Source organism: Chelonoidis abingdonii, chromosome 11, assembly GCF_003597395.2.
Source record: "Chelonoidis abingdonii isolate Lonesome George chromosome 11, CheloAbing_2.0, whole genome shotgun sequence".
NCBI classification, from domain to species: domain Eukaryota; kingdom Metazoa; phylum Chordata; order Testudines; family Testudinidae; genus Chelonoidis; species Chelonoidis abingdonii.
The window spans coordinates 48,088,698-48,157,781 of NC_133779.1; the positions used below are offsets into that span (position 1 = coordinate 48,088,698).

Below are 69,084 nucleotides of genomic sequence, written 5' to 3' on the forward strand. Positions count from 1 at the left end.
TATCTAGTTGCAGCAGCAGCAGCAGCAGCATGGATAAGGCTCTGAGGAGTCAGACCCTGGGGCACCCGCTCGATTGCTGCAAAGGGACTCCAGATCAGCCATAAGCCCCGCAGCTGCAAGGGGGCAGGCAGATGGGGCAGACCTACACACCAGTCATTCTAGACCACTGCAAAGCCCCCTAGGGACCATTGCAACGCCCCCTAGGGACCATTGCAACAAAAAGGACAGCTGTAAGGGGTGCTCTGCCCTCTGCCCGAGCATGCGCCAGCCCCTGAATAGGGGAGGCACAAGCATCTCCCCCTCACCCCCCACGTGTATGCTGGGATCCAGATTCAACCGCCAAAGCAACAAGATACAGCTTGATGCAGAAGAGCTCGAGTGTGCCAGTTCTGGGCACAAGAGAGTTAACGGCAATGGCTCCGGCTCTGTAGTCTTCCCCCTCCTTAGCAAGGTACCATTCAGAAGCTGGATTCTGTCCCTGAAATCTCTTTGGCAGATTCCCTCCCTCCCCCCCATCCTACCCCGCAGCTACTTCCTGCAGAACTTCTTGTTGAGGAGGAAAATGAGCAGGTTGACGTTGACTTTGGCCTTGTTGAAGAGCTTCATGACGGCCACACCTTCGTACTGAAGCTGCAGCAGATCCTGGGAGGGAGAAAGTCCCACTGGTGACTGGGAGGGAGAAAGTCTTTGGTAGAGCCCAAGCCAATGCCCCTGGTGGTCAAGGGAGAAACTTTCCCTTGACTTCCAGGAGCTCTGGATCCTTCCCTCAGCTCCTTTAGAGCTGCTGTTGGCACATCATGCTGGGATTCTATAGCCAGCTGCATCCCACGCTCTCTGAGCAGTGGATGAACGTTCAGTCTCCCAACACCCCCGTCAGCGGTAGGGATTATCCCCCATTTTACAGATGGGGAAACTGAGGCAGAGGGGAAGCAACGTGCACAGACAGTCAGTGACAAAGCTGGGAATATAGAACCCAGGAGTCCTGGCCCCCCGCTCTAACCACTAGATCACGCTCCCTTCCAGAGCTGGGATTAGAGAACCCAGGAATCTTATCAACCAGTTCCCTGCTCCAAGCACTCTTCCTCCCTAGGGGTGTTTACTCTGGTATAAATTAAGAATTCTAGGCAGACATCTCATCAGCCTCACTATTCAGAGCTCCCTGGCTGGGATCCCCTGGGGCGGGGAGGGTGGGGGGGGACGGGTCAAAGCTAACTGCCTGCTGGGTTTGCATTCCCAGGGATACTGGCGCCCAGTGGAGAAGGTACGTCACAGTCTATGGAGCAAGCTAGCTGCACTGTCAAGAATAGATCTAGGGAGATTACAGGTCTCCTGCTCCAAGCACCAGACTGATCTCTCCTATCAGGAGCCAAACCCTAATTTATGTTCCTGGCTTGGGAAGGGAGTGTGGTCTAGTGGGTAGAGCATATGGCCTAAGCCAGGACTCCTGGGGTCTATCCAGTCCCCTGCTCCAACCATGACATTAACCCTTAGGGGTCTATGTAATGCACACCTCTTGGACGGCCAGAGTTAAAAATGTAGCTGTGTCACCTCTGAACTCCAACCACAGCTTGGTGCATTGACTCCACCTCTGTTCTGTGCTGCTGTTATGCTCAGCACAGAAGCATCCCCATGGGTGAAGGCACCAGGGCTGGTTCCCTACCTGATAGTGGAGCTGGAACTTCTCCATGTCGATCCCCATAAATTTGGCCTTCACCTGGAACTTGCCAGCTTCCCCACACGGAATGATGTCGAAAATCACATTCCGGAACCTGGAAGGGGAGAGAGTTAAACGAGGGCAACGGAAAGGCTGAGACAGCAGCACCTGGATGCTTGGGTTCTATTCCCTTTCTGGAAGAGGAGTGTTGCTTAATGGTTACAGAGGGGTGGGGGGCTGGGAATCAGGACTCCTGAGTTCTAGTCCCACCTTCTGCTGCTGATCAGCTCCGTAGCCTTCACTCTGTTTGCTGTTGTACAGTGGGATAGATTATACTTGCTTCACAAGGAGTACATTCTAACAACCAGACTTAGAGCAAGAAAGCATGTGAGATTCTCTCAATTGCTCATTTTTTGGCCAGCTCAAATAATTTTCCCCTCTTACACTGCCCTGCCCAAGGCCCCTCTGACTCACAGCCTCTAGGCTGAGACTGTCAGCAAAGGGGAAGTGAGCAGAGCCAGGCTGAGATGACCAGGTCTTATCACATGGGCAGCTAACTGAGTGGCTGTTGGACTGGGGCAGCTTTTAGACTGGAGCAGCACTGGTGGCGGTGAGGCTACTTACTGGCTGACAGGCAGGTCTTCTATCTCCAGCAACACGCCTTTCTCAAAGAGCCGCGCCGCTGTGTAGTGCAGAGACTGCTGCTTCTTGCTTTTCCCGTTGAGCCTTAAAAGAAAAAGGAATTGGTGGGGGGTTAGAAGCAGAGAACGCTGGGGGCTGAAATGAAGTCACGCAGTAGCCTGCCTGGTATGCGATAAACGTAGAGTCTCGCTTACACTGACTCATCCGACTCACAGATCTGGACCTACGAGTCAGATCTCCAGTAGGGCCAGAGGGGGGAAGTCAGTGAGGTGGGGAGAGGCACAGAGGGGTTTCCAGATTAAAGGGAGGCAGGGGAGAAGGCTCTTGAGCCAAGAGAGGAAGTAAGTGCTGGATGAAAAGAGGAGGCCAACTAGCAAGAAGGCTTATGAGGTTAACTAAAAGGGATGTAATGCTACATACAGAGTGAAGAAGAATTCCTTCCTGACCCCTGATCATCTCATGCTATGAAGCATGACATTCAGTTACCCTCTGGCTTATCCTGCATAAGTGTTGGCAGTTACAGCTTTGAGCTCTTTTCCGGCCCATACATAGCTCAACGTACTTGCTGTTGGCAGCCAGGTTGTCCAGACACATCCGGATATACTGATTGTAATAGTCGATTTGCTCCTCATAAAACGAGGTCTTGGAGTTGAGGCCGTGGAGGGTCTGCCGCAGTTTCACTAGCTCTCCCTTGCGGTGCTGCCGGTAACGCCGCTGATTGCGAATATCCTGGAGCACGGGCAGGGATGAAAAACAAAAAACAAACAGCCAGCTGGAAAACCCCTTGCCTTGTGCCAGTTTACCGAAGTGAGAATCACGGCGACTCCTGCGTGGTTACATAGCTGACCGCAAGCTGAACACCAGCCGGATTCTGGGAACAAGATAAGGACCATGGGGCTTAAAGCATCGGATTCCCTTTCAGGCACTTACAGGAATGTTCCGAGTGGCCGCCTATGGGCCAGATCAGGCCCACTGAACAATTCCATTTGGCCCCTGAATGCCTCCGCCCCTCCAACACTAGCTGCCCCTAGTAGCTCTGTTGGACAGATCAGTATCAAACGTGAACTTTGTGCAACGCTCAGATGCGACAGTAACAATCAGTGTCTTTAATCCTCATCCAAGGTCACACAAGGAGTTTGTCTGCTGGAGCCCTCTGTCTGTCTGTCCACCCTAGCGATTAATTTGGCTCCCATCTGAACTGAGCCCTTCCAGTATTAATGGACTCCGTGCATCCAACACCTTCGGCTTATCCTATTATTGAGCCTGTTCCCAGTCTCCTGGCCTTCTCCTAGGTTCTCCAAGCCGGGGCAGGCTACAGGGCGTGGTACCTTGGCCATCTCATTGATGATCTCCTGGTACTGATTGGCCGAGTCCACCACCCCCAGGCTCTCCAAGCGCCGCAGGTTCCGGATCACTTTCCGCTTCTTCTCTTCCATGGAGAGCTGGCTGTTGCCAGCCAGGGAGCGGTTGCGTTTCAACCTGTCCGGGGTCTGAGCCTCGCGCAGGGCCCGTCTGTGCATCTGGTGGTGATGGAAGGCTTCCTAGAGAGAGAGAGAGAGGGGGAACATTTATTCCATCAAGGTGGCACCTGTGGGAACATCCCCGGAAGCAGGTTTTGAGACTTGGAGGCCCCGGGGAGAGCACAGGAAGTCAGCCCCCAAGCAACCACGCACACGCACGAGCCTCAGGCAAGAGAGAACTACGTCCCTCCCTGAGCAGAGTGAACTCCGGCTTCTCAGACTGGGTGGGGCACACGTGGGCCGAAGGACTCAACAATGCTCCCGCGCCAGGGTGCAATTGTAACAGGCTGGCCTGCCCCTTTCAAAGACCAGGAGGCCACTGGCCAGCCCGGTTCAATTATTCGCCTCTGAGCCATAATTAGCTGCCTTCCAGCCTAAGTGGGATTAACTGAGCTCAGGTGACAGGCCGATAAACAGCTGGGCCTCAGGAGAGGGCTGAGAATGTGCTGGGCTCCTGGGGAAGGCCCTGATAGGGTGTGGAAGAAGCAGGGGACTCGGCTCTATCCCAGAGTGCATAGGGAGCCCGGAAGGCGGGCTGAAGAAAAGCCCAAGTGGGGTAGAACAACTTTTTGTTCTGACTTGTTACCCCGGAAGGGGTTAAGTTTTAGTCAGTGACTTGGCTGGAGAGCTAAGCCAGGGCATCAACTCGAGCTTGTGTGCGGAAGGCTGAAGGGGCCCACCTTGGAGGAAGAAATTTAGGCCGGGAGTGCCTGCAGCACCACCACACACAATTATCAGGGGGTGCTATGGGGCAGCCACACTTGTGCTATATGCTCCAGTTAAGCGCCTCTCCTTGGCAATGATGTGTGCTTGCAGTATATATGTCAGCCAGTCGATGGCACTGTGTGCTGTAGCAAGCTCCAGGCAGGGTGTTAGCCCCTGGTAAACAAAGGAAGCAAAGCTGAGACTCAAGCTGGGGTGAAAGCCTGTTTGTTATGTATAGCAGTTGTCTTTAACAAACACCTCCTGCTTAAGACAGGCCTGCGATTCACTCAGCTCCCAACATCACCACTGCTGGCCAACCCTTCTCTGCTGTTCTCCACCCCACCTGATCCTCTGATGCAGCTGTTCGTAAGATCTCCAGGAGGGAATCCCCTGGCTGGGACTGGATCACATCCACTAGCATCTGTTTGGTGCTAAAACAAAAGAAAGGAAGCACAAGTTACCCGTTTTGGGGGCTGCGGAGGAGGGGGGTGGGTTGAGCTAGTTAGCCTCAAGGCGATGAGCCAAACAGCGGAAGATTTCCTTGCAAATGCCACTACCAAGACATTTAAACATAGAGCAAAGCCAGGACTCCAGACCAAGATGGCCCTTTACTGGCTTGGCTTCTGAGTGTCAGAAAAGCTTCACTGAATTCCTTGGGTCACAGTCCCTTTCAAAGGACACGCCACGGACTTGCTGGATTGCCACATTCAGAGGGCTGCTCTCACCTCAGCAGCAAGCTCCTTGTATCCGCCTCCTCGCTACTGGCCTCCACTGCATCGAACTTGTTGGTGAGGGTAAGCGAGACCTCCTGCTTCCCGAGCTGGGTCAGCGCTTGCTCGGGGCTACCATCGCCCGGATTCGGAGCGCTCTCTCCTGCAAGGCCAAAGAAGAGTAGCTACTTGGCCATTCATCAGAGAGAAGGGTGATCAGAGCCGGAGTGGGGGAGATCTGGGTTCTACACGACACCCTGCCACTGCTGCTTGCAGGGTAAATCAATCTGAGCCCCTCTGTGCTTCTGATTGCAAACCTGAGGCTTTGATCAATAAACCATCCCACATCAAATCAGACGTCAAGAATTATAACATTCAAAAACCAGTCAGAGAACACTTCAACCTCCCTGGTCACTCGATTACAGACCAAAAATTCACAATACTCCAACAAAGAAAAACTTCAAAACAGATGCCAACGAGAAACTGATGAATTAGAATTAATTTACAAACTGGACACCATTAAATTAGGCTTGAATGAAGACTGGGAGTGGATGGGCCATTACACAAAGGAAAACTATTTCCCCATGCTAATTTTTTCCCCTACTGTTACTCATACCTTCTTATCAACTGTTGGAAATGGGCCATCTTGATTATCACTACAAAAGTTTTTTTCCTCCTGCCGATAATAGCCCACCTTAACTGATTACTCTCGTTCTAGTTAGGATGGCAACAACGTGTGTGTGTGTGTGTGTGTGTGTGTGTGTGTGTGTGTGTGTGTGTGTTTCAACTGTATTTTCCACTGCATACTGCATGCATCCGATGAAGTGGGTTTTCGCCCACGAAAGCTTATGCCCAAATAAATTTGTTAGTCTCTAAGGTGCCACAAGGACTCCTTGTTCTTTTTGCTGATACAGACTAACATGGCTACTACTCTGAAACCATCCCACTGAGTGGTACCTCGTGCCATCTTATTCCTTGTTAATCAGTAATCCTCCCAGATCAAAAGGAGGAAATGTAATAACTCTGAACATCATAGAAATAAGTAATGGACTCTCCCAACTTGACCATAAGGATGAGAAACAAACGGATGCGACAGTACTGCCCACCCTCACACAGTCAAAAACCCACAAAATAGGCTTAAAAAAAATCAGAAGATCTAACATATAAATAGGATTCTCTTTGCTTGTCTCCACCCTGCCCCCCGATCATAATGCCCACAGGTCATGTTTTCAAGCTTTTTCCTGCAACTACGAGGACTAGAAGCTTAGTTTTCTAAAAAGAACGTGAGTGGAGGTTCTATCAGTAGCATGACTTCAGAGGTTGAGGATTTAAGGGAAAAACAAAAACCTAAAGGAGGTGGCAACACTAGTTACTCGCTTAAAGTAAATTGCTTGGCCCAGATGAATGGAATTTAGCCAGGCTACTTTCAGAGGTGGTAACAGGCAATATATGTTCACTTGCAAGAAGACAGGAGGGGAGGGGCGGGCTTGAAACTTACAAGGGGTCTCCACGTACCTATTAGAGACTGGACGGTAGGCAGCTCATCAAGGTCTTCCAGAAGCTCATGCAGGGGGTCCTTGTGATCGGGCGAAATGGAGTCCTGATGCTCTAGTAACAGCTACATCACCAGAGGGAGGTGCAGAACACAAAAGGAATGAGATTAAAAACCATATTCCAGACAGCAAGCGCCCCACCATTATATAAACCAAGGCCTTGTCTGGAATACAGCACGTGCACTGCTCACCCCACGTCAAAAAGGAGATTGCAGAATTAGAAAGCGGTTCAGAAAAGAGCACGCTGAGATGCCTCGGCACTGTCCTGCTGTGGCGAGGTGGCAGTAACTGGCAGGAGCAGGGAACGCCCACGGGCAGGAGCAGAGCTGACCCGCCTCGGGTGGGGAGAGGGGGCAAATGGGTTTGTTTTCTGACCCCACCCTCAGCACTTGTTGCAGGTACTGATTGGGTTGCTGAGTCCAAGTTTTGGGTCCTTTATGGTGATGGGCACCAGCGTGAGCCCTCCTTCCCCTCCCGACCGTGGCAAAGGGTGCAAAGCAGACGCAGAATCCTTTCCGGACGGTAGGTTTCAGGCCCCTTTACCTTGTGGGTGTTAATGAGCTCCGCCACTGTGATGTAGATGACTGGCTTGGCCACAGCTACCATCTCCGAGTACTCATCCACATTAAACCTTTCTTCCGGCTCAGGGACGGAACAGGCAGCACAGATGAACTTCCTAGGAGGAAATGGGGGAAGTATCCCTTCCGTGACTGCTGAATCCAGTCCAAGATTTAGGGCGAGTAAGGAACAGGCTGGGGAACTAGAGAGAACCACAGGACCTGCCTGTGTTGAGCAGCCTCAAGTCGGGCCTCTGTCTTCTGTATCCTCAGGGGGGTAAAGCAGGAATGATACTGTAGGAAATTTCACTGCAATGTTTTATTGATCCAGTGACGGGAAGCAACAGCTGCTGAGCATGCAGCAGCTTATCCCAAAGCTACGCGTTTTTTTGTATCTTCCTTGGCCCAGGTCGCACTTTGAGACGTGATGCTGGGCTAGCTGGATCCCAGGCTGGCGAGCACGGCATTCCTGGCTGCAGGCTATGCACCCATCATGCCGTACGGTACATTTGGCTGGGGGCTTACACAGGGGATGTCTACACTGCAATCAAAAGGTGCGAGCGCAACACATGTAGATATACCCGAGCTCACTTGGATCTCGCTAGCTCAAGTAAAAACAGCAGTGAAGCCGCGGTAGCAGGAGTTGTACAGGTCCACTCGGGGAACGCAGCGGATTAGCTGCAGCTTTACTGCTGTTGTTACTCACGCTAGCTCCGGACTGTCTACATGCCCTGATTGCAGTACAGTACAGAACACCCGGGGCACGACGCCCTTCACAATTACAGACGCCCGCTGAGTTACGCAAACCCGACTTGCGCAAATCCGCACTTACGGAAAAAGTTCCGTAAGCTAGAGCTAGGGAGGGGGTTTTGTTTTTGGTGGGTTTTTTTGGCGTAATGGTCAGGTATATGTTTCCGACTCACGCAAAATTCGAGTGACACAAGGCGTATCGGAGCGGACGCTTGCGTAAGTCGCAGAGGGTCTGTACAAATCTTGCGCTAAGAGAACCTGGTTCCTGGATTGTACCTTGAGCCTGCTGCTGCCCCAGGGCCAGAGTAGCTCCTGCTGCTGGGCTCGAGGTGTCAGCCACCGCCATCCCCCCTCCTCCCCACACCTCTCAGCAGGACACTTTCCCTAGAACGATCCCCTGGCTCTAACGAACAAATGGTTTAGCTCCCCGGCAGTTCGTTATAGCGAGGGTGTACGTACGGTATCAACTTACCGCCTACATGTGGGTTTCTGTGATGCGTTAGCCAGTGCATGTGCTTTTGAGCACCCAAACAGGCTCGAACTCACCATGCAACTAGGCACGAAAGCCAGGAGCGCTGTTGCGTTACCATATCCTGCATCACCCTCTCCTGCCCCTTTAAGGGCACACAGCTCCCACTTCTAGTGCCATCTTCCCTCAGTCGCCCACTGGAGTCATGGAATTGAGGTTGCTGACTGAGCACCTCACAGGATTGGGCCCCTTCCAGCAAATCCTAGAGATCTGACACTTTTGGGGGCAGGGATGGGCATTTCGTTCTGTGTCTGTGCGACACCAGGCACTGTGGGGGCTTGTTCAGGACCGAGCCCCCTAAGTGACACTCCAATACAAATAGTAAATCAACCCTGGTCAATTTCAGGCCTCAGCCTGGGACAGTAGCTCTGTGCTGCTCCCCATACAGATAGACCCTCTGCCACTTCTCTTCTGCTTCACAAGCTGCAGCATTAGCCAAGTCCATCAGCTGATCCCCCGGAGAACAAGGTGGAGAAGCAAACATATGCATTCTTCTAAGTGCCTAAAAGGTTTTTAATTACGGACTAATTTATTCACTGGGGCTGAGGGGAGTGCCAGGAATGCTGTTTAATCATTGTACATTCGTTTTTACTCTGATCTGCTTATTGAATCCTGATGTACCGAAGGGGCACATGCTAATTACTCTCTCAACTGTTGCCAAATGCTAGAAATGACAGAGGACTGGGGAGGAGAAGGGGCGAGGGGAAAGAGTTGCACAGAGTTTTGACTTTCTTCAGGGAGAGTTTAAATAGGACAGCACAGAGGAGGCATCATTGCAATGGGATCTCGCACTGTGTGTGTGTGTCTATATTAATTTAGAGCTGAACTGGGATCAGACCAAGGCCTTGTCTACACTAGGAACGTTTTGTTGCTTTCATTGTACTGGGCGATTTAAAGTGATACAACCCCAACTAGTATGGATATAGTTACCGGTAGAAAGGAGCGTAGACTGGAGAGTCATGCAGGCTTGGGGAGCTAACAAATTATGCCAATCTAAGTACAGTAGAACCTCAGAGTTACAAACCCACCAGTCAACCACACCCCACATCTAGTATTGAAAGGATACAATCAGGCAACAGCAGAGACCCAAAAAAAGAAAATACAGTACAGCATTGTGCTAAACGTGAACTGCTAAAAATATCAAAGGAAAGCAGCATTTTTCCCTCTGCCTAGTAATGTTTCAATTCTCTATTAAGTCAATGTATAGTTGTAAACTTTGGAAAGAACAACCATCCCGTTTTGTTCCGAGTTACAAACATTCCCGAGGTTTCATAACCCTGAGATTCTACTGTACAGGCATTCCGGTATAACAGAGTCCACACTATGCTTTTACTGGTGTAGCTAGATCTGTTTAATAGGAATGAGGGGAGTGATTTTTTTTAATTTCTTGTCAAAGTGCCTTGAAGCCTGAGCCACGGACCAGGACCCCAGGGTGCTGCCTGCTGTAAAAACACAGAACAAAGGGCCAGTTCCTAAGTGTCGATCCTCTTTTCCACCCATGTCCCTAGCTAAGAAGGCGGCTGCTCTCAAAACTCAATTAAGCTTTGCTGTTACCCCAGCTTTGCAGCAGCACTAGCCAAAGGAAGCCTGGCCTTATGGTTGAGACCTTAGCTTAGAATTTAAGAGACGTGGATTCTGTTCCCAGCGCTGCCATTGACTCCCTGCAGGAGACTCAGCAAGTCTCCTTGTCTCTGTGGGCCTCAGTTTCCCCATTTGCGAAAGAGGGATGAATAATAGCTCATGTCGGCCTTGTTTGTTTCAATTAAACTCTTTAGGGGATCGGAGCAGTCTCGCTACATGTACGTACAGCACGTAGCGCAATGGGACCGTGGCTACAACTGCCACAACATGGCACTAACCTGAACTTAGAGTGGGTTTCTTCCAGGTACTGGTTCACCACCCCCAGATGGCCGTTTTCCCCCTCGAACATCTTATTGGCCGCTGCATGCTGCAGGATCTTGGCAATGGAGCCCAGGTTGCGCCGGTGCTCCGGGTGCAGAGCCACGCCGGCAGAGATATCAACGATATCGAAGCCGTCCGGAGCCACCACAGCCGGGTTCATGAAACGGTAATAGAGCAGGTTCCCGACAATCTAGAAAGCAGGGAGCAGAGAAAGGGAATTACTACTAATGATGCCTTGCTCTTATTGGGCTCTAGTCTTGTCTGGATGCTGCCTAAATGTTTGTTCCAGGCTATAACACACTGATAGGTTCCTGTACAGCTTTACAGTACAGGGCCTATGAAACACAGTTCAGGAGTTCTGATTGCAACCCACAAGGGGCAGCAGTGCACACACTCTAGCCAGTTCATTACATTAGGATTATCTCCGTTACACAGATGGGAAAATGGAAGCACAGAGCAGGTATGTGACTTGCCCAAGGCCACAGAGTATAACTGGAATCCAGACCCCCTAGGCCACACTGCCCCTCTGATGGAATACCAGGGGAGGGCAGGACAGCTATCCAATGCCTCTCTAGTCTTGATGTTTAGAGGCAGCCAGCTACAGAGACCTTGCTGCTGTCACCTTGCCCAGCTATCTACCTCCTCTACGCACCTTGCAGATATCCTCCTCGCCAGCGGTTGGGAATTTCTCAGCCAGGGACGTCTTTAGGACTTTGGCCACGTAACGCATCCCGTAGCTAAGAGAAATCAGAGAAGAGGCTCATCACATGGGCAGAGGTCAACCAGCGGCTTAGAGTCACATGTACTAAGGCCAGAGCCCGTTAACGATCATCTAGTCTGGCCCCCTACACAACCTCTCCCAATGGTTCCTGAATCCAGCCCAGGACAGCAGATCTGTGGGAAAGCTATCCAGTCTTGAGCCGCTGGGGGAAATCCAACGCATCCCTAGCCCAGTTGTTCTAATGGCCAATTACCCTCCCCATTAAAAATCTGCTCCAAAGCGCGTTGGTGTCTTTGGTCTGTGTTTGTGCAGCATCTAGCACCGTGGGGTCCTGGGCCATGACTGGGGTGCCCCGGCACCGCAACACACACAATGACTTGGTATAAGTGATGTCTCCACTGCCAACAAAGCCCCAAGCCAGGCCCTGCTCTCCCTGGGCCAGACCTTGCTTAAATGGGGGCATCTTCCTGCACGTCAGGCCAGCCTGTGGTGCCATACACCACCCGGCAGCCTCTCCGAGAGCTCTCAAAGCCCTCTGCTGTCTCTTAGGTCATCTCCTTGGCACCACCCTCTTGCATATGGAGGTGCAGAGTATTACCCAAAGTATTATCTCCATTTTACAAATTGGGAGGAGGGGGAAAACCGAGGCATGATTTGCCCAAGGTTGGGCAAGGAGGAAGCCCAGGTCTCTCCAACTCCCAGTCCCACATTTGAACAGCTAGATCCCACTCCTTCTCTGAAGGAAATGCTCCCCGTCCATTACTGGGATGTGAACTGTAGAAAGGAGAGTCACACTCCAGGAAAGGCAAATGAGTCAAAACAGACCCACACCCCACTTCTGCATCAGCGAGATGACACCTGCAGCAGGAAACGCCTCCCACAAGGCTCGCTAGATACGTTCTTCCTTGAAAGCACCTTTGGCATTAATTAATTAAACTAGCACAAAGAATCCTGCCTGACCCCTTTCCTCTGTAGGTCTGAGTGCTCCATGGAGGAAGGTCGGGACTGTCATCCCTGCTTTACACATGGGGAAACTGAGGCACAGAGCAGTGACATGACTCACGCCAGGTCATATAGCAAGTCAGGGGCTGTGAGTAAAACTCTAGCTCCCAGCCCAGTACCCTCTCCAGTAAGCCACGCTGCCTCACCAGCTGTAACAGACAGGCCCAGGGCTACCTACGGAATTTTGTCCACGGAAGAGGTGATGGCAGAGAGGAACTTGTCCGTCACTGCCAGGAGGTTGCGGATGGAGATGTCCAGCCGACGCTGAACCTCGGGGTGGCTCAGGGCCTGCTCGGGGCTAACATCATATGGAAACTTGCTGTGGACAGAAGAAAGATACCCTTAAGCGTCAGCACAGGGCAAGCCAACGTGGCCTCTGTGGCGAGGCTGGGCCTGGGCCGGGCCTGACCTCTTTTGTCCGCTCTGAGACTCCAGCTGGTTGATCCAGGCCTTGTAGATGTCCACGGGGTTGGTGCGGATGCTGAGGGTTTTGTCCTGCAGAACCTCCTGCACGGGGCTGCCCAGGATCTGGCGCAAGGCATTCTGCCCGCGGGCGTTCCGGTAAAAGCTCACCACCAGCCGGATCACGGTGGGGTTCCCCGTTAGGATGTCACGGAGCTGGTCGACTTTAGACCTGGACAGGGGGGCGGTGAGAAAGGACAAAACTCTGATCTGGGCTCCAAGGTGCAGCCAGCACAAATAGCCACTGAAGACAAGCAGCGCAGTTACGGTGCCTTAGGAATCTGCCGAGCTGTGGAATCAGCCGGCTGCCTGGTACCACTGCCTACCTCCTGTGTGTATAGATTAGTCCAAGGGGAGTGTCCATGCCCCCCAGAGAATTTGGTGCTCAAAAACTCTAAGGGCCTGGCTGCACTAAACCCAGAGGTGTAACTGCAGCATGTGTAGACACACCTGAGCTAACCTGGCCACCGAGAGCAGCGAAGCCACCGCCGCACGGGTTCGCTGCCTGAGCGCACGCCCGTGGTCTTGGGCCGGCTCGTGCAGCTGTTCTGCTGCAGCTTCGCTGCTGTCGATGCCCAAGCGATGGAGATTAAAGCCAGCTCGGGTCTGTCTACACATGGTGCAATTTCACACCTGATTGCAGGTAAGCCATTCCCTAAGGGGGGCACCAAAACCTAGTCAATACAAAACCTAGCCCATACAAAACCTAGCCCGTGTCCTTGCACTGACAGCTAGGGAGCGTTCTGTTAAATCCTAAGCGTCCACGTGTCTCAGAGGGTTCTAGGAATACCAGAGGCATCCAACCAAGACGGTTTCATCTGAATGCAGGGAAGAGACAGACTGCCAGCTCCTTAAGACAGACAGGTGTTCAAACCCTGGTTGTGGCCTCCCTAGCTGATAGTATGTGCCCGTAGCACTTACCTGATCTCCTCCTGCAGGGCGGTTTTGAAGAGCTGAAGGAGCAGGTAGGCCTCTCTGGGGTTGGATGCGTAGTTGTAGAGCGTGAAGACCACCGATTCCATGAACTTGGTCGACTTGGTCTGGGGCATCTGGAAAATCAGCTTAGCCAGGTACACAGGGTGGGTCTGCGGACAAAGGAGAGGTGTTAAAGAGGAGAGCTACCCTGGGGTCTGAAGGCTGGAACAGTCGGCGTGGTCTGGTGAATATAGCCCTGGACAGGGAGTCAGGAGACCTGGGTTCTCCTTGCAGCTCTGCTGGGCAACCTCTGGCAAGTCCCTTCCCCTCTCCGTGCCCTCCCATCCTTTGTCTTGCTTGATTAGACAAAGCTCTTTGGAACTGCGACTGTCTCTTGTTCCGTTCACATGGCAGGCCTGGAACAATAGGGCCCTGATCAGTTATGGCCTCTGGGCGCTACCGTAACACTAGATAACAAATTAACGCCCATCGCAGGAAGACTAATCAGCAGATCCCAGTGTTGCAGCCCCGTGGGGTGCACACATGCATCCCTGCACCTGGCTGGGGCAGGTGACACAGCATCCTGTGACGGTAGCTCAGCGGTGGTGCTTCCTTTTAAGGAGGGAGCTGGTCCAGACAGAGAAAGGAGCCCCCAGGGGAGAGGAAGGAGCTGGGGAGGGAGTCTGTGCAGAGCGTAGGGCCAGAAGGAACTGTTGGATCAACAGCCCCCGGTGCCAGCAGTGCCCAGGTCCCTGCAATGGCAGGGAATTGATTCGGCGAACCACCGCCCGCTCCTGCATCAGCGAAAAGACGACACTTGCAGCAGCTGCTGCCTCCGCTGGGTGTGGCTTTAGGAAAGGCCAAGGCAGCAGAATCCAGGGTTTCCATTTGATCTGATGCCGACCTGTTGGTAACCCCACGCCTGAAGACGGGGTTGTGCGTGGACTCCCTGAGCCCACATGCAGTCCCTCCAGGGAAACCGAGGCAGCAGGCATGTGACCAGATGGATGGGGTGGGAGGAGAAGCAGACTGTTCCCACCCCCCCGGTAACAAAGTGGCCTCCCCAAACCCAGCTGCCAGCTCACCTGCAGCAGGTAGAAGAGGTGCTGATAGGCCTCCAGCTTCTGGCGCTTCTCCTTGCTGAGCGACTTGAGCCCTTTCTGCTTGTCGATGGCCATCAGGTTTGACAGCTGCTCTTTGTTCTTTCTCGTCAGCTTCTTGCAGTGGGAAACCACCTCCTGTCATGGGGCAGGTGAGCAGATAAGGGGGAGCGTAGCAGGAGCACCTAGCTGATTTAGGAGCATCCACCCCATTGACATAGTTAAGACCGAGTGACTTGGGAGCACAGGTCTCATTGGATTTGCAATGGGAATTGTGCTCCTAAGTCCTCTGGGAAAATTCTACCCCTTTGGGCTTTCGGAGTCACACAGTTTTGCCATTTACACACCACAGAGAAATTCACCCCTCATAAAACCACACCCACCAGCTCCACATGCATGGCTGAGGCCTGGCTCGCTCTGCATTCAGTTGGCAGGCTCCCTGTTCCCCAACAGGCCTCGTGTAAATCAGCAAGGTGCTGCCGACCTCAACAGCAGGCAGCGTGACTTAGTGCATAGCACCAGATCTCCACCTGACGGGACAACTGGCAAGCTGGGTGCCCTTGGTTGATTACAGAGCAGAAATACAGGTTCAGTTGCCCTGAACTGAGATAAGCGTGAAGGGACAAACTCAGTTCTGGGATAAGCAGGCATAGCTCCATGCCTACACCAGGGCTGGATATGGGAGGAGGTTTTCCAGAGGCACAAACAGGCACATAAAAAGGAGCCTAGGGGATTTAGGAACCCCAGTTTTAGTCCAGTCCAGGGGAGCGACTCCAGAATCACATTGGTGTAACAGAGAGCAGAGCCTGGCCCCTGAATGGGAAAGTAGGATTAGTGGAGAAAAAGCCGTGTGAGAGCTGAGCTCCCACCGCCGCCCCATGACCCCCAGACCTGCAGCGTGATCCTGTTCTTAACCAGAAGCCCGATCTTGATGTCCATAAGGTTGAGGTCGCTCTCTAGCTGCTGGTTGGAGCGGATCCTCTTCACCACCTCCTCCCGCAGCTTCAGCAGCTCTGACTCCTCCCAGAAGTCATGCTGGCTCTGCTCCAGCAGGTGGGCGAAATGCCGGACAATGCTCAGTGGCGGGTCCCTGGCGTGGACTGGCAGGGGACAGAGGGAAATCTCCCTTGAACGCGGTTAAATAGCTACCGAGGGCTTGTCACTCTCAGGGCCAGCATAAAGGGGCCTTAAAAAGTGGGTGGAAATGGGAATCAAGAATGCCCCCTGCACCGGGGCCTCCCCAGCTGGCATGGAGCTAGTGCAAGGGCTCTGCGCCTGCTCTCAGCATAGGCATGGATAGGAGGTGAAGTCAGAGCATGCTGCTATGTGGCTATTTGTTGATTCCAAGCTCCCCTAGGAAACATGGCCTGAAGTTAGAGCAGCCCAGAGGCTGCTCTACTTTACACCAGGGGCTGGCATGGTCTCTGCACAGCACCAGACTACAGGGACTGCAAAGGGGGCTTCAGCCCATACTCAAAGTGTAGGAATGGTAATGAGAAGGCAACATCCTTGCAATTAATTAAAGCTGCACCTGTATTTAAAAAAAAAAAAACGCACACTAGACAGACAGGCACTTACTCAACATCCTGTAATCCCCACGGGCCTTGCTAGCTCTCACAAAAGCCTGGATTTTAATTACAGCATTAATCTGCCAAGACAAACAGAGAGGAAGAGGGATGTTTCCTAAACCGTCCCTATAGCAGGCAGCAAATGTAAAAAGAGAGAAATATATATATATATATACACACACACACACACACACACACACCAGCCATGCAACTAGCAAACCGAGTAGCTGGGGTGTCAGGCAGAGGGAGCGTACTCACTGAGATCCTTCTAGATAGTGAACTCCTAGCCAGATACTTGGGGAAATGGTCTGAGCATGGGGCAGGGAGTCAGGACTCCTGGGTTCTATTCCTAGGTGTGAGGTTGTGTGCTTTGAGCAATTCATTGACCTGCCCTCTGCCTCAATTTCACCTTCGTCTGTGAAGTGGGTTTATTCTCTTCCGGGCTCACAGGGCATTTGCAAGGGTTTATATGTTTGCAGAGTGCTTAGGGTAAAATTTCCAAAAGCATCTAGAGTCAACAGGACTTAGGAGCCACAGTCAGTCACTTAGATGCTTTTGAAAATTTTACTCTGGGTCTCACCAGTTGTTGCTTTCTTCAGGGATCGCTACATTTGGCAACAGGCTAAATGCACTCCAGACACTCAGCTTCTCAATTTTCGCAGGCAACAGACTTCCCTACCCCAGACCCCTTTACCCTAAACTTTCAAAAGGGATTAGCGACCTTGGGTGCCACACCCGAGAGGTCTTAAAGGGGTTTGATTTGCAGAAGGAGAGTGCTTGGCATGATGTTCACGCACACAGAAGTTAGATTAAAAACCTAAATCCTTTAGCTAGGAGGTTGCAATGTCACAACTTTATTTCTTAGAATTCAGAACCCAAAAACAGAGAGAGAGAAAACAGACTGCTCCTTAAGACAGTGAGGCACCACTCACCTCACCTTGCTTTAAACTGATTCTTTACCAGCTCTTCTGATCAAACACTTACTCAAGAACCTCCTAGTCTGCAAGCAGGGCCAGGAATGAAGGAACCACACAACTAAACGCACACATGCGGCTTGCAATTCTGACACTATTCTCAAAACAATGCACTCAGTCCTGTCTGAAGAAATCAGCCTTCTTGAGGTGGCTCTCATCTGGCACCCAAGATCACTAGGCACTGACAAATCAGGTCCAAAGGTCCACGACACGTCCCCACCCCTTCCTCTTCATCAAGTCCCTTTCCTTCAGATTTGTACATTTCAGATGCATACTTACATAGAAATCTTGCAACCTAGGGGCAAATTTGAGCCTCCGACGTGGAAACACAAAGCTCCTCCCTCATCCCCAAGTCCCAAGCTGGAACGCCACATTGTTCTTTTGCTGATTCACTTTAAGAGGGCTCCTCTTTGCTCCAGCATAAGATACAAGAGGATCTGAGTGTCTCCCTCAGGCAGAGGAAGAAGAGGGTCTAAGGACTCTCAGGGTATGTTTACACTTTGAGGTGGGGATGTAACACACTCGTGCCAGCTCTCAGCAAACTTCCTTGCTAAAAATAGCACGTAGCCACAGTAGCACAGGCGAGGCATCCTGAGCACATACCTAGCATCTCTGATAGGCGCATGCTTGGGATAGCTGGCCCACCCACCGCCGCCGCGGTCTATTTTTAAGCGCACATTAGCTCAAGTATGTCTCCTTGAGCTGGGGGATCACCCCCCTCCCTCCCACTTCAGGGGTGGGCGTACCCTCAGCCCATGTGCAAGAAGCTCTTTCCATAGCCTCTGGGGTTATATTTTCCCTTGCGCTCACGGATCAGCCACTCACGTTCTTCCTGAAGTAGTGCAGCCGTTCCCGGTACCTTTTACGAGCTCGCCACATCCTCACGTATGCCTGGATCTGAGAGGAGGGAACAGAAGAGGAGAGACAGATTTGGCCATTTTAACTGGACACAGGAAGCCTTGGAGGGTCTTCTCCGAGACAACTATTTGATCCGTTTCACTTAGGCTCCCTTATTCCATATACAAAGCACTAGGGGGCGCTGAGCTCCCACGGGTGTCTTTTCTGATCACAGATAATGCCAAGATTCTTGACAATTGTAGCGCTCTCTGCAAGAATTTTGGGTGTCACCCACCTGGGGTCAACATCCAGTTTGGGAAGCTATGTCCTGCCTCCCTAAGTTTCCCCCTGCAACTAGATGCAGTGACTTAGGACAGAAGTGAAGAATGTATTCTTGTTGCTGTGAAACAGCTGCTACATTCCACCCCCGAGGTGGCTGCACCTCCACAGGGATTCCCATATCTAGATGGGGGAAAATAGCTGCAAATAGGATGTTGTTGCTGCTAGAAAACAGAGGAGCAGGGCGTGGTTGGAGGGGGTGGGATTACAGAAGCAGACAAGGCTCCAGTACCTTTATCACAGCATCTCTGGTTTTTTGCAAGTACCATAATCTTTGCAGGTAAGCTCTGCGCTGTCTGTATCCTCTCCAGCATGACTGGATACCCCAAGAGAAATAAATAAATCACACACACCAATCAAGTACAGCATGACATTTCTGGGGTGATCCAAGGCACCAGCTTCCAGCATGGGAATGCCTGGTCCGTGCCCACAGGAGGAAATCCTCACACCTCTGCCAGCCGCTGGCAGCACAAGCTGTCCTAGGGAGAGCACAGAATACCCTCAACAACCCCTACTCCTCAGCTCACCCTGCCTCAGTTAATCTTCAACAGAGCCTATGAAACCAGGGCTGGCACCCCCTCCGAAAACCCAAGCCCCCATAGAGAGAGGCAGTGGCTATGGAAATAATATAGGTTTTAACTGTGGCCACTGCATTGCTGATTCTGCTTGTACGTTCCACCCTTCCCCCTCCCTTGGGTGTGTCTTCTCAGGTGACAAGCTCTTTGGAGGCAGGGCCTGGTTAGCACCCTGTAGGGACCTAGTGCACAGGTCCCCCGTTCTTGTCCGGTCCCGAGGCCCTACCATAATAGACAGGATGAATAATAAAAGGTGTTCTCCTCTCTGTAAATAGGGGGTAATACAGGAAGTGGTCAGGATGCCTGTTCAACACCCTGAAGACCCAGCGCTATATAAAATGATGTCGTGCCCATCAGTGTGTGATCAGCTCGGCAGTCTGGCAGCGCTCCTCACTTGAATTTTGATAACAGCTGGTAACAGCTCCTGCAACAGATGTCTGCGGGCCACGAATTCCTGGCGGACAAGGTAGCCCCTCATGCGGGCCTGCAGTCTCATGACGAATCCTGTGTTGGATTCCCAGAGGCGTTCCCGATCGTGGGCCGCAGTCACTCCTGTGATCGTCAACTGCAGAAATAGTAGACACAGATCAGTTCAGGAAGGACTTTGTAAGCGTCAGACGCACGTACACCATCCACCAATGAGAAGGGAACACCCCCAGCGGGGTCAGCAGCTGGGGTTGAACCCAGGCCATCTGGACCTAAAATGCACAATCCGCTGCCGTTTTGAGCTGAAGGACCAGATCCAATCAGCTCAGAGGTAGGGACAGACTCATAAGCTCCTTACTCAGTTCAGCCAATGGAGGGAGACAGAACCACACTTTGCCAGTGCGTTACATCCAAAAGTACATACAGACCCTCCCCGACTTATGCAAAAACTTGAATTTTGCATAAAAGTCAGGTTTGCGTAACCCGGGAGCGTCTGAATGCTAGCAGGATTCAGTGACAGGATTGGATAATCCTACGGCTGGAGAGTGCATAAAAATATCTCTCGGCTTTTGGAAGCACAAGAAACCCTCATGCTTCAGGGCATGAGATAATCTCTACTGGGGTCAGGAGGAAACATCTCCCTAGGGCAGGTTATCCTGTAACAGTGGGATTCTTGCACCTTTCTCTGAAGCAGTTGGCATCACTGCTGGAGATGGTCACTGGGCTAGATGGACCCCAGGTCTCATCCAGTCTGGCAACTCCCATGAGCTGGATGTTTAAGAGCTGGGATTGTTGCTTCCAGTGGTATGACCCAATCTCTCTTGCCAGCCTCTGGGCAGAACAAGAGGGCTGGAGAACTAATGGCTTTGTTATTAACATCTCTGAAGAGCTCCGACATGTCCCAGTGGAATAACGGGCTAGAACCATGGATTTACCACACAGCGCGTTAGCCTGGACGCCTCACATATCAACATCCAGGGCCCAGCAGCCGCAAGCCAGACTCTGCAGCACTCCACCAGCCACGAGGGCTTTGATCCCAGCCCCTAGCGACTGCCCCTCACCTGGATTTCCTCCCGGCTGAGGTGGGTAGAGTTAAGGACACAGTCACGTGGCTGCTCCCAGCTGCCTTCGAAGCTCTGCAGGCTGAAGTAATACATGCTGCCATCTTTCAGCTGGTGTCTGACCCAGTGGTGGTTGGCGTTCCCTGAGCGTTGCCGTTCGGACAGGATTAGGGGAAGGAGAGCGTTAATAGAGAGAGACACACACACACGGCAAGAGGAGAGGCAGCCGAAGGGTTAAACCGATCCAGCAGCAAAATGGATTTCTGTGGCCTCCGATCAGGTTTTGAAACCATGGCTCAGCTGGTGGAACATTTAGGCAGCTCTCTATAGCCCTGTCCCCAGCTTCAGAGTTCGGCTTTCAACTCCCTGCGCTCCCCACATACATCCAGAGCAAGAGCCTTCTCCCTCGCATCTGATGCCCTTCCTATAGCAACTATCTGCCAGCCCCCTCTCTCGTTTTGACACCTGGCTTGTCCTATTTCTCCCCTCACCGTCCCCCATCCTCCTTCTCCATGAACAGTTTGATACCAACATACCATCTAACCTCTGTCTTCCTGTCCTGGCTGTGTGACTGCACCACACAACCTCTCTACTAGCTGCCTCTGCACCACACACACAGGTTTGTAGCTTATGGCTCTGCACGACCGATGCTCACAGTCTTTCATCGCCTCTAAGTATGGTGCTTATGCAGCCCTTCCATCAACATAGGATCTGAGCACAGCTGTGTCTAGCGCATTTGTCCTACGGGAGCTGAGGTGCAGAGAGACTCTCCCAGAATTGGTGGCAAAGCTGGGTCTCCCAAAATCCCAGGCCAGGGCCCCCAACCACTAGGCCATTCCCCTCATTCAGCCTCCCCTGGCGGATGTCCCCACAACTGGTCATACTGGGTCAGCCCAATGGTCCAGCTAGCCCAAGATCCTGTGTCCAACAGCAGCTGGTACCAGAGCTTCAGGGGGAGCCTACAAACCAGGGCTGCTAGCAAGACCACCCAGTCTTCCCCTCTCGGCTTGTGGCAGTCAGAGCTTTAGGGTCAGCCATGTCTTTCCTGTGGGGTGCGTGGAAATGGGGGGTTACTGAGCGGGATTGCGGTAGCCCCTCGGGGTCCCAGTCACAGACCAGGGCCTGCGGTGCTAGATGCTGTACGGACACGGAATGCTCCCTGCCCCAACGAGCTCTGGATGTTGGAGGCTAACCAATGCTACCAGCTGGCGATTCAGCCCCGCCCCCACCGTTTTCAAGGTCAGAGGAGTCCGGGGCCTTTTACCTGCTTGTCTCTTGGCAGCCAGGAGGGCGGCGAGCTGTGCCTGGTAGGCCCCTGCACATTCTGCCACGATGCCGCGCAGGGAGACGTCCGGGTTATGCAGCACGCGCGCTGTCTGAGCCGGCTTCCCTTCTTTTATGGCCTGGTTGATGGCAGCAATGCCGAGAGCCACTGCGGAAAGAGACAGGGAAGGAAGGGGTTAGAAAAGGAAGAGGGTCCATTCATCCACACCGCCCCCCAGCGAGCCAGCTTGGTCCAGGCCTGCCTGGAAGGAGGTGACCACGGCCAGTGGCCTCCAAGCTTCCAAACAGCCAAGTTCCTGCTTCATCGGCAGCCCAGTTCACCTTTGCACCAGCCATTCCCAGTGAGTAATTAGCAGCCGGTTGCATGAAGCTTTGGAGAAGGGGATTAACCCTTTACGCCCCCAGGGAATGTGGATTCCAGATTGCAATTTGATGATCAGGGGAGAAGCCGGACGTCTTAGAAGGATCACCACTGGCACAGCATTCAGCGGTGTTCACTGCTGCGGCTTATGGGTCAGCATCCCAGAGCTCCCGAGCCCAGCTCCTCTCGCAGGGCCTACCCTCATCCCTGGGGCCGGCACCTTGAGACCTCAGAGAAGAGTATCTCACAAGCCCTGGACAGTCAGGGAGGGCGGAAAGATAAGCACCACCAGGCCAGAGAGTCTCTCCCCATCCTGAATTTCTTGGCACGCAGGGGAATAACGGAAGAGGGCCAGGCTGCAGCTCCAGCTTGAACCTGCTCCAAGTTAGCTTCCGAGCCCTTACGTCTCCTGGCTGCCTCGGTGTCCTGATTGGCCTTGGAAACCCCTTGCTGGATCTCCTCCCACCAGAGAGCTGCTCCATCATCTCCGGTCACCTAGGAGATGGGAGGCAAAAAGTGATGAGCTGGGGAATCTTTACAGAACACATGCAGAGGCGGTGCTTCCATCACAGAGATGCAGCCACCTCTGGGGAAGGGGCGGCTGGCAAAAACAGCATTTAACAGAGTGGGAGGAATTTGGCTTAAAGGCCCCAGGGCTCTTCTGGAAAATGCAACGGGACCTTTTGGAACCAGGTGGAGCAAGACACAGGCAAGAGCCTGGAAAGAAAAAAGGCAGAAATTCCCCATGTTGCGTGGTGGCTTTGGGCTTCTAACCCAGGGCAAAAAGGCCACTGCCAGGAGTGTGAATCCTTAACCCAGCCTTGGAATGACAGTTCTCCTCCGTCCCTCATGTCTATCAAGCTGAATCGTTCTCTGCCACACGCTGGTTTTAACGTGTCCCAAGCAACAGACTTTCCACCCCTTCCCCAGCCAGCTGCTCTAGGCGGCGCAACGCCAACAGTCCTACCTGGGCTTTCTGCCTTAGCGCGGCAGTCAGCACATCATGGTAACGCCTCGCTCCTGGGAGCGTCACGGCAGAGAACCCGGCAGAGGGCAGCAGCAGAGCAGTGAGTGTCTTCTCTGGGTCGTCCTGCACCAGCACCTCGTTGATTAGTCTGATGGCGAGGATCTCTGTGCCAGGAAGAACAAAGACAGCCGGTGATTCAGAGCCCAATACAGCTCACGGAGCCCAACGCTCAGGTATAAAAGCCACTTACTGTCGTTTTCATCTTGCACTGCCAAGTTGGCGCTGTTCACGCAGGCCTGGATGTCGTTCCAGCTCAGGAACCCAACCCCGGCTTTCCCAGACTGGCGCTTCAGTTTCAACAAGTTGTCAAAATAGCTGAAAGGGAAAGATAGAGCCAGCGCTTAGCACAGGACTGAAAGGTCCTGCATCCAAGGGTCTGAAAAATGCTGTCAGAAAATGTCAAAACACCCCACCGCAGGAGGCAGTCTCTTGGTCTCCAAAATGGGGAAACTGAGGCACAGAGTGGTGAAGGTCATGAGTTGAGCCAATAACGTAGCTAAGACTGGAACCCAGCAGTTCTGATTCTTAGTACCAGCTTTGGCCACCCAGACCACCACCCCTCCTGCCACAGGCAGGAATAGAATCCAGGAGTCCTGACTTCCATACACAAATTCACCGCTAACTTTCTTAACATAAGACCAACATCGTTTTCACCTCCAGCAACAGATCCCTCTCTTGCCACTTGACCAGCAAGAAGCTGGGTCCAAGCGGTGGCTCCTGCAGGCTGCTGGGGAGATCTGCAGTCAGCCCCAGATGACATCTGGTAACAGAACCAAGTTACAGACAGAGTTTAACCCTTCAGGTCGTGGGTTCCTGCAGGTCCTGTTTCATAGCCTCAGAAACCTTCCCACCCAGCTCGGCCCACCTCACAATTGTCAGGGGCCTGGCTCTGTCGTTTTTAAATGCCACAAAGCCTTTTAACTCATTCACGGCCAATTCAATTCACTGGAATCGGTACACGGGGCATCATTCCCACTGAAATCCACCCAATTACCGCTGCGCGTTTGCATCCTCGATATCAGACAGACCCAGGGCAGGGCTGACCAGGCTACTCCAGAATCCATAGACGTCCCCAGCTTCCAGCGCCCGGTCGATGAGCGCCACAGCCGAGAGCATCTCCACAGCAATGTACAGTTCCTCCTGCCCCAACTCACCCTGCAGAAATGGGGGCGGGAGGGGGAATGGACACACACAACGATGATCCTTTTCTGCCCCCCCAATTCCTACAACACCCAATGTGAATTCATTCACAGCAGTGGAAACTGAGGCACAGAGAAACTTGGCCCATGCTGTCTATGCCAGAGATTGTTCCCAGATCTCCAGAGCACCAGTCCAGGGCTTTTAGCACCAGGCCAATGAGCCATAGCGATTCCCCCATTGTGAAGGTGGCCCCCAGGATGGCAGCAAAGAGCCAACTGTCCGATAGCCTCTGTCACCGCTCCTCCTTTCCCCAACCCCGGAGATGCTGCCCTCTCCTCACCTGCGGATGGTGTTGCTGTAGCAGGGACAGCTCGTGCTGGTACAGCTGGGCCGCAAAGGGAAATGCCTCAGGCAGCTGGGCCTCGGGGCTCATCAATTCTCCCGCTGTCTCCGTCGCCTCCCCCCGGCGGATCGAAGCGTTGATGCGGCTCACGGCTCGCCTCACTGCGTGCCCGCGGGACAAACGAGGCAAGTTAACTGTGGGGGCGGAACTCAGGGCTTGTCTTAAGGCAGCGCTCAAATTGAGTTCACGCCGCTTGAGCGGGAACCCCCACGATGCAAAAAAGGAACACCCCAGCAGCACGGAGCGACTGCATCTCAGCTGCGTGGCGAGCTCCAGCTTCACCCCACCCCGGCAGCTGGAGTCTATAGCCTGGGTGAACTCGAGGCAGAGAGCTGCATGTACAGACGGGAAGCCAGGTTAGGGGCAGCACTGCTGTGATCCCGCCGATGAAGACATGGGTCTCCTGGAGCCCCGGCTCTGGGCTACTGAGAAATTGCTCTGCCCAGGTCCATTCAGCGGCGATAATCATGGGGTGTTGACTTTGGGACGACGGAGGCATCTGATGGTGGAGATCTGGGGCTCAGGCTGCCTGAAGTCTGCTTTGCAACCCAGATGCCACGTGCCCCATGCTGACGGTCCATTAACTCTTCTGTATCACGTGCATTTTGAGCTGCACAGGGGACTCAGGGCAGGCGTGATGCCCTCTGCCCAGGCACGGGACTGGCCCTAGCGGCTCTTTGCTGCCTTGGCAACAGTGTGGCATTGCAGGGCAGGGGCAGGATGAGTCCATTGGGCCAGGCAAAGTGCCCCCCAAGCAGGGACAGAAGTTAAGGATGGCCCAAGCCCCAGCAGTTCCCAGAGGTGAGGCAAGCTACCTCCCTTCTGCCTACCAACTGGCACATGCCCCACCCTTATAGCAGCCTGGGCATAGCCAGATGCCAAGCGTGATGTTCAGACCCTCTGCAGCTGGGGCACTAATCTGTTAGTGTTTCCGACACATGAGAGGGAGCAAATGCAGAAAGTGAACAGAGACAGGGAGTCCCTGCGGGACAGGCGTCTCTCAACAATTCATTGGCCTCTCTGGCGAGGCGGCCAACAAAGGTGCCAGTTACGGGGGGTTTGCGGCGTGGGTCACTAGGAAGTGGAGCAAGGCCCAACTGCATCAGGAAGAGGCTGAGAAGCCTGGATCTGGCCTCAGATTCATAGCGACCCTGGCTGCCCCCAGGTCGGTACCAGCCCCCTTCGCTGCATGGGGGACTTGGTATGACTTACTGGCATGTTCCTGATCTCCTCTCTCATTGGCTGCGTAAACCCCTGCCTGCACCTCCTCCTGCTCCAGCAGGTCCACGTAGCCCAGCTCCTGCAAGGAGGAAAGCAGCAGGAGCTTGCACACCAGGGAGACCCGCCCAGGCAGCCTGCTCCCCTCCCAGGCCCACGCCCGCCATCCCTCCAAGGGAAGTTGCTCACATGCAGACTGGCTGCAGAGCTTCCTGAACGTCCATGTGTCACAGGAAACCTTTAGAGCCCGGGGCTTTCACTTGATCCAGACCCAACCCAGCACAGGGTGTCTGGACTGCTAGGGCCCGATCCCACAGCATCACCTGGTTCCTGTCCCTGCAATTTTCCTCCCTGCTCCAGTACGCGGGCTCCTTCCCCTGCTGGGCCTTACCAGCGCTTTCTGCTCCCGATCGGTACTCAGCTGATCCAAGTACCAGGCTGCGTTTTCCCGTTGCACACCACGCAGGGCCAGGACAGGATCCTGCAGGGCCCGGCACAGAGCCGGAGGGTCCTGCCTCTCCAGAGCATCATCCACATATTCCAGCGCTCCATGCACTAGAAGAGAAGCACAGAGACACCGCTAGAGAGCTACTAGCCTGGGGCGCTTGGTACCATGGAGCCCTGGAGTCAACGTCATTTGGTGAGGGAGGATTTAAAAGGGCAGGGGATTGGCTCAGGCAGAGCACAGGAATGGGCTCCACTTACCCAGCCGGCTGGCTTGGAACGTCAGCTGTTCCGTGAATGGTCCTTTGTCGAGGAACCCGTTTTGGAAGGGCTGGTTGATGTGTGTGCAATATGCTAGCTCCATCCTGTCCCCTTATAGCAACTGGCTCACAGAATAGAGCCTGCTACTGCGGCCAACTGATGGAGCGACTCTCTGCCCCCTACTGATGACCCACGAGCTTTGATTTTCTAGCATACCCGCAACGGAAGTTAAAAAGGGCTCTTATCAGTAGAGCTCAAAGCTCTTCTCCAAGGAGGGCAGTATCTTGATCCCCATTGTACAAATGGGGAAACTGAGGCACGGGGAGGTTGCAGGGGGGGGGAGTGTCTTCTCCAAGGTCACCCAGCAGTGTGGTGGCAGAGCAGAGAATAAAACCCAGGTCTAAGGCATCCCAGTCTAGAATGCTAACCACTAGGCCACACCCACTGATGGTGGCACTTTGGACTTCTACTGATGACTAGATCAACATGAGCCTGCCCCAGCTTCAGCCAACAGAGCTGCGCATGCATTAGAGGCTTGTGCTTCAAAAATCCAGAGGTCTGGGGTTCGATACCCGCTACCACCCACCCACACAGGGGCAATGCATTAGGGCTTGTCTACACATGAAAGACAATCCGGGATAAGGTTGTAAATTTAAAGTGGATTAGCTATTCCTGATTAATCCACTTCCAAAACTGAGTTAAACTAATTCACAGTGACCACACAAAAGCCCCATAGGAGCAGGAGGGATAGCTCAGTGGTTTGAGCATTGGCCTGCTAAACCCAGGTTGTGAAGTCAATCCCTGAGGGGGTCATTTAGGGATCTGGGGCAAAATCAGTACTTAGTCCTACTAGCGAAGGCAGAGGACTGGATTCAATGACTTTTCAAGGTACCTTCCAGGTCTATGAGAGAGGTATATCTCCATATGTTATTATTTATGCAATAAAAGGCACTCATCCTGGAACAGGAGCATCTCCGCCCCTGCAGTCAATCAGGCCTAGCGATTCCCTGTGTAGACAAGCTCTTATAAAGGAGTTTACCCAGGTTACCTGCTTCAGGGATTCCCTTTATGCCAGGGGAAGTCAGTGAAGGAACCATGTGAAGAACCTCAGGCTGCTCCTGAAATGAAACCCTTTGCCCCATAATGGGGAGGGAGGGATTCCCTGCCTATTGCTCCTGACCAGTACTCTGAAAACAAACTAGTGGGGGCACGGCCTCTGCTCTGAAGAATGCAGCCTGGGTCTCACATGAAACAAAGCCTTTTGGGAGAGCTAATTAGTGCTGGGCAGATCTCCCACGCCAATAAGCAGCATATCTACTCCAGCAGCTTTCGGGGGGCGGAGGGGGCACGTTGCTTTGCTCACCGTTGACTTTGTTGATGTTCCCTTGTATTTCAGCCTGAGTCAGACACCGGTCATAAATATCCTCGCTTTCCGGGCTCTCCTGCAGGTACTGAAGAGAAAAAAGCCACCCACCATTGCACATCTTCACCTAGATGCACACCCCTTTTCTCCAAACGCACCCCCATATCCACCAGCTCTGCCCACCCAACGTTCCTCCTGTGGCCAGGTCAGCCAGCTTTAGGCCAGCCCTCCTGGAGGATCTGGCCCCCTTCCTTTCCTGGCTGCAGAGAAATCCACCCTGCGTTTGCCCTCGATCCATTTCGAAGACGACTCAAGCCCTGAATTTTAGGTGTCAAAGCATGAGGAGCCTCCCCCAGTCATGATGCACTTCACACCGCTGCAGGCCACATTTAGGATAAGAACCTACCACTACCACCAGGTAACGGAGCTCCTCCTTTCACTGAGTGCTCTGCCCTTACCCGGTTCCTGGCATTGCCAGCTTTCTCCATCTTCACCTGGAACAGCATCTCCTGGTAGACAGCAGCGAGGTTGTCTCGCAAGTTGAGCAGCATGGCGCTGGGATTGTGCAAGGCCACCATGGTCTGCGCCACCACCCCCCTCTCCACGGCTTCGTTGATGGCGAGGACGGCGGCATGGACTAGACCAGGCGTGTCAAGAGAGAGAGACAGAAGAGCATCGTGTGGTCAGAGGCTGGAGCGACAGGATCTGAGACTTTCCATTTATCTATGGCCTGGATCTACACAGTGACACAGCGTTGCAACTACTGGCTTTTAGGGGGCTTGAAAAAACAGTCACCAGAATCCACAAACCCTGCGTTAGGTGGTTGCTCTCTATACAATGCAGGGGGAGAGGTAGGGGCACCTGGGACCGGGATCCACACAAGCCAGCGTGCTAGGCAGGGAGGTGCCTAAGGTAAGGTAAGGGAGGTGCCTAAGGCAGGGAGATGCTGACGGGTCCCACCCCTCTCCTGGACTGGAGGCAAGGTTGTGATCCACAGGTGGGATCCACTTTCCTGGAGTCAGGGGTCTAAGCAGCATGCACCTAACTCTCCCTTGACACCATTAGCCCTGTGGTTTGCTAACCACTAGGCCACAGCCACTGAAGGTGGTGCTCCATTGGTTGGTCTACTGATGGCTAGACCAACATGAGCCTGCCCCATAAAGAGGCCAAACACATTCAGGGTTACAGAGCTGGATTAAGCCAAAAGACCCCAGGGAGGGACTCAGACAAGCGCCGCTGCAGGAAAAACCACCCTCACGCATTATCCTAGGGAGTAAAATCACCTGCCGCTTCATCCACGGAGAGTTCGCTGGCGAGAATCCCGCCGATCTTGCTGAAGGCTGGCATCTGGAGGCCGTATTTCTCCAGCTCCCGCTTCATGTTGTTAATTTCCTCCTCTGGAACAGAGCAAGCCCAGTCAGCGAATACACGCCCGTTTGGGCCGGGCCCGGCACCAGACTCCTTCTGACATTTCTGTGTACCGTGAGGATGGCAAGCAGAAGCCCCAGACAAGAACAGGCCCCGGGGATGCCAGGCACTGTACAGAGACTGAACCCCTACCCTAAACGGCAGGTGATGTCAATGGATGTCAGCCAATTTAATCCGTACCAGGAGGGTGCCACAGGCTTCACTGGAGCTGTACATATGCACAGGGATCCAGTGCAGAATCAGGGCCATACGGTAAAGAGACATTCAGTGTCCCAAAAGGGAAAAGTTAACAGAGCTAAGGGAGCCAGCAGCAGGATGTGTTTCTGTCTCTAATGTCAACAGGGCTGAACTGGGTACATACAGGGAGCCAGTCTCCCAAATGAGACAGTGTGGTCCAGTGGGCAGGCCTGGAGTCAGGACACCTGGATTTTATTCCCACCTTTGCCACTGATCTACCGTGTGACCTTGGGCAAGACACTTCCCCCTCCCTGGGCTTCTATTTTCTCTCCCACACTTTGCCTATCATGTCTATTTAGATAGTTCAGGGCAGGAACGGTCTCTTAACATGTGTACGTACAGCACCTGGCACACTGGGCTACTGATCTCTTTAGTTAGCTCCTGAGATAGAAAATTGACTTTTTTTTTTGTATCTGAGCTTAAATAAAGCTGCTTATAAATAAAAAGCATGCTGAAGCATCCCCTCCGCAGAACAATTCCAGAGATACAAGCAGTAAATACAGATCAGCTAGAGTTAACCAAGAAGCCCCCAGGAACTAGCCCAGATTTGTCCTTTACCATCCCATACCTGTAAAGTTCACTTTCCCGTATAAATCCTGGATTTGTGGAGCCAGTCCCAGCTTAAATAAGTATAAACTGAAAATTTAAAAACACAACACATTTCATGGATGAATTTAACAATCCAGTTTTTTCCTGACACACAGTAACACACACTCCAGGCTTTTTAATCCATACAGTAGATGACCCAGTAAGCTCTGCGGTCTGGTCATTAGAACACAGAACTGGGAGATCACAGTTCTGCAATGCCAGCTCTGAGACTGGCTCGCTGTATGACCTCAGGCAAGTCACATCCCTTCCTGGGCCTCAGTTTCCCCATCTGTAAAACAGGGACGATACCCCTTTGTAAAGCATAGACACCAACACTCTGTGACCCAGACTAGCTGTCTGCTGCCTTCCAGAGAGACTGAGGCAGTTGCTTTGACCTTGGAAGTGCTAAATAAACTGGACCCCATCTCCCCCTCCCTCTACCAGTCACATGTGTTCAGTCAGAACCCCCCTTGGCTTAAAAGGGAGGGGGACGCTGTCAGGGTGTTCTCCCCTCAGCTTTGGGATCAGTCCACCCCTCTGCTCTGAAACAGCCCAGACCCAATAATCCATATTTTGCATGGATTATATTTATAACAACATTTTGTCACGGCATTTAGAGTCTGCGGCAGGCCTCTCTGTGTGCGTTTTAAAATCTAGGCCTAATATTTTCAAACCTGGGTGCCTAAGACTGGGCACCTAGAGAAAGTGGCCAGATTGTCAGAGGCACTGAGCACCCCCGCCTGCAGCCAATGGGAGCTGCAGCAAAATACCCTTGGGGAACAAATTTAACAAAAAAAACAAACGGGACGTAAGCATAGAATTGGATACCTAAATCCAGTCACGCAGATCCCACAGACACACCGACACACACGCCCTTACTTGACACGCGCGGGAGTCGTCTATCAGACATGGAGTTAAACACATGCATGGGAGTTTAAGGATCGGGACCCAAATCTGGGAATTACCGGCCTCAGGAGATAAACATAGAATGGCCACCAGAGGGCGAAAGTATCATTGATTAAAATCTACAGGCAAAAAACTCCTCAGATCCTCTAACTAGGCCCTACCAAATCCACAGCCATGAAAAACACGTCTCGGATCGTGAAATCTGGTCTTGTGTGTGCTTGTACCCTATACTATACAGATTTCAAGGGGGAGACCAGAGTTTCTCAAATTGGGAGTTCTGACCCATAAGGGAGTCGCAGAGGGGATTGCAAGGTTATTTTAGAGGAGCCGCGGTATTGCCATGTTTATTTCTGCGCTGCCTTCAGAGCTGGGTGGCCAGATGCTCAGCTCTGAAGACAGTGATCTGCCAGCAGCAGCACAGAAGGGTGACAATACCATACCATGCCAGGCCACCCTTACTTCTGTGCTGCTGCGGGCGGCAGCGCTGCCGTCAGAGCTGGGCTCCCAGCCAGCAGCTACCCCCTCCTGCTGCCCAATTCTGAAGGCAGCGCTTTGCTGCTGCGGGCGGTAGAAGTAAGGGTAGCAGTACTGCAATCCCACCTCCCCATGCCCCCCCACACACACACAATAACCTGGCAACCCCCCTCCCTTCCAACAATTCCTTTTTGCGTCAGGACTCCTACAATTAGAATCCCATGAAATTTCAAATTTAAATAGCTGAAATCATGAAATTTACAAGTTTTAAAATCCCGTGACCGTGAAATTGATCAAAATGGACCGTGAATTTGGTAGGGTCCTACCTATAATCCCAGAGACACGCAACCCGTTTACGCGTTATATCCTGGATTTCTCACTTACCTCAGAGCATGAATGCAATAGACCACCCGTGGCATGTTCTTCTTGTCGTAGATGTCGGTTGTCTCCGGGTGAAAGATCTGTTGGCAATACAGACAGCACCCATGTAAGTCCCAATTAGCTTTAATTATTTAGCAGCACACTATAGCCAAGAGGCTAGACATGGGCTGGAGACTGGAGAATAGTTTGATTCCCCATTTTGCCCTGACCTACTGGGTGACCTTGACCTGCCTCTCACTTTTCCCGTCTGTAAAATGGTGACAGTGATACCAATCTCCTATGTAAAGTGCTTTGAAGACCTGAAGCTGAGAATTGCTAGGGATTATCGTTACAGTCTTTGCTGACACAGAGGGCCAATGCTGATCCGTGTGGGGAACAGCTTCCACATGGTCTGATGGGGAGAATGTGATTCAACAGACCATCCTGTCGAGCATCTGGCAGGATTTTACAGCCGTCTAGATTTCTACTATTAATGCAGCAACCCCTTAACACCCCCTCCTTCCACGAATTTCACTCTTAGGTCACTGCAACTCACAGATGGAGAAGGGATCGCTCATGCAGACCTGACTGCACCCTAGAAACAAAGGAAGGTTCCTTCACGTCCACAGGGTTTCAAATGAAGATTTTATTAGGCTGACCAGCTGCCTTTGACTCCACAAGGTGTTGATGATACACCCGGGTGGGTGAAGTCACTCGAGCAGCTCCCGCTTACGCAAAGGGGCTCTGTGTTTTTATCAAAGCAGAGAGCACGTCTCATCTTTTCCGGGCTCTGCTTTTGGCCCGGACACGCTGATGCTAAAACATTACCGTAGGAAGCCCCAGGTGGGCCATGGCCTCACGCCAGTGGTTGATATTATCCGTGTGTCGAAAATGAAGTCCAGTTGCCTGGGGAAAAAAAAAAAAAGAAAGAAAGAAAAAAAGGAGGAGAGATTAAACATGGGGTTAGAATGACCCTTCCCTTTGGGGTGTGTTATGCCATTGTTGCCCACTAGGGGGTTTCTTGCACCTTCCTCCGATGACGCTGGTCCTGGACACTGAACCAGATGCACCAGCTACATCTTGTTCTTCCAAACCCATTTAACCCAGCCCAGGCCATGAGCAATGGAGCAGTGACCCTGACTGACAGTCAGTTCTGCATGGACGGGGTCTAGAGCGAGCTGTCAGAAGCACGCCCAAAAAAGATCACCCATCCATCCACCTCTGACGCAGGAGAGGCTGATGCAACGCCAGCTTCATGTGGCGCTCAGTTTACCCATAGACACAACATAGCAAAGATTTGGCACATGAGCCATTTGAGATCCGCAAGGAAATCAGGCAGATCTTGCAGCACACACCAGTATCATCACCTAGAATTAAAAGGATTTCTTATTCACACCGAATCGCATCAATCGAGCGAAGGCCCCAATCCTGCACAGACTTGTTTGTACGTACTGCAGTAGCACATAGGAGCTTCGGCCAAGGATCCATTGTGCTAGGCACTGTACAAACACTACAAAAAGAAGATAACAATAGTCCCTACCCCCAAAAAGGGCTTAACTTTAAGCACAGTAAATAACCCATTGAAATCAACCGATCGGTTGCACTGCAAGATCAGAGCATGTTAATTTCATTTTCTTTTTAAAAAATGTTCTGCTTTTCAGACAATTTTACAAACATTCATATAGGCCAGATTGGCCAGAGACTCACACACCTGAATAACTCTGCTCACAGGAGTCAAATTAAGCATGTGCTTAACTCTTTGCGAAACGAGAGCCTTCATTCGTGCAGCAGGGTTAGTTAATCTAAGAGGATACGAACGGATTCAAAAGCATCTACCCAATAAAGATTTTCCCATTGACTTCAGTGGGAACAGGATCAGCCCCTACAGCACTGGATTCCTTACGTTTTATGCACCATCACATTATGTATCAGAAAGAGACACGGGCTGCATTCATCCAAGACAGTCTTTGATATGTTGGAAATAGAAGGGGACTTCAAAAGGCCCCCAGGATCTAGAATGAATCACCAACAACCTTTAAAAAGGAGCTTTGTTTCCTGGAATAAGGTGCAGAGATTTAATGATTTAATTTGGAGCAGGGATGAGATACTTACAAAAGGGGGCTGGAACCCACATGCCGCTGGGCCAGCAAATAAATTAATTGCTACAGTAAATAAATCCCGTTTTAGGTCACATATAACCAACCTGTCACACATCCAGCACAGGCAGCATCTCACATGCCAGTTCCATGCTGTGGCTAAAATGTTGCTGGGTTCAGAGAAATTGAGCATTTAAGAGAAAGTCATTGGACCTAGCAGAGTAGATTTAGGTTAAACCTATTAGGGGTCTTAATTCTCATTCACACCAAGCTCCTCCCGCCCCACCCCCCAGCTTTTTACAGCGCTCTGGCAGCGTAAAGTCTTCTGTGCACAAATGGGTTGAAATTCACCCCTTTACAGAAAAGGGTGCTTAAGGTGGGATTTTCCATCAGCACTGACGTGAACCGGTGCAGAGTTAAGCCAGTGTGGCAGGCTTTTGAAACTCCCAGACTTCAAGATTTTAAAGCCCCATTTTGAAGATTTAAGCGGCTCGTTAGCGTTTGCACTGGCCTCTTAGAGGAGTAAATTTCTACCTTATATGAGGGAGACAGAGTGACAAGCTGTGGGCATTTGCATCCCCACATGTGGCTATCCAGTTGAGCCACCTGGCCAGCATTTCTAAATCTGAGCTCTGAAGGTTTTATTCTGTCACCCATCACCACAGTATTTGAGCATCTAAAAATCTATGATGGCAACACAGGTTTCAATCAGGGAATCTCCTGATCTGAAGAAAAATGGTCTTCTACTGATCTATACCCCCGCTACATGGGTTGATAATGCTACCCAGCACTTTATAGAGCTGGATAGGCACTAATTAACCCTCACAACACCCTCATTTAAATTTGTGAGGAGAGCAGTATTCAGATTATTAAGTGAACATAGGCTGGTCCATTTCATTCATGCCTCTCATCAGTTTCACTCCTAGCATTTCCTTCAGAGGGGATCTGGTTTGCACAAGTGCTGAGCAATGGCAGTTCCTGTCAGCTCCAGTTGGAGAGGTGCCAGTGGTTTAAGCTCTTTGCCCAAAGCCACACAGTGAGGCAGGATTGGAACTCAGGTCTCCAAAGTCCCAATCTCAAAGTCACTCCCTCTAAGCCAAGCAAATCACTTCACCCGATTCCTTTACCTCGTAGCGCATTTGCTCACGGTCATAAATCTTTTTCAGCGGGACGACGTCTGGTGCAAAGCAGTGTCCCAGCTTGGCGAGGATGACCCCGTTCCGTAAGCTCTCCTCCAGCTCCGTAGGGGAGGCCAGCTCCTCGTTCAAACAAGCCTCCATCCATCTGGAACAAAAGACAGAAAACCGGTTAGGGAGACAGTTGTTTTTACAAGACCGGTACGCTGCTACCACATCAAGCGCAGGTCTCCCACCAAGCCTACGGGGCGTTCCAGACACAGCATAGCCATGGGGTTGGGCTTCAGGATACTGAGATGTGTAACGATGAAAAAAATATTTTGCATCTGTTCAGACAGTGCTTTTTCCTCCAAGGTTTCTGTATTTTACAGACAGGAGACAGCAAGGCACAGAGGTGACTTGGCCTGCCCAAGGTAAGTGGAAAACATAGCAGTCAGGAATCCACTTGTGCCCGAGCCCATCTCAGAGCCCTTTGCTTCCACTTACTGTTTGCTGGTAGTCTAACAACATTGCCCCTGGCTTTTCAGGTCGGCCACCCTTTATTCACAAGTAAAAAGAAGTGTCATATTCCCCCCACCCCCTTTATATTTCCTATAAAAGCCAGAGTAAATAAAAAGGTATTACTGATCCCTATAAGCCTATCTAGTTGGGGTGTGTGTGTGTTTGTGTTTTGAAAGACTGTCAGCGAAGACAACCTTGAAGGGTCAGGGTGTGCAAGATTTTCTTTGCTTTATTGTAAGCGGTTTTCAGTTACTCCTCCCCACTCCCCCCTCCATTGTCTTTCATGTCCCTTTCCCCTCTCCTAGGGGTCACATCCCACTTGTCAAGAAACACAGATCAGCCCATGCATGCCAACATTGGGGGAAAAGGAGTGACTTCAGACTTCCCAACACCCGTGTTTGATTTAGAAGACAAAACCTGTTATGCAGGAGACAGTTAAGGTAGGTCAACATAACCCTGACAGGGCCCCTCTAATGAATCAGTCGTCCTTCCTATGGGAATGCTCGCTCACCGTTTCGCTTCCTCTAAGCGACAGAGATATTGATAGGCGACATTCTGTCTCCTCTGCTCATCCATCTCATCGGCAGTGAGACGCTCATCTGGACAATTTGAGAGAGACGATACCAGGTCAAGCGTGGACAAGAGTTTAGGTTTTGTTAGAACAATAATAATTCATTAAAATATTTCAATTAAGATTTTAGAAAACTTGGTAAAAATATTGCCAGGATTTCCAATGCCAATGGCCTCTCAACATCTCCTGCGTTGTTTGCAGCACATATTTTGCACCACTGTGCTAATGCACAAGAACCGGAAAGTGAAGTCAACCAGTCTCTTCTCACTGTCCACACTGAAGAAAATGCAAGACAGAACCACAGCATCAGTGGGGAAGGACATTTTTTAAAAACAGTCAGTTGCAATGAGCAAAAGGTGTTTGCCAAAAATCTTGAGAAATTAAATATGTATTTCTAACCGCACTCTCCCATTTCAGCTCTTAGATTTACGCAAAATTACTTTTTAATACCAAAACAGTATGAATTTTATGTTTCGGTGGTCACAGCAGCAGACTCTGTCCCAGCACCATGCCCTGACTAGCTGAGCATTAGCAGAAATTAAAAGCCATAAGCTTCTATTCCCACCATGGAAAACACCAACTGAAGTGACTTCATCTATCGTTATGAAACACAAGCTGGCTGAGGCGATGCACACACTGAAGAGAACAGTTGTACATTACTAGAGGGGGGATGGACTATCACATGACTTAATAACCCTTCCATCTAACGGCTATTATGCTCTGGCTGTCTACTTTCTTTTTCACATGTAAACAGATCTGGTTTTCCCTTCCCTCGCTGCATGGCCAGCCAAAAGAGAGAGAGGAAGCACACTGGGTTAACAAGTCCCTGTTGTACTCAGTCAATAGGTCATATTTAAAACGTCTTCAGCCAGATTTGTATTTTTTGCACTCACACACGCCTTGTGTGTTCAAAGCTTCCCAGAGACAAAATCAGACACACACACTCTCTCTAAAATGAGGGTTTTTCCATATTCCCTAGAAATCTTGCCAGCCCTTCCCTCCTGTCTCCTGCTGTGTATTGGCTACTATCTGAAAGGGCTCTGCCCTCACTGACATCCTACCCACAAAATATTACCCCTACCCCATGCTCCTCTCCTTTTGGCCCCGTTACCATAGTATTCAAGCACCTCACAATACTTATTCTCCCATCACCCCCATGGAGTGCTATTGTCCCCATTTTACAGATGGGGAAAACGAAGGCTCAGAGCAGCTAAAGTGACTGGCCAAGGTCACACAGGGGGTCTGTTGCAGAGGAAGGAGTTGACTGTGGGTTCCAAACTGACCACTAGATCATCGCCTGACTCTAAAGGAGAAACAGGAATCACCCAACAAGACCCACAAACTGTGCCCTAACTGGCAACCATCACTCTGTCTGTCCGTCCATCTCAGGGCCAGCACTCTTCCCCCCACGGTCAGATTCCTTTGATTGTCCACCCTGGATGCTGTTTAGGCCCTCTCAAGCCCTGCTCACACACCACTGGCTGGCTGGTCCAAACCCAGCTCTCTGCCTGATCCCAGCCTACCTATCTGTCTCTCCATCTGGCTCCGATCCCTGAGCACCCCAATTATCTGTGCCCTATCTACAGTCAGGTCACTGGCCCCTACCCCACCTGCCCCCTCCTGCATGCCCAGACCTGTCCCCTGTCTACCCCAGGGTCGGGACCACATATCCCTACTCCCATCGGTTCCCCTACCCCATCTCCAACCCATTGTCCGCCCCCACCTGTCTGCATCAACCAGCCATTCCCCGGTGTCTGTCTGTCTGTCCACCCCTTCCACCACACCCCTTTCCGTCTGCAACCTCCCACCGCTCCTGTCCATCAGCCTGGCTGCCTGTCCCCTCTCCTCCCCTGCCCCACACCAATGTCTGTCTGTCCATCCCAGCAACTCCCCACAGCTCCTGTCCATCAGTCTGTCCCCCAGCCTGGCTGCCCCCTTCCACCACACCCCTTTCCCTCTGCAGCCCCCCACCGCTGCTGTCCATCAGCCTGGCTGCCTGTCCCCTCTCCTCCCCTGCCCCACGCCAATGTCTGTCTGTCCATCCCAGCAACTCCCCACAGCTCCTGTCCATCAGTCTGTCCCCCAGCCTGGCTGCCCCCTTCCACCACACCCCTTTCCCTCTGCAGCCCCCCACCGCTGCTGTCCATCAGCCTGGCTGCCTGTCCCCTCTCCTCCCCTGCCCCACGCCAATGTCTGTCTGTCCATCCCAGCAACTCCCCACAGCTCCTGTCCATCAGTCTGTCCCCCAGCCTGGCTGCCCCCTTCCACCACACCCCTTTCCCTCTGCAGCCCCCCACCGCTGCTGTCCATCAGCCTGGCTGCCTGTCCCCTCTCCTCCCCTGCCCCACGCCAATGTCTGTCTGTCCATCCCAGCAACTCCCCACAGCTCCTGTCCATCAGTCTGTCCCCCAGCCTGGCTGCCCCCTTCCACCACACCCCTTTCCCTCTGCAGCCCCCCACCGCTGCTGTCCATCAGCCTGGCTGCCTGTCCCCTCTCCTCCCCTGCCCCACGCCAATGTCTGTCTGTCCATCCCAGCAACTCCCCACAGCTCCTGTCCATCAGTCTGTCCCCCAGCCTGGCTGCCCCCTTCCACCACACCCCTTTCCCTCTGCAGCCCCCCACCGCTGCTGTCCATCAGCCTGGCTGCCTGTCCCCTCTCCTCCCCTGCCCCACGCCAATGTCTGTCTGTCCATCCCAGCAACTCCCCACAGCTCCTGTCCATCAGTCTGTCCCCCAGCCTGGCTGCCCCCTTCCACCACACCCCTTTCCCTCTGCAGCCCCCCATTGCTGCTGTCCATCAGCCTGGCTGCCCGTCCCCTCTCCTCCCCTGCCCCACGCCAATGTCTGTCTGTCTGTCTGTCCATCCCAGCAACTCCCCTGCCCGGTCTCACTCACAGCCCGTCCGGGCCGGCCTGGACTCCACCGCCGGCTCCATCCCGCTCCGCCCGGCTCGGCTCCACCCGGCTCGGGAGTCGAGATTTGAATCTCCCGCCGTCTCCAATTCTTCCCCAGCTGTTCTGGGATACGTGGCTGCGCCGCGGGGCAGGCTGGGGAATGTAGTCCTGGCGTTGGGGGGGCTGGGCACAGATGGGGTAGGGGTTACGTGGACACTGAGCACTGCCCAGGGGGGTTCCCTGGACACTGGGGGGTGGGGATTTCCCCTGGACACAGGGGGTTCCTGGGCACAGTTGCGGGGGTTCCCCTGGACAGGGAGGTCCCAGGGCACAGCTTGGGGGTACCCTGGGCATGGGGTACAGCCCAGGAGTGGGGGTAGTTTTGCACTCCTACGCCCCAGGGGTTCATCTGCTGCCTGGCTCCACAAACCAGGCTCCACGTCTACCTCTTTTCCCCACTGCCCGCCCCTGCCCCATGCAGCCCATAGGATGTGTGAGGAGGGTCGCGGGGAGTGCTAGAAAGGGGCAAAGAGACTGTCCCAGTCCCCGCTCTCAGTAGCACTGTAGTGTTGAGGGAATAGGGGGCTGTCTCGCCAGGGCAGGCCGGCTGGAGCAGCTTGTATAATACAGCTGCTGCCGCTGCATCTCTCATTGGCATTTGAGTCCCCTTCAAAACAGCCCTTACATTAGTAGGGAATAGAGACCTCTCTCTCCCCCAGCCTCGGACATCTGCACCCCCACTGTAAACCAATAGAAAAGAAGCAGATCTAGTGACTGGGGCAGGAAGAATAGGCAGCAGGACTCCTGGGTTCTGTCCCCACCAGTGGGAGAAGAGTGGGGTCTTAAGAGTCATGATTCTGGGACTGACTCTCTATCTGACTGTGGGCAATTCTCTTCCCCTTTCTGTGACTCAGTTTTCCCACCTGAGAAATGGGAAGGATGAGACGGTATCACAGTCACTGACACTTTATTCTTCAAAGCTGTCACTAATGCTGTGCCCCATGGGGGTCATTCAGAAGTTTGCGGGGACAGAACTGAAACGTGCCCCCTCTGTTCCAAGCACACAGATCCCTGCCACTTTAACTACAAGAGAATCTTCATTAGCTCTTAGCAGTATAGTGCCTGTGACACACAGTGAAGCCCTTCTGATTCCACCCAGTAGAGGACAGCTAACCACACATGCCAGCCAGTTCCTTGCAGCCTTCACCTACCTCCCAAGGGTGTTGTGAGGGGTAATTAATTAATTAATGACTGAGGCACACAAGTGAGAATGACAGAGTGTTATGTTCACTTTCTTAATACACCCTAAAGGGCTCCAATGTTGTCAGTGGAGGCAGGTGATTGTGCCACTTTGTCAGGTTGTTTTGTGCTTTCATGCAACCATAACCTGGAACAATGTGGAATGCAGGGCCAGATCCATCCCTGGGGTCATTTCCACTGGAGCCCTGGGAGTTACCCCAGAGCTAACTCTGGCCTGTGATTCTCTGCAGCTACTTGGAAAGAGGCATGTCTTCAGCACCTGTCATGCATCATGTCCCTATTTGAATGAGCTGGGGAGCAAGGAATTGGCCTCCTTTGTTTTACAAAACACCCTGCAAAAGCCACTGATGAAGTGACCCGTGCTAATCCTGCTGGCTTGCACACTAAATAACCCAGCAGCTGCAAGGGCTGTGGGTATATCCCTAACCCCCACACACCCTGCCCAGTGCTGGAAGTCAGGGTGCCAGAACTAAGGAAGGAGAAGAGAATAGCCCTACAATTAGACTGAAAGGCAGTGTGGCCCAGTGGCCTGGGGCTCCAGAGATTTGGAGTCTGTTCCTGACTCTGCCAATGACTTACCAGGGTGACCTTGGCCAACTCACTGCAGCTCCGTGCCTTAGTTTCCCTACCAACCCTGTGTCTAGTCTTATAGAGCATAAGCTCTTTGGTTCAGAAACCTGTCTCTTACTGTGTTTATGACAGAGCTGTGCCTTGCCCTGATTTCAGTCAGAGTTTCAAGGTGCTAATGTAATACAAATGATCACATAGCTTGACTTGTGTGCAAATCTCTTAATGCCCTTTGACAGTGGCAGGAGATGCAGATGGTGCCTCAGGAGAAGAGCTGCCAGCTCCCCATCCATGGCACCAGAACAACAGCTGGGACTGGCTAAAACTCCCACAGAAATGCAGGGGAAGCAGCAGCATCTGATGGCAAATTGGTTGCTTATGTGAAATGAGTTTGATGGGTCTCAGCCATCCACAAAACCAGCCACCTCATTGTTACTAACAGGCTCCTTTTACTGTCCGCCTTACTAGAGGCTCCAAGACTGAATGGGTCATGAAGATAGAGTGACCAGACATCCCGGTTTTATAGGGCCAGTCCCAATATTCGGGGCTTTTTCTTATGTAGGTGCCTATTACCCTCCACCCCCTATCTTGATTTTTCACACTTTCTGTCTGGTCACCCTACATGAAGAGCCAACTGTGGGGGAAGCGATATCAGGGCTGTCCCCCTTCTGCGGATAAAGATTACTCCAGTCGCCAGGGCACTTGATCTGGCACCTTCCACCTGTGCTCTATTCAACCAACTTTAACATCCATAAAGTGTGATTCATAACCCACCCCAACCGAGAGCCCTGAGAGGCCAATTTAACCATCCGTCAGGTGACATGCCCCAGCAGGGGAGGACCCAGCATTGTTGCAGCCGGTTGCCATGGGGTGGCCCAATGTGTCTCAAGCAATCAGAAGGCGATTGAGAAGAAACCAGACCCCTAAGGGCCATCATGGGAAAGCATTCCCGGGAGGAAGAACCCCAGAGCTCAATAGAACCATGCAGGTGCACCTGCCGGGTTTCGTTCATTTCCCTAGCACTTTCTTAACACTCAGAGGAACAAGCAGCCTGTTGCAGGCTTGAGTGCAATTCACGGGGAGCTGGTATGATCAGAGCACGCAGCTCCAACTTTCTGGGGTGTTGCAAGGTTGGGCATTGAAGCAGCCTGGCCTAAGGATGATTTCAAGGAGCCTTAGCCATTCTTGAGAACCATTCAGGATGCTTCTTTGAGACCACCGGCGTTTTGGCATCAGAACCGTGATCTACACCTGCCATCTAAGATCTTGGGCATGCTCTGCAAACAGTCATGAAGCATTAGGTAAGTAATGTTATGGATTATTCCTGGTTTGCAACTGAGAAAACTGAGGGGGAGATTTTTCATGGCATTGAGGCACCTAAATCCAATGGAAGCTGTGATTTTGAAAATCTACCCCCACAAAGTTAAGTGACTCACCCAATGTCACCTGGCAACTCAGTGGCAGAGGCAGGGCTATTAACCAGCAGGCTATATTCCCTCAGCTACTGTGCCATTAGCTAAACCCCTTCCTCACCCCGATTCAAGTAGGAATCTGCAGAGGGAGCAGAGAGATTAAGGAACTCCGAATGTTGATGTTCTGTATAATTAGGGCTCTGATTTCCATTTACACTAAGGCCTCTTTACATCACTTTGGCAGTGTAAGGAGTTGCCCCCACTTTAAGCCTCTTCACGCTGCCAGAGCAGTGTAAGGGGGCTGTAATGGGAATGAGAATGAGGCCCAGAGCAGAGTGTAAACAGTCACCGTTGTCTCTCCATTTGAGTCTCCATCTAGCCAATCTAGGTTTATTTAGTTCTTTTTAATTTATCTCCCAGCCCCTTAAATGCTGTTGTTCACTCCACTTTGACACGTTTCCCAGCCTCCCTGGTAACTGAGCCCTGCCAGGTCAGTGTGATTCTTGCAGGTCTGATCGAAATTTTAAAAGCGTCAAAGTTGGGACGTCCCTGCAGCCAACCTAGCTCAGCTACGCCACACATGGATAGGCAGGAAATGCTAACACAGCACCCAGTGACCCAAGATCCCATGCATGGATAACTCAGCTGTGGTGTAAACGCTGCTGCTTTAACAGCAGTAAGACCAACCCCAAGGATTCAAAAGCCTCCCCCGAAATCATGAGATTTTACACAATACATTTTAGGCTCTTTTTAAGTTCCCTTTAGATTTTTTTTTTTTATAGTCTCTAGGGCTGTGCCCAGGTCATGTTTTCAAGCTTTTTCTCTTCAACCATAAACGCTAGAAACTTAATTATTTTTGAGAAAATGAAAGCTGAGATTGTCATGTCATCACAGCAAAGAGTCCTGTGGCACCTTATAGACTAACAGACATATTGGAGCATGAGCTTTTGTGGGTGAATACCCACTTCGTCGGATGCATGTCATCACCTGACTGTAGGAGCAGGGGCTTTCAGAAATACATCAAGTATCCCAGGGGCTGCATTTGGCCCCTTATGCAGCAACGGCAGAGTGGTACATGGCAAAATATTAGCCATCATGGCTAGGAACTTAGGAACTGATCAGACCAGTGGTCCATCTAGGCCACTATCCTGTCTCTAATCCCAACGGCTTAGAGGAAGCCAGCAGAAGGCTGCTATGGGATAGTCCCCACTTCGTGCCATGTCCCCACGCCTGGGAAAAATTCCTCCCATCTCCCATGAATTAGACATTGGCTGCTCTTGGAGCTTGGTGTTAAATCTGCACCCTTGTATAGATCGATGTGTAGATTCCAGAAGGGATCACTGTGATCATCTTCTCTGCCCTCCTGCATACCACAGGCCAGAGAACTTCCCCAAAATAAGTCCTAGAGCAGAGCTTTTAGGAAAAAAACCAGTCTTGATTTTAAAATGGTCAGCGATGGAGAATCCACCACGACCCTGGGTAAATTGTTCCAGTGGCTAATTACCCTCACTGTCAAAAATTTACACCTGATTTCCAGTTTGTCTAGCTTCAACTTCCGGCCATTGGCTCATGTTGGACCTTTCGCTGCTCATGTGCTGCTTGTGGGAGCAGTTGCCTGCAAGGAAATGCTGGTGATCACAGCTGTGCAATGAAATATCCCCCGCAGATGTGGGGGGGATAATGGTGGACCGGAGCAGTGGCCTGACTAGAGCCTAACCTAATGTTACTTTGGGGTCTGATTCAACGGCCGTTGTAGTCAGTGGGAAGACTCCCATGTTGGATCAGTCCCCACGTGGACCCATCTGTGTGACCCTCTCCTCTTGTCTTCTGCAGGCCCTCCATGTCCCATCCTCACCAGAACTGTCAATGGCTTCGGTAAAATCCACTGGGTCAGAAGCTCTCCCTGTGGACCCAGATCTCCCCGCACCTCTGGCCTCCAAGAAGAAGAAGAAGAAATGGAAGGAGAAGGCCACGGCCCCTGCGGAGGCACGAGAAGCAAGAGACAAGCCTCTGAAGAGCCAAGCTGAGACTGAAGGCCTCACCAAGGCAGGCCACCAGGCCCTGTTGCTTGGGGAGGCTCAGGAGGCCTTGGCTTGCTTCAAGAAGGCCTTTCTCTTGTCATTGGAAACCCCGAGCGCGCAGGTCCAGAAGGCCTGTGCTTTCAACCTGGGGGCGGCCTACGTGGAGATCGGGAAGCCAGGAAAGGGCCTGGAGTTCCTACTCAAGTCCCAGCCCAAGGAGGGGGAGGCTGGGGAGCACTTGGGAGACCTTTACTTTAACATCGGGGTGGCCCATGAGGGGCTACAAGACTTCCCCAAGGCCCTGGAGCATTTCCGCAAGGCCTTGGGTCACTACTGCCCAACCCAGGCTGGCAACCAGGCCAGTGCCTATATGAAGATGGGCTACTGTTACTTGGGGATGCAGGACCCTTCGCGGGCAGCCCAGTGTTTCCAGGAAGCCGGGCAGGCCTACACCATGGCTGAGAAGCTAGAAGGTGCCGTGGTGGCCCTGGCTGAGGCCAGTAATTACATGCTGCAGAGCCGGTGGTACGGGGCAGGGGAGATCATGGAAGTGCTGAACAAATGCCAGCTGCTGTGTGAGAACATCCCAAACAAGGTCTTGCTGGGTAAGGCTGGGTGACTTGGGACTACCAAGCCATGCGAGCTGCAGCTCCGTGATTCAAGCCTATAACAAGCCTGTAGTGCACAGCCCTGTCCTTTCTTTGTAAGGCACTTTTACATTCCTAGGAACCTAGCTGGAGGCAGGTGCCATTTTGTGTCCCTTGAAGCGCAGCATGTTTCAGAGAAGACACACATGCTGTGCTCTCCTTCATGGAGGCCGCAGGCTAGGGATCAAACCTGGTATGGATCTGTGCAGCTGGTGTAAAAGTGGTTTTCTTTGTATGGCACAGTAAATTCCTAGGAGCGCTCTGCTGCCGCTTTGTGTCCTGTCCAGATGCAGCATGAAGGAAACACACGCATTGTGTCTGCACCTTCTCTCTCTCTCTTTCTTTCTCTCTGCCTTTGTCTAAAACCAAAGTTGTTTAGGCCAAGAGTACACAATGGCTCTTTTCATATAACTAACTTCTCCAGTAAGGTCATTTGGTTTATGCTGCTCACTTAGTCATGCATTTGAAGTCTGAGTTCTTGCTCCTTTCTCTTGTCTTCCGACCTTTCATCTGAGAACCCAAGACCAACCACAACCCAGTTGTCTCTCACTCTACAGGCAAGGTCTACAACGACATGGGCCTCAGTTACGCCCAGCTCAAGGTCTTCTCCCTGGCAGCCAAAAGCTTCGAGAAAGCCCTCCTGCTCTGCCAAGCTGACCGGGCAGATCGGTGCAAGGAAGCCGTGGTGCTGCAGAACCTGGGCGCCGCCCACAACACCTTGGAGAACTTCGGTGTGGCTCTGGGGTTCCACCAGAGAGCGGCTTTGCTGCATGGTAGGTGACAGCGGGGCTGGAGAACACAGGGCGCTGGAATCGAAGGCTCTGGGACTCTCCATCTAAAACCTTTTACGAACACTAAAGGGAGAATTTTGATCTCTGGGCCTCTCAGTATAGAACCTTTCAGGGGCGCTAGACTATAAAAAGAGGAAGGAGACTAATAACATTTTGTCTTCCATCCATTAACAGGACAGAACCCCGGCTACTGATTCAGCATGGAGAGGAATGTCACCCATCTTCGATACCCCAAATTAAACAGCACCCCTCTCCTCCCCCCATGTGCCTTTCTCTTTGACATGCAGACAATGGGACACAGCAGACGCTCACAGCACTTCCGAGCTGATGCAGCATTGATGGTCTCTGGCTCATTGATGATGGCAGCTAGAACATCTTAGGAACACATAAATTCGCACAGGGGATCTGACCCATGGCTAGGACCCACTGGGTCAGAGGAAGAGGAAAAAAAACCCTAGTCGACGTTATAGAATAACCAGAAAGTCTCTTCTTAGCCCATTCAGTTAGTGATGAGACCCGTAGGCTGAAGCATGAGAGTTTATAACCCAAATAATTTCTTTATCTTATCTAATGTAATCATGGATGATAATTGCATAGTCCTTTTTAAAATCGTGTCCTCACTGTCCTGTAGCGGTGAGTTCCACAAGTTAAATAGGTATTGTGATTTTTAAAAAAAGTATCCTTGGGATGGAGCAAAGGGAATTATGGAATTTGACCTCAAGTTCCCACAATTTCCCATGGGGAGGGTTGCTATCCCACAATAAGAAACTTTAAAATAAGTAAGAAACTTTAAAATATGTTCTTCAGACAACTGGGGTAAAATAATTTTCGCTTTGAGCCAGCAAAATGATGCTGTTTCTGTTGAGGGAAATATAGAGCCTTTTTCTATGTACTTCATGCTTTAGCTTCCAAAGATGTTTCAGGACTGGGGGACTTCTTGTAAGACCTGGCAGTTTTTCAGTCAGCAGTATCTTTAGTTGATTAGATTACTGGAAGAATACTTCACTCTGATGAATAATACTTAACTTCAAGATAGCTTTATGCAAGAGAATTAATTAACTGACTTGGTGAGCCACTGTTGCCCCTATGGAGGCTCAGACAGACTCATTTACAAAAGGTATTTTTCACTGCAACACACAAAGGTGAAAGCCAGTGTTTAGTATGAAGTAGGAAATACTTTGGTTTGCCTCTTGGTGGCAGCTGCAAATACACTGCAAAAAGGTCCCACAAGGCCCTGTGCCAAATGGTGGTGCAGGGACCCTGGGACGCCTACTGAAACAATGAGGAGTCCAGTGGCAACTTAAAGACTAACAGATTTATTAGGGAATAAGCTTTCGTGGGTAAAAAAACCCACTTCTCCATGCATCTGAAGAAGTGGGTTTTTTACCCACACAAGTTTATGCCCAGGGTGCAGCATATGCCAGTGCACAGCCTGTAATGTTCCTTGAGCTGGCTAGATCAAAGCTAGTTGAGGGGTGCCCACAGGAGCTGCAGGCACACCTCCCGATTGCAGTGTGGACGTACCCAGCATAACCCCGGCTCTGAAAATGGATGTGTTTGTCTGTTTCCAGGTATGCTGGGGAACAGAAAGGCTCAAGGTCAGTGTTTTGGCAACTTGGCCTATGCATTCAGCCAGCTGGGGGACCACGAGGCTGCGGGCGAGAACTATCTGCACGCCATGCAGGCCTTCAAGGATTCGGGTAAGGGGAGCCACGGCTCAGGATGGGGCATTCTCCATCTCTAGCCCGTGGGCAGGTTTTTCTCCCTAGGAGCATGTTGGGGGCCTGGTAACAGCCTGCACCGCTCAGTTCTGTTATCTAAGCAGCCCTCCCAAGCTAAGCAGATTCAGGCTGGATCAGCCCTTGGGTGGGAGGCCGCCAAGGAAGCTAAAGGAAGTGGTATTGGTGACTGGGAAGGTGCTGCTCTTCCTTCGGAGTCGACACTGCAGGAATGGGCTGGCACAGCACCAGGGAATACTGGGATGACGTCTGACCCTACTGCTCTGTCTTCTGACCCAGTCTCCCCCTCTGTGTCCAGATGACCTCCCTGGGCAGTGGCAGGCTTGTGAAGGGCTAGGAGCAGCCCGCTTCCACTTAGGAGACCCCGAGAAGGCGATCCTGCATTACAAGGAGGCACTAACATTGCTCTCGAAGTGCCGGGTAAGGCGTCTGGGTGTGTAGACCAAGCCACACCCCACCAAGCCTGAACTTAAAGCCAGTGGCCACTGTCTGTCAGGACTAAGGCCCTGTTTGTGCAATTCGGGGTGTCTGCGCCCTCGTAATGAGCAGGGCCACCTGGGGGGGCAATTTGCCCTGGGCCCCGCAGAGGCCCCCACGGGAGTTTTTCAGGGCCCCTGGAGTGGGGTCCCTCACTTGCTCCAGGGGCCCCTGAAAACTCTCATGTGGTCCAGGTCCCCGGAGCTTCTTCTGCTCCGGGTCTTCAGCGGCAATTCAGTGGCACGGGGTCCTTCCACCCCAGGACCCGCTGCCAAAGTGCTGGGTCTTCGGCGGCAATTCGGCAGGAGGAGCCCCACCACCACCGAAGACCTCAGGCCCCCTGAATCCTCTGGGCGACCCTGTTAATGAGCGGGTCTCTCCTCAAGTGACGGCTGGGAGGACGAGCCCGCTACAGCCTTCGCAAATGGAGCAGGGTCTTTTAGCTCTGGCTAGTGCTTTGAGATCCTGGGGTCCAATCCCCACCACCAGTGACCTCCCCTCCCCTCCCAAGGTACAATGGAAATAATGATACTGACCAGATTGATCAGTGGGGGGCGGGGTGTGAGGCTTTTATTAGGCTCCTAAAGTTCTTGGAGCGCCTCAGGCCTGGGCAAACTAGGATATTATTCGTTCATCCGAACGCTTCCTGTTTAATTTGGGATCCCTGCCAGGAAAGCAACGTGGGGGGGGCCAAGAGGTTCAAAAGCACGACCATGCCCCGATTCAGTCAGACTGGGGACTCAGGCCCACGTGCAGGATTGTAGCACCGGCCACTTCTTCTCCCCGTTTGGTCTAACAGGGCCCTCTTCCACTTCCCGGCAGGACGTCCCTGAAACCGCCCAGGAGCGGATCGTGAACAAGCTCACGGATGCCATCCAGTACCAGCTCTCCCTGAACAGCCGCTTCTCCCATGGGGGTGGGATAACCGCGGCTGCACCGCTGGTGAGTAATGAACGGCTTCCCCTTGGCCTCTGGGGACTGAAATTAGCCCTGCTCTGCGTGATCAGCCAGCGCAAGGTGTTTAGAGCTGCGGTCGGGCGCTGGTGGGTCTGCATGGCTGGCCCTGGCACGTTTTTGAGGCTTGGTTCTTAAATGCACAAAGGCTCCGTATGCTGCGGTGGCTGCATAACGTTGGCCAAAACAGCCCCCTGTAAACCCCCAGGCGGGGCACAGCTAAGACATAAGGGCACAGCAAGAGACAATACAGGTCAAGTGACCAATCTGCTCTATATCACTAAACAAGGAAAAGAGGTTTGTTTGCTTTACCTGAGATCGATCAACGTATCTATCCTATCAACACACATCTGTCTATCCCTATACACATGTATCTATCTACATAGACACCCGTCTATCTATCCATCCATCCAATCGACACACATCTGTCTATCTATCCATCCATCCAATCGACACACATCTATCTATCTACACACACACCCATCTATCTATCTATCTGTCCCATTGAGATGGATCTTTCTATCACTCCCAATGCTGTAGTTTCTAGGCACTGATTCTCTCTCTCTCTCTGCACAGAAACACTTTCCTGGGAAGTTACAGACCTCCAGTCAGGTCCGGTTTTCCACAGCACTGCACCAGGGGCATGGGAACAGGCCCCAGCCATTGCACCAGGGCAGCAATTCGTAAGTAGGGCAGCATGGACAACATGACACCCATCACTGTGGGGGTCGTTCCCCTTCCCTTCCCATCTTGTTGGACGCAGTCAGTACCTAAAGCAGAAAGCCACCTTCTTCTCTGTGGCTATAACAGGTCCTTCGTGAAGCACATCCCCCCAGCAGAGACCACAGAGGAGCAATACGAGTCCGTGCTGGGTGCTTCAATGCATCGGAGACCTTCTCCACAGCGAAGGGCCCGGGGTGGCTCGCAACACACTGGGAGGCAGCCTCTGAAGGGACCAAGTTACAGGGCTTCAGGTAAGGGGCTGGGCAGATTGGAATAATGTTTGGTACGACAGCAACGTGTCAAGGTCCCTAAGCCCTGTTCTCATCGACTTGAATTTCAAAAGGGGCCAGCATGATCATCTAGCCTGACCTCCTGCACACTGCTGCACATGCAGTCCCAGCCCGGAAGGACGTAGGTCTCAATGACAGAGGATTATTATATGGAGTGTAGCAGTACCCGGGTTGGTCCCAGGACGTTAGAGAGACAAGGTGGGGGAGGTAGCAGTTTTTATGGGACCAGCTGCTGGTGGTGCAAGAGACCAGCTTTCAAGCTTACCCAGAGCTCTTCTTCAGGGCTGGGAAAGGTGCTCCCAGCGTCACAGATATACAGCGATCGCTCTCTGTCACTGTCAGTTCTCATTCTTACAAGAAACCTGCCCAACACTTTCAAAAGACGAGCCTGGGAGCTTAAATTCCTAACCCCGCTCGACACGGAAAACCATGGACTGAACAGAGACACTGGTTTTATGGCTTAGTGCAACCATCTGTAACCCACTAACCTCCTCTTTTTATCCTGTGACTGCAGAAGTTTTAATGGGCCCCTCTGTCTTGCACAATCCCTTACAATATGAGCTAACTACTTACACTAAGCAAATCTGTTCCACCTGTGATGCTCCGAGTTCCTTTCCCAGACCTGAAGAACAGCTCTGCGTGGCTCAAAAGCTTCTCTCTCTCCCCAGCCGAAGTTGGGCCAATAAAAGCTATTTGCTCACCCACCTTGTCTCTCTAAAGGATTATCTCTGTTTTACAAATGGCAAGTTACAGCACAGAGAAATATAGGTTCTGTTACCAGCTCTGCTGCTGGCCTGCTGGGTGACCTTGGGCAAATCACTTCCCCGCTCTGTGCCTCGGTTTCCCCATCAGTACAATGGGGATGATACTGACCTTTTTCATAAGACGCTTTGAGATCGGCTGATGAAAAATGCAATATATCAGATCGGCATTGTATTATTAATTATAATTATTACCTAACCATTTAAACATCTTCTTTGAAGAGGTGGGTGCTGCACACACGACGGTCCTGGCGGAAGGATCCACGCTAGATCACAGAGACCCACGCTGCCACCCGGTGCTAGCACACAATTGCTGCAAGGAGCTCAGCAGCGCTCTCATGGCTCCAGAATATCACAACCAGCCTCAGGCTAATAGGTGGGTAAAAGAGAGAGAGACTCAAAATAGGTGCTGGCTGGTAAAAGTGCCCTAGGAAATTGTTCAGCATGAAGCTGTGACACTGATGGTGGACGGGGACATTGCATCACGAAGTGGTGTAACCATAAAGTTGCTCGGTGCTGTTGTATCAGGATACAGATTTCACAAGAAGACTGAGGGGGCCTTGACAGACTCTTGGAGAGACACAAAGCTTAGTGTCCATGTTGTATGTTAACCTAAGTTATACATAAATTGTAGATACACTTGTCCTGGGTTCACTTGAGCCATCTTGCAAAGCAAGCGTGCCTTAATTTAACAGCAGTAAATCAATGTCTAACTCAAGGTGGCTGCCTGGCCTTTAATTTCATAACATAAGAACTAGAGTCCTTCAGGGGCCCAACCAAAATGGTGAAGTCAAAGGTAGCCCCAGTGTTGTCTGCTAATTACTGCAATGGATGAGGAGTCTGGACTCCTGGGTTCTATCCCCACTGTGGGGAGCAGCACTCTCCAATGGCCAGGGAAAGGATGACTAGGAAGATGGGTAAGGGCCTATCTTGGGACTGGTTTCTTGGGTTAAAAAAAAAAAACAGGAGAGATCCTGCCTTCCCTGGCCCAGTTCCCCTAGAAGACACAACCAGCCCTTTTTCTCTTCCGTGCTGGGCTCTGATTGGCTTTTGCCTGCTCCTGGCCTTTCTAGCCAGTGGAGGACCAATTCTGGCTGGTCCTGCCAGCAACTGACCCTGGGTGGCCACTCGAGGCAGTTCTTGGAGGTCTGAATTCACTGCTCTTTTTCTTCAAAAGGAGGCCTTCTTCGAGGGGCTTGCACAAAGGCAGTGGGGCCTCCAGGAGGGGGCAGCAAATGCCTAGATCACCCATCACAACACTGATGGAAAAATACTATATTATGATTGCAATATAGGACTTACTATTGCTTAACATGTGTGGGGAGAGGGTCAGAGGGGTCACAGACCCAGCCAGAAAATAATAAAAATTGACCAGGGTCGCCATGTGGTGCACTTTAAGCACCATTTTACCAAAGTGGGTGCGCCCAGACGACAATAGACCCCCCTCCAACACACTTTTTTCAGCTCACTTTAGGCACTGGTAGTTCCCACCCTTATAAGACTCCAAATGAAGGGCTAAAACAGGTATAAAAATAATTAGAATTGATATTAGCTAAAATTACACATCCTATTAGATAAAAGATACATAATATTAACCCCAAGCAGGTGTAAAAATAATTGTAATTGGTATTCTGATTGGAGGCACGGTTGGGGTGTGATTTAGTGAAGGGAAAATACACGAATCTTGATGTTTCATTACACAGAGAAATTAACAATTAAACCTTGGCTTGGTATTTCTGAATTTTGTAGGGTTTGGAAAATGAGAAATGACCAATGAGAGCAACCGTAGCTCAGGTTCTACGGAGTCTTTTTGTTAGTGAATTAGACATGAAGATCTAGGTGTGAATTCTCATGGCACAGCAGCGTAAAGGGCCCTAGTGTAAATGAAAATTCAGACTCTAATTTAGCCTGTCCTGTTTCTGATTATCCTGTCACTGTCATATCAAAGTGCCTTTGCTTTGTTCACCTAGCAATTTGAACAACACTTACCTGCATCCGGATCCTTTCTACTACAACTGCCTGCAGAATGGGAGACTCCATCAATCATTGAAAAGTAAGCAGGAAAACAAAATATTGATGCCGTATAAAGAAAGCAATGCTAGGTACTGATTCCCCATTGGCCTGCACCTTGTGCTGTCCTTTGCAGCATATCCAAAGCTCTGAGAGTCTTACGATATTTGGGGTTTTTCTTCGAGCCCCAGCTGCTGGAGTCAGGTGATTGCATGAGACTGTCAGCTCTCAGGGTTCTTTTTAAATGGTTCTAGCCCTTGTGATTGCAAAGAAAAGTTTTGAAAACATGAACTGAGTGTAACACTAGAGGATAAAAATACCCCAGACTAAATAAAAACAACCCTAACATTTATTTTTAATTATTACTATTTTAAATTTCATTATTTTAGGGGGGCTGATGTGTGTTGAACACTTGGGGGTGGCAGTTCGGCATGCACGCCTATGCAAAGTGTGCGTAGTATGCTATGAAATCAGAGGCAGCACAGTGCAGTGGATAGAGTGCTGAACTGGGTGACAAGAGACCTGGGTTCTCTGATTTCTGAATAAGTCCTTGAAACAAGCCATGGGGGCTGTATTTGGTTATTAGACATGATCCACTGGTTTGTATTAAGTGTGTATCAGGGATTGGACATTTATGTGGGTATCAGGAGTAGACGGAGCTTTCATAATTAATGACAGCAAATTCTGGAAGGAATCTCTCATGGTCCAGGGCTGAAGCTGAGACCTAACTATTAAAAACCAGCATGAGATCTACGTAGGGGACAGATAATCCCCCATCTGCCTACTGCAGAGGTTGCACAGAGTTTAATTCATAGAGTTTAAGGTCAGATCATATAACACAGGCCTTTAAATTCCACTCAGTCACCACAGAACTGAACCCAAGAACTTTGGCTAATGCATCTCTTCCAGACAGGCAGACAGGCTTGCTCTGAAGACCAAAAGAAATGGAAGGTTCTTACACCTTCCTCTGACCATGCGGCTGGCCACTGTCACAGACAGGATTGGACTAGGTGGACGTTGGGAGTGATCCATTCGGCCGTTCCTATGTTTATCAGGCCAGGTTCATGCCTGGTATAACTCCATTGTCTTCCATGGAAACCACGCTGTAAAATACAAGCAAACGGCCAATATTTTGTATCGACTGGAAATAAATGTTTCCACTCGGGACGTTGCTGAGTGTTGCTCTTTTCCATCAGATTTCACAGGCCCTCACGACTATGAAACCCTACAACTGAGAACAAGGACCCTGGAGCGGTAGGTGATGCTGCAGTGGGAACAGTTCCCAAGCCATGGGGGTGGGATCGTTTGTCGAGAGTAGGTCCATTGGGAGTTGGGTTGGGATCATGCACTGAATTCACCCCACCAACTTCTCTGCAGCACCCCAGCAAGGAAACTAGGCCATTGCTCGGGTACCAAGTAGAGCTGGAAGAAGTGTGGCCTAGCGGTGGGAGCTTGGAAACAGAAGCCAGAACTGCTAGATAGTGGAATCCGCTGCCCAGCCAGCTCACCTATCTGATCCCCCAGCCGCATGAGGAGTCACTGCAACTCCTCGCCCTGTGTCGTAGCTGGAACACCTAAAAACAACGTTAATTGCTCCCCTCGTGTTTGCTCCCCTCCTAGAGCTGCTGCCAACCCAGCTGGATGTCTCCCTGGCAACAGACCGGAGCCCTGGCCACAGCAAAGGAGACGCAGGTTGGAGTCCATAATGTGCACGCTCATGTGATGGTAAATTACAGAGGCTCGGCTTTGCTCTGAGTTAGCCAGGGATGCTTAGACATTGTGTCACAGCAGAGTGCAGGGCATGTTTACCTTTCCCTGTCTACAAAGCCCTTCACAGACTTCCCCACAACTTCTTTAAGGCACCGTCCTCCTCTCTGTCCCTCCACCACTGGTGCAAGGGCCTTCTCCTCTGCATCCCTCGCCCTCTGGAGCAATCTCCATCTTGCCGAATCTCCAGCTCATTTTGACCGACACACAAGACAGGATGTCTTTCCACAAGTTGTTGGGCTCAGCATAGGGATGGCTGAGCACAATCCTCCAGCCATGTATTAGCCAGACTAGAGGACCACAGTGGTCCTTCCTGACATTAGAAATCCACGATGCAAGTTTAGGTGAAACTCTTTGGGGCAGGGACCGTTGTTTTGTACAGCTCCTCGCACCATGGGGTCAGGATCCATGAGTGGGGCTCCTGGGTGCTATGGCTTACAAATAATAAATTGCAAATATAGCTTTCCTCCTTCCTTTCTTGCCTTTTTCCTCTCCCTCTCTACTGCTGTTTGACTCTGCACACTGTACAAATAGCTGGCAATCAGTCGTCACCATACGTTGCTTTGCAATAATTTGGCTGTAAGCTGCTCTTCAATGGGGTGCCGTCAGGACCAGCACTACCGTTTAGGCAGCCTAGGCAATCGCCTAGGGCGCCAGGATTATTCAGGGGGTGGCATTTTGCCAGGGGGGGCGGCAGGCGGCTCCGGTTGACCTGCTGCAGGCATGCCTGCGGAGGGTCTGTTGGTCCGCGGCTCTGGTAGAGCTGCCACAGTCATGCCTGCGGACGGTCGGCTGCTCGTGCGGCTCCAGTGGACCACCTGCAGGCACGGCTGCGGCAGCTCCACCGGAGCCGTGGGATCAGCGCAGGGGGCGGCGAAATGGCCGTGCGCCTAGGGCGTGAGAAACCCTAGCGCTGGTCCTGGGTGCTGTATTTTACTACGATTAGTGTGAGATGGTCTAATTTACACCACTTCTGAGTTTGACCCTTGGTCACTGGACTATGGAAAGCCAAGAGCTGCTGATTTCATGACCCCACTATCCCGTTTCCTGGGTCACAGTACGGCCAGTGCAGACTTCCACTGGCTTAAGATCAGGCCCTGAAATCATGAGCCTTCAGCACTTGAGCTAAAAGAGTAACTCCCTTAGCTGGCAGCTGTAGTAGACTCTTAACTACTTCTCTGAGTCAGCTACTGCAAGGAGACAGAGACCCACACGCATAAGAACATAACGCACTTCTCTACTGTGGGTACATCACTCTTAGGCCACGCACTAGGATCCGCAGATGGGACTGTGAAGCCTTCCTTCTGAGCCAAGGCATCACTAGCTCTAGATAAAGGGGACAAGGGTAAAGGATCAGAGGGTGGAACAGATGCCCATGAGGAAGGAGAGGGCTGAGGTGGTATCTCATTCTTGGATACGCGGTGGAAACTTACCAACAGAGTAACCTGCAGTCCTTAGACAGGAAAAACCTCAGTGGGAAACTCGACTGAGTGAGGACCCCAGGGTTTGGTCCAATATAAACAAGTAGAGGTGCAGGATCAGGGCCTTAGATTGTGAGCTCTTTGGGGCAGGGGCTGTGTCTCACCGTATGTATGTACAGCTCCTAGCACAATGTGCCTCTGATCTCAGTTGGAGCCTTGAGCTGTGACCATAACATGAAAAAAGAACTGTTGCTAACTTTATTATTCATTCTCAAAGTGGCATTCACAGCAACATCTGCTTTAAATTCACATTCTCTTGGTTGCTGTTTCTTGCTGTAAACTATTATTATAAATAAATCTGTATTTTGTACAGAGGTGTCACAACTTTTGTATGTCCCCCTTCCTGCTGGATGTTACTTGGCACCCTGCACACTACAAGCGCTCACCGGAGGTGAGGTGCATCCCCTGCATGTGAGATCTATGCACCACAAAATCCTTATGAAATACACCTCTGTGCATGGGATCTATGAAGTACTAAATTCAGGTGAAATTCACTCCCATGCATGGGATCTATGCACTACCAAGTCCTGTGTTTGGGATCTATGCACAACTTACATCCTACTTAACCCCCTTAGGTACATGGCCCTTTGCACAGGGGCAAGTTTTACCCACAGAGAAAATAGCAGAGTAAAATCTTCCCTCAGCTGATCTGATAGTGTTTTTCACCTGCTTTGCACTGGGGTGAATGATTGCACATGATGCAGGATCATGGTGCATCAGGCTCTGTAGCATGGTGGTGCACTTGCTGGCACAGAACCTCCTGCTGGTTGGTCTGGGAATTAGCTCTTTCAGCTTCAGAGTGCCTCCTGCTGGCCAGTGTCTCACTTGCTGCTGCCTGCTTCTCCCCTTCTTCACATACCACCCTTTAGTTCATGCCCCATGTTCCTCCTGGCCCACGATACTCCTTCTCTGGGGTACTGCCCCACAGCACTGCCCCCACACTAAGGAATCCTCCCCTCCCTGGGGAACCCCCAATTCCCCAAAGCCCACCTTGCCTCAGTGCCCAACTACCATCATTCATCTAGCCCCTTTTCTCAGGGGAAAACTGTAGCCTGAAATGGCTGCTCATCATTGGCAAGAGGGTCGGACCTGCTCTCTTTTCCTAGCCACACCGCTGCAGCCTCCATACCACCACAGGCCCCTTTAGCCTGGGGACTCACCTGGCCAGAGTTCCCCAGCTCAGTCTGTCCTTCCCCAGCGCTGCTCTGTTTGAGATACCTTTCTCTAGCCAGGTCCTTCCCACTTCACTACTGGACTAAGACTCCCCCTGCCTAGCTCCCAGCCCTTTTATCAGGGCCAGCTGGACCCTAATTGGGTGTGGCCACACCTGCAGCTGCCAATCCAATCAGCCTCCAAGGGCTGGCTTTGAACTCTTTCTGAGCCCGAGCAGGGTGACTGCTCCGATACAGTCCCCTGGAATCAGTGGGCTTCTGTGGTCCTGTGGGTCCTCCCCTTAGGCCGGGGGGGATCCTTTAGCAGTGGGCGGGCTTCTGGCCACCCACTTCCCAGAAACCCAATAGATACAGTCCCCCAGAATCAGTTGGGTTCTGAGGTCCTGTAGATCCTCCCCTTAGGCTGGGGGGCGGAATCTGTTAGCAATGGGTGGGCTTCTGCCCGCCCAGTTCCCAGAACCCAATAGGTACAGGCTCTAATTGCTCATTGACTTGTTTAAGAACCTTAACACTTCATGCATAAAGGCCCCAGTCCTGCAAATGCTTAAACAGCTGTGTGACTTTACTTGCATGGATGATCCCATGGACTTTAATGGGACTACTCACAAGAATAAAGTCACACACATGCTTTTGGATCATGGCTTTGGAGAGGGAACATCCTTATTTGAGTTCTCTGCTAAGGCCATGATTAAAGGACCCCTCTCCTAGAACGAAGGAGTTTCACTCTATGTGGTTTCGCAGTGGTTAGAAACCACGGAATTCGGAGTTTTGAACCTTCTCACCCTCAAAGGTTCCAGAAGGTTCGGATTCAGGTTATTAGTTCTTGGGTCATCGCAAGGTGTGATTTCATACCTGAACCAAAACTGTCCATTGAAACCAATGGTTTTAGTACATCAGGCCCTGTCTTCTCACTGTCACTCACATAAATACAAGGGTTGTTTAAAAAAAAAAGTTTTACAAAACCTAAATTAACATAGAATTTATTTTTATTTGTATCACTTCCATTGTGCTTGGATGTGAACAGTCCCTGCAGCTCAAACACTGCAGCCTTTTCCTACAACAGATGGCAGGCAGGGAGGTGAAACTGACAAGACACTGGCTAGACACAAAAGTGAAACTGACTAAGCCCCTGATATGGGGTCCCAGTAGAAGATCTGGAGTCCCACTGATAACGCAAAGATGTCCTGCACAAAACAAGTTGCAGGGATGGTCTCCTACAGCCAAATCCTAACCTTGTGATTAAGAGGTTGACCTGGGACTCAGGTGATGTAGGGTCAAGGCCTGGCTCTGACACTGTCTCCCTGGGTGACCTTGGGAAAATCACTTAATCTCTCTGTGCTTCAGCTTCCTTCTGTAAAATGGGAAGAGTGGGCCATGGTGTGTCTCTGACTATGCATCTAGCGGGCACCCAAGACAATGCAGCCCTGATCTTGGTCAGGACCTCTATGTGGTACCTTGATACAAATGATAATAGTTAGATCCATCCATGCACAACCTCACCACCATAGGATCTGCCTGCAGCAACAAGGCCTTAGTCTGTTTCCATTTGCCCTGATGAGTGAAGAGCAAGAAAATAAAGCAAACCACATCTGCAGTGGCAAGTGAATTAGATGGTTTTACAACTCTGTTTTAATAATCTTAAGTATTACTGGCACTCACATATAGGATATTTGTGGCTTTTATTTACTGCATCACTTTTGTAACCCTGACAATGTCCCCTTTAATATTTCAATCAGACTCGCTAGAAATATTTTTTCATTTTCTCAGAAGGTCGCAGTCTGAGTCAAACCCGAGTTTAAGCACACACACGATGCCAAGCCGTAAGACACCTCCCCTTTAAAGGGTCACACGTATATTCCATTGGGTCTTTATTGCTTTTTCTTATCACTCCAGCACATACAATCCCCCTTGCACCTTCTGTAGGCACTATAAGTGCTGAGCCTCACAAGCCCTGTGTGTTTTGCAGGGGTTTCATAGTCTAGGCTGGACAGGTTCCCATATTCAGATGGATTTCCCATATCCAGAGGCTTAGAATATCCAGAGGCAGGGAAGCTTGCACGGCCAGATGCTGTAGGGTCTGCATAGCCAGAGACATTTGCATTGCCAGTTGTGGAGCGGTTTTTGTATCCATGGGCAGCAGGGCTCCCATATCCAGAGGTTGTATACCCAGAGAGACCAGGGCTTGCATATTCAGGTGTCTTTGTATTCCTGGCAGCAGGGGAGCTTGCATATCCAGAGGCAAAGGAACTGGTATATTCAGAGGTATATCCATGTGCTGAGGTTGAGGGACTGGCATGTTCAGAGGGGCTGGTATATTCAGAAGGGCTGGTATATTCAGAGGCTGAGAGGCTGGTATAGTCAGAAGGGCTGCTATATTCAGAGGTTGAAGAGGGGTTGGTATATTCAGAAGGGCTGGTATATTCAGAGGATGAAGGGCTGGTATATTCAGAGGATGAGAGGCTGGTATATTCAGAGGGGCTAGTAGATTCAGAGGTTAAGGGGCTGGTATATTCAGAGGGGCTGGTCGATTCAGAGGCTGAGAGGCTGGTGTATTCAGACGGGCTGGTAGATTCAGAGGAAGATTCAGGCGCTGCCGGTGGGGCCTGTCTCTTCAGCGAGCTTTGCAGAGCCCGAAGGGGCTGCATGGTCCCAGAGGGGGGTTGCACCGCCAGGTGCCGCGCCGAGGGGGTGCAAAGAGCCGGCGCAAGGCCCGGCTCCGGTCCCGACACCCTGCCCAGTCCCAAGCCCAGGCTCCGGGATCCACCCCCACGCCGGGGCGCCTGTGCGCAGCGCCTGCTCCGTGCGCTCCGGGGCGGAGCGGAGCGAGGCTGCAGCCGGAGCTGGATGTCCGGGCTCAGGGCGCTGCTGGGGCTCGGCCTGCTGGTCTCTTCGGGCTCCCGGCTGGTGGCGGCGGGCGGGGGGCGCTGCCCGGTGCAGCGGGGGCCTCCTGCGGGGATCTGGGGCGCAGCGCGGGCCGGGGGCGCAGGCCGGGGGCGCAGCAGCAGCGCCATGCAGAACCCGGGGCGCAGCGGGGTCAAGTACCTCAGGTAGCCCCCGGTCCTGCCCCCACCACGGGGAGGGAGCCTGCGGGGGGGCTGCGAAGATGGGGAAATGGGGAGGCTGCAGGGGAAAGGGCTGGGGAGGGAAATTCGGGAGGGGGGCTGCTGGGAGGAGATAGGAAATGGGGGGTGTAGGGGAAAGGGGGCGCTGCAGTGGAGGAGGGGAGGGGAGAAATAGGGGGGGCAGTAGGGGGAGGGGGCTGCGGCAGAGGAGAGGGGAAATTGGGTTGTAGGGGGAGAAGGCTGAAAGGGGGAGAGGGAAATGGGGGGCTGTGGGGGAAAGGGCCTTCAGGGGAGGAGAGGGGAAATGGGGGGCTGTAGGAGGAGATGAGGGCTGTAGGGGAGGAGAGGGGAAATGGGGGGCTGTAGGAGGAGATGAGGGCTGCAGGGGAGGAGAGGGGAAATGGGGGGCTGTAGAAGGAGATGAGGGCTGCAGGGGAGGAGAGGGGAAATGGGGGGCTGTAGGAGGAGATGAGGGCTGCAGGGGAGGAGAGGGGAAATGGGGGGCTGCAGGGGAGGAGAGGGGGATATGGGGGGCTGCAGGGGAAGGGAAATGGGGGACTGTAGCAGAGGAGAGGGGAAATGGGGCTGGTGGGGGAGGGAGTGCTGCAGGGCTCCAGGAGAGGAGCTGAGGGAGGTGGTTGTACTGCAGGGGATGGGGAAAGGAAGGAGGATAGTGGGGGTTCTGCAGGGACCTGGGGCACTTTTCGGAGATGGGGAATAGCCCATTTGTCAGGGACTGAGAGGAGGGGGAGGGGGTGTCATAGGTGGTTGCTGGTTGGAGAGAAAAAGTCTTAAAACTAGTTTAAAATATGGAGATTCAGGGGATGAAAACATCCCTATTTGTACCTATGCAGTGTGATTCTCTCTCTGTCCTCACCCCCGGGCCCCGAGTAATCGCTGCCTTTTTAAATTGCCTTTGGCTTTGCTTTTACAGTTTGGTAAAACAAACTCCCAGCCCTGAGGCACTAAAGCTCCCTGCAGATCAGTGGCCTGGCTTCAGCACTGGGGGTAAAGCGGCAGCTTCATCTAGCCTGTCCAACCTTTGGGTGCCTTTGTCATCTGAGGGAGCGATGCCTCTTGAGACAGTGGCTCCCTGGAGCAGTTTATCCCTGTTATGAAAGGGAACGTAAAAGCTGAGTATCTGGGTAACCGGAGCAGCACCTGGATCTCGGTGGGGTTAGGCCGGGATTTGACACACGCCTCAGTACGTGTGACATTTAGCACAGGCATTCCACCGGCTTCTGAAGCTCGATTGTTGCCAGGGACAGGATGCTGGGCCCATTGATCTGATCTCCAGAGAGTTGAGTGGTCAGGGCTGGCAGGGCCAGAGCCAGGTGGCCGGAATGGCTGGATCAGTGATCATGCCACAGTCAGGCTGGAGGTGCAATTCTCCATGAGTGTCGGGGAATCAGTGCTCTGATCTGGCGTTGCAAATCTGGCGTCCCGTGAAGGAAACAGACGTGTGTGATCATGCGGGGGTTGTTAATTAGAATCGGTCAATACCTGGAATTTGCATCCCACGGGAAATGCCAAGACTTCGTTTTTAACCCAAATAGAAATCTTGGCCTTTTTTTGCAAAATGAAATATTCCAAAAGATTTCCTGTGGCCCTCCTTGAGACAGTTCGTGTTCCCACAAACATGTGATTCGATTTGTACATTTTCATATGAAAGTGGAAAGGGTAAAGTTCAAAGGAAACACTTTGATCACTTCCCAGGTAAAATATCAGCGTTGGTACATTCCCACAGAATACTCCGGTGTCTCCGAATCAGCATTTTTCCCAACAGAAAAAAATGTTCTGTTGGAAGATTTCCAACCAGCTCTGTTATTCCTACGGGGCTCTGATCTCAGCAAGAGCCAGCTGAGAAACGCTAGGCCGGGGGTTCTCGAACTGTGTGTGTGTCGTGAGCTGTCAGCCTTTGCCTCCAGCATTTATAATGGTGTTAATATGTTAAAAAGTGTTTTTCATTTATAAGCGGGGTTGCACTCAGAGGCCTGCTATGTGAAGGGGTCACCACTACCAAAGTTTGAGAACCCCCTGCACTAGGCACACCCCAGCAGTGTCAAGACGTTTGATGGTGGAGATCCCGAGGAAGATAGGCAGGATGTAAACCAGGAGAGATTGCGAGTGAGTCAGGGATGGTGGATAATACTTGCGGTGATTGGGATGGTGAAGCTGTTACACGTGTAACTTGCGGCCTGGCTTCACTGCAAAATTAGCTGGAGCAGGGGTTGGCAACCTGTGGCACGCATGCCAAAGGCAGCCCACGAGCTGATTTTTAGTGGCACTCTGCTGCCAGCTGGGGTCCCGGCAGCTGCCCCCTGAGCCTGCTGCCTGCCTGGATGGACGGAACCCCGGGCTAGCAGCAGGCTGAGCGGGGCCGGCGGCCAGGACCCCGGCTGGCAGGAGTTGGCGGACGGAACCCCAGACTGTCTGGGGTTCCATCTGCTGCTCACCCTGCTGGTCTGGGGCTCTGTCTACCGACCCCTGCCAGCCGGGGTCCTGGCCGCTGGCCTCGCTCAGCCCACTGCCAGTCTGGGATTCTGTCCACCAGCCCCTGTAAATGTAAAATGTATTACTGGCATGTGAAACCTTAAATTAACTTAGACTTGGCACACCACTTCTCAGAGGGTGCCGACCCCTGAGCTGGAGTGATCTGCAACTCTTGAGTCAGCCTTGTTCAAGCGAGAGCAGCCACAGTGCAAAATAACCCTTGCATGGCGGTGCCCATGCGGGTGCTGCTCACTCGTGGGTGATGCAAAGTCTGCTGGGCTCCTTAGTGCTGCAGGGAGCTGAGCTGCTCTCTGAATTCCTTCCCAGTGCCTTGTGGGGGATCTTGCCTGTCCTTTCGGGCTGCACGGGGGGAACTGTGGGATGGTACTGGAGGACCAGCTGCTCTCGAGTGGCGGTGTGAGCTGGGTGGTCCTGTGCTAACAGCAGCGAAGACAATCCCTTCAATCACACACGCCTGGTGGCTCATGTCGTTTGCTTCTCCTCTCAGCCAGGAAGAAGCACAAGCCATCGATCAAGAGCTCTTCACGGAGTACAAGTTCAGCGTCGACCAACTCATGGAGCTGGCGGGGCTGAGCTGTGCGACGGCCATTGCCAAGGTGAGCACTGCACACCTGGGTTCCCCCTGTTCTCGGGGAGCCCCGCCCGTCCCGATCCAGCCATGACCATCCAGGGAGGGGAGGGAGCTCTGTGCAGGCCCTGAAGGTAGCGGCGTGGCCCCTTGCAGCTCCTGCAAGTGATTGACCCAGGGTTGTAAATGAGGTTCTTAGATCAGTTTGCCCTGGGAAGCAGCTTCCTGGGTTTATAAGGGTGTATCTGCCATCCCAGAGCACGAGACTAAACATAGCAGGATCATCTCTCCCTCTCTCTCACACACATGTGCATGCAGGCCACTGTAATGCAGCCACCTCTGGGGTGGAGGCTGCCAGCTAGGCAGCATGGCAGGGTGCATCGTTATCTGGGCTTTTGGCAAGCAGCACAGATACCTTGGAGGTGGCATTATCAGCGCATCTCTCTGTGGTCGGTTACAGGGCTCCGATCCCTGCTACCCCAACTGTTCCTACCAATGGCCTGTTGTGCTGTTTAACTGAAGCCTGTTCTTTTCTCCCGCGCAGGCCTATCCACCCAGCTCCTTCACCAAAAGCCCGCCCGCGGTGCTGATCGTCTGTGGCCCGGGGAATAACGGAGGGGACGGCTTGGTTTGTGCCAGGCACCTGAAAATGTTTGTGAGTAATGCTGGCAAAATGTGCCAGCCCTGGAGCTCAAGTCCTCTCTGCCCAGAGCAGATACAGCAGGAGTGGGGGGCTGCAGGGCATGCAGGAGTGAGCTAGACGATGCCTGGGAACCTCCCTGCTCCATTCAGCTCTTTGGCTGAGATGTTCCTTAGGGGACCCGTTCCTTTAGGACGGACCAGCCTCCCTTTCTCGCATACGGATTTTTCAGCGAGCAGCCCTGGGTGAAGTTCTGTCGACACGCTGTGCACCGGGGTGCTTCGTCGGCCCTGGGCACAAGGGTGTAGCTCTGGACGAGAGAGGAGGAGCTTAGGGGAACCATAGGGATAGAGAGGAGGCTGAAGTGTGTGGTGTTTGTTTGACCTGATACATCCAAGCCCCAGGCAGGTGACACTAGCTGTGGGTCTGTGCTGGGAATCAGCCCCAGTGACCACACTGGGGCGTCGCTTGGAATTGTTCTGTCCCTGCAGGGCTACGAGCCGAGCGTGCATTACCCCAAGCGGCCTGGCAAAGCTCTGTTTGAAGGGTTGACGACTCAGTGCCAGAAGATGGACATTCCCTTTCTCTCAGAGTTCCCATCAGAGGTAGGGCGCGTGGCCGGTAGCCCTAAAATATCCAGCAGTTACTTTCGTCCTGTCTTGGTCCATTTCACGGCTTCGGTTGTATACGCCTCACTGCCCAAAATAGGGGAGAGAGGCTCACGTGCCAGATGCATACCAAGGGTTGGTTTCCTCATCTGGGTTCGATTCTGCAGCCTATGGCGATGACCTAGGCTGACTTCCTGTAGCAAGGTTAAATCATTAATATTCACCAAGTGCTTTGGGATCTCAAGGAAGAAGGGGAAGCGAAGTGTCAAAGGGGAAAGGCTACAGGATGGAGCGTCTCTTTGTCCTGGGTTTCTACAGCACCTAACAAGCTGGGGAGCTGCTCCACGACAGGGCTTTCAGGCACCACTGCACTACCAGTAAATCCAGTTATAGTGGGAATGAGCAACGTGGGTTTATTACGTGCTCGTGGGCATCTCTGTGGTGCTTGTCGCCGCAGCTTCTGCACGTTCCCTATATCCCTGACAATGTGCCTGGTGCTGCCACCGAATTATCTGGAGAACAGGGAGGGGGGGTGTAAATGACTGGGCCGCAGTCTGCTCTGTTATCCTGGTGTAAATCAGGAGTCACTCCACTGAAGTCGGTGCGTTTAGACTGGTGTAGCTGGGCTCTCCTCCTACAAAGATACTGGGCTTGATCCTCCTTTCCCGTATGCCAGTCTAACGTCAATGGAGCAACTCCTGCTTTACGCACGAGGTTAGACTAAGGCCCTTTGTATTTAGCTTGTCACCCTGGATTTACCTGGCTTGAGCTCAGCCCTCCCCAGTATAAATCCATGCAGTTACTTCAGATTTACGCCAGTCTGAGACCAGGATCTGGCCCCGTTGGAGATGCTGGAACTTGATGTTCCTTGCCTAGATATGCTCTGTGGTGTGCATGTGCTGGGGAGGGTGGGTAGGTGGGATCCTGCTGTTTTAAGCTCCTGACCCATTTGCCTGCAGGCTATGCTGATTGATGAGCTGTATGGCTTGGTGGTGGATGCTATTTTTGGATTCAGCTTCAAGGGAGCCGTGCGGGAACCTTTCAGCAGCATCCTCGGGACCTTGGAGCAAGTCACTGTCCCCATCGCCAGCATCGATATCCCCTCTGGTTCGTTCTGTTCCGGCGCTGTCCGGACCCTTTGGCATCCATTAACTTTTCTCTCGATCACATTGGCTGCATCAGCAGGGTTGTTATGTTCCTAGTGGGCCTCTAAGGTCGTTGTGACATGCTGAGCTTTGCAGAGATGTCACTGGTTGGGACAGCAGCAGATTGCTGGGTTATCCCAGGCTTCTGCTGTGAAGATTTGTACTATCGATTTAAACTCACTGGGCCAGCCAAATCCCAGGCCCCAGCTGGGGCCAGTGCCTGAGGCTTCAGGGGATGGTATGATGGGATAGTCTAATTTTAGCAATTAATTTGGCAATTGATCTTTGATTATCAGCAGGTAAGTATGCCCAGTGGTCTATGATGGGATGATAGATGGGGTGGGATCTGAGTTACTACAGAGAATTCTTTCCTGGGTGCTGGCTGGTGAGTCTTGCCCACATGCTCAGGGTTTAACTGATCGCCATATTTGGGGTCGGGAACGAATTCTCCTCCAGGGCAGATTGGCAGAGACCCTGGAGGCTTTTTCCCCTTCCTCTGCAGCATGGGGCACAGGTCACTTGCTGGAGGATTCTCTGCAGCTTGAGGTCTTCAAACCACAATTTGAGGACTTCAGTAACTCAGACATAGGTTAGGGGTTTGCTACAGGAGTGGGTGGGTGAGATTCTGTGGCCTGCATTGTGCAGGAGGTCAGACTAGATGATCATAATGGTCCCTTCTGACCTTAAAGTCTATGAGTCTATAACACACTTGGTCAGTGGGCAGTGCCGGTAGGGCAGGGAAAGTGAGAATTCCTTCTTGACTGTTGCCAGTTTGTGCCCTGAGAGTGAATTCACAAGCTGGCTTTGTTGCGTCAGCTGGTATTTGCTTTGTCAGCTGTCATGTTAGTCGGCGTGAGGTTACTGTGCTGAACTGGGACTCAGGAAAAGCAGGCTCCAAGTCCCAGCTCCATGTGACCGTGGACAGATCTCTCCGTGCCTCAATTCCCCAGCTATAAAATAGGAGTAAATCCTTTCTCTCCCCCCCCGCCCTTCTGCAGCACCTAGCACAGTGGGGCCCTGATCTCAGCAGGGGTTTCTAGGTGCTCCCGTAATGCACAGAAGAGACATTCTGGGAGTTGTTCAGAGGAGAATTGAGCCATGCATATTCCATGGGGAACTAGTAACGCTCTTACGAGTCACGTCAGGGAAGCTCTTCAGACATGGCAGGGAGTTCGCCTGGAGTGGGACTGACTTGGCTAACTGGCTCCCCCTTGGTTTTTTTTCAGGCTGGGATGTGGAGAAAGGCAGCCCTGATGGCATCCAGCCCGACATGCTCGTTTCTCTCACTGCCCCCAAGAAGGCTGCGCAGCATTTTGCTGGCCGCTATCACTTCCTGGGGGGCAGGTTTGTGCCAATGGCTCTGCAGCAAAAATACTCACTTAATCTGCCGCCCTACCCCGAGACTGACTGCATCCTGCAGTTACCCTAGCCAGGGCCAGGCAGGATTGGCTTTATCCAAAATCTGAATGAGAGGGGGGTATTGGATTGTGAAGCAGAGACGAATCCTGCCCAGTGTTTGACTGAATCAATTAGGCGTTTGGGGGGGCGGGGGGGGGCGCTAGCTTTGCTGCACAAGTAGGGCCTGGTTCTGTAAAGCGCCTTTGACTTGCGCTGATCTGATGGGTGGGGGCGCTCAGCACCTTGTTTGGTGCTAGGAAATCCCCGGCATAGCTCTGCCTGGTGTGTGCAAAGCCAGCTGTGGTCGGCACATGGGTGCTAGGGATTGTGCTTGGTCTGACTCAATGCCCTTTGCAGTCAGCGGGAGGCTTTCTGTGGGCTTTGGATCAGAACCGAAGGGTTAAAGTTCATTAAGGGTGAGGGTGTATTTGTTGGGAGTTACAGGTAGGTCTAGGAAGGGAGCTCTGACGCTAACTCTGTTTAATATACTACACACGAAAAGGTCTGCGTTCCACAGGCTTTCCAGCTGTAGCGACCTCTGATGTGTATATAAAATCCACCTTTTCTCTACAATAAAAGATTTATTGATGCTAAAAATCTCTCTGAATTGACCTTTCCTTCCCCCTCTTCCCATCCATTCTTATGCAACTGACCCATGCTGCAAACATACCATGGGTGAAACCCTGGCTCCCTGAAGTCTGCAGCAAAACTCCCCCGCCATTACTGATGTTGCAACCGCTGATGGGAAGCAACAGCCAGAAATGGGATTTCTAACAATGCAAAAGCTGGAGAATTGAGGTATTCACAAGTGGCATGATCAGCTGATTCCCTTGCAAGGCAGAGCCCTGCTCAGTGCTGAGTGGTATTTTTCGTCTCCTCTTTGCTCTGCCTTGTCTGAGGTCAAAGGGTTTGTCTACACAGCCACTACTGTGCAGTGAAGCTGCTGCACAGTAACGTCCCATGTGGACACTGCTGCAATGCACTGAAAGTGCCTCACGCAGTAACTTGCTGTGTGAACAAGCCCTAAGAGCATCTGCTTCCGGCTGGGCTCCAGCAGCATCAGGGTTAGATCCCGGAGGAGGAAAAAAAAACCCCACCCCGGCTATAAACTCCCCAGTGGCTCTTTTCCAGCAGTCGGACACTAGCCATGTCTTTCCAGCCAGGTACCTGTGTGCAGAGTGGCCCCCTTGGGGAAAAGGGTGGGCCCGTTAACCCCTGCAGCCAAAGGGGGGCTAAGAGCAGTTGCAGAGTGACTGGGAAGAGGCCCCGCAGATGAATGCCTGCGGGTGGCACCCCCCTCAAACAGGATGAGCCCTCGTTCACTGCACCTTCCTCTTTTTCTTCTTTTTGGCCCTTTCCCTGGGACTGTCCCGGTCCATCCTCCCCTCGGGCGCCTCCCTTGAGTCCAGCAACTCACTCTCCAAACCCTCCGCCACTTCCTCCTTCTCTTTCTTCTTCCTCCTCTTCCTGGCCCGCCTCTCCTCCTCCTCGGCACAACCCCCCCTCTCTTTGGATCTCTTCCGCTTTTTCTTCTTGGCTTTCTGCTGCCTCTCAGCCAGGTTGCTGCTTTCCGGGGCCGAGGCACCTGCCACTGCCTCCTGCTGACGCTCTGGGGCGCTGCCTCTGGGAGCCTCCTTCTGGCTGTACTTAGCCAGGAAGGCTCGCTCTTGCTCCTCGAGTCGGGCCAGCTTGGCACTCATGGTCAGACCGTGACGGGCTCCCCTGGGAAGAACGCACCAGACAGGGCAGGTTAATGACAGCCTGAGAAGAGATCGAGCCTAGGCCTGGGAGACCTGCAACCGCCCTCTCGTAAGTCAGCCCTGCAATGTATCCTCCCCGCTTCCGCTACAGTTGCATCCGACAGACTCTCAGCTGGATACTG

General features: G+C 52.1%; 4 protein-coding genes across 4 annotated transcripts in view; 2 read left to right on the forward strand and 2 right to left on the reverse strand.

Annotated features, from left to right (window-relative positions):
• Positions 1-201: 201 nt before the first annotated feature.
• Positions 202-36,341, reverse strand: IQGAP3 (IQ motif containing GTPase activating protein 3). The gene is made up of 37 exons (XM_032792128.2): positions 36,241-36,341; positions 35,220-35,376; positions 32,825-32,902; positions 32,021-32,097; positions 30,237-30,304; positions 29,287-29,400; positions 28,462-28,640; positions 28,004-28,091; positions 26,327-26,490; positions 25,930-26,017; positions 24,655-24,818; positions 24,169-24,329; positions 23,365-23,489; positions 23,115-23,278; positions 22,552-22,642; positions 21,767-21,934; positions 20,503-20,645; positions 19,410-19,580; positions 18,673-18,756; positions 18,090-18,161; positions 16,301-16,370; positions 15,614-15,822; positions 14,708-14,860; positions 13,629-13,792; positions 12,655-12,879; positions 12,424-12,564; positions 11,175-11,259; positions 10,480-10,712; positions 7,328-7,460; positions 6,747-6,849; positions 5,247-5,394; positions 4,865-4,952; positions 3,625-3,837; positions 2,859-3,025; positions 2,279-2,380; positions 1,661-1,769; positions 202-642 (listed from the first exon to the last, which is right to left on the reverse strand). The coding sequence occupies exons 1-37, from the start codon at positions 36,303-36,305 to the stop codon at positions 529-531; spliced, it is 4,878 nt and encodes a 1,625-aa protein (XP_032648019.2). The 5' UTR covers positions 36,306-36,341; the 3' UTR covers positions 202-528.
• A 7,930-nt stretch (positions 36,342-44,271) lies between these two features.
• TTC24 (tetratricopeptide repeat domain 24) lies at positions 44,272-55,208 on the forward strand. Its single transcript, XM_032792242.2, has 11 exons — positions 44,272-45,060; positions 45,660-45,875; positions 47,465-47,593; positions 47,931-48,052; positions 48,932-49,051; positions 49,640-49,746; positions 49,874-50,037; positions 51,060-51,213; positions 52,808-52,890; positions 54,044-54,101; positions 54,468-55,208. The coding sequence occupies exons 1-11, from the start codon at positions 44,301-44,303 to the stop codon at positions 54,568-54,570; spliced, it is 2,016 nt and encodes a 671-aa protein (XP_032648133.1). The 5' UTR covers positions 44,272-44,300; the 3' UTR covers positions 54,571-55,208.
• A 4,869-nt stretch (positions 55,209-60,077) lies between these two features.
• On the forward strand, positions 60,078-67,799 carry NAXE (NAD(P)HX epimerase). The gene is made up of 6 exons (XM_032792130.2): positions 60,078-60,314; positions 63,331-63,439; positions 63,956-64,066; positions 64,543-64,656; positions 65,619-65,766; positions 67,031-67,799. The coding sequence occupies exons 1-6, from the start codon at positions 60,112-60,114 to the stop codon at positions 67,231-67,233; spliced, it is 888 nt and encodes a 295-aa protein (XP_032648021.1). The 5' UTR covers positions 60,078-60,111; the 3' UTR covers positions 67,234-67,799.
• The window catches only part of GPATCH4 (G-patch domain containing 4), a 9,181-nt gene continuing 7,869 nt past the window's right edge, over positions 67,773-69,084 (reverse strand). The window contains exon 8 of the mRNA XM_032792129.2: positions 67,773-68,924. Within this exon, the coding sequence (XP_032648020.1) occupies positions 68,522-68,924 (403 nt within the window). The 3' untranslated portion in view covers positions 67,773-68,521. The remainder of the gene's footprint in view (positions 68,925-69,084) is intronic.

Excerpts from the sequence above, each read along its gene's own strand:
- IQGAP3 (XM_032792128.2), bottom strand. The coding sequence starts at position 36,305 with ATGGATGAGCAGAGGAGACAGAATGTCGCCTATCAATATCTCTGTCGC. Across the intron at positions 26,491-28,003 it reads GAACATCAACAAAGTCAACG|TGCATGGAGCGCTGGAATAT; the intron begins GTGAGCAAAGCA and ends CTTCTCTTCTAG. Across the intron at positions 12,565-12,654 it reads TCTCAGAGCGGACAAAAGAG|CAAGTTTCCATATGATGTTA; the intron begins GTCAGGCCCGGC and ends TTCTGTCCACAG.
- TTC24 (XM_032792242.2), top strand. The coding sequence starts at position 44,301 with ATGGCTTCGGTAAAATCCACTGGGTCAGAAGCTCTCCCTGTGGACCCA. Across the intron at positions 47,594-47,930 it reads GCAGGCCTTCAAGGATTCGG|ATGACCTCCCTGGGCAGTGG; the intron begins GTAAGGGGAGCC and ends CTCTGTGTCCAG. Across the intron at positions 49,747-49,873 it reads TTGCACCAGGGCAGCAATTC|GTCCTTCGTGAAGCACATCC; the intron begins GTAAGTAGGGCA and ends TGGCTATAACAG.
- NAXE (XM_032792130.2), top strand. The coding sequence starts at position 60,112 with ATGTCCGGGCTCAGGGCGCTGCTGGGGCTCGGCCTGCTGGTCTCTTCG. Across the intron at positions 60,315-63,330 it reads AGCGGGGTCAAGTACCTCAG|CCAGGAAGAAGCACAAGCCA; the intron begins GTAGCCCCCGGT and ends TTCTCCTCTCAG. Across the intron at positions 64,657-65,618 it reads TCTCAGAGTTCCCATCAGAG|GCTATGCTGATTGATGAGCT; the intron begins GTAGGGCGCGTG and ends ATTTGCCTGCAG.